Below are 72,089 nucleotides of genomic sequence, written 5' to 3' on the forward strand. Positions count from 1 at the left end.
GATAGTCTTTATGGAGACCGAAAAACAAAAATGAGGCCATTTGAGGATATTTTAGCCTGTGACATCTACAGCTGAGCAAACAGTAAGCATAGCTTAAATTCTACTCATATAATAATAAAAACTCACACCAAGAAACTATTTCAGTGCCTTTACCTGCTGCATTATGGGAGCATGGGCAGGAGGGAGGGTGGGGTGGAAGGTATCATTATGCTGTTAAACCTGTATATATGAAATAAATGAAATTTTGTTCACCTTATATAAATAAAAATTTTAAAATAAGAAAACAAAAAAAATGGCATTCTGAAAGTTACAACATAGTCCGAAAGGAAAAATCACAGTATCACAGGCAGTCCCAAATGTGGTAGAGTTTTACAAAGTGCGAGTTGAGATTTAAAATAAATATGGCTTATATATTGAGAGGCCTAACAGAAAACAGAAGGAGACATGACAGATCAGATTGGTGGTTTAACTAGAGAGAGAATTCACAAGAAGGTATTAAAAGGCAATATTATAAATCAAAAACACTGTAAAAATGAAACTTTCATCGATGGGTTAATCAGCGGATGGACACGATCAAGGAAAGAATAAGGGAACTAGAAAATATGTGAATAAAATACTTTCCAAACTGAAAATCAAAGAATAAAACAAAAACCAACAAACAAATAGACAAAATCTAAAAACCAGAGGAGAATTACAAAAATGTATAATGTGTGTAATAAGAATAATAGAAGGAGAAGAAAGAAATGAACAGGATACATTTTTGAAATAATAATGGCTGAGAATTTTTAAAAATTGATGACACATACAAATGCACAGTTCTAGGAGCTCAAGCATTAAATAAGATAAAAACCAAAAAATCTTCAATTCTGTATAGAGTATATTGAAATGTAAGTAAAGCAAAGTATTGATAGAAGCCACAAGAAAAAGATACTTTACTTAGAAGAACAAGAATCAGAATTGTATCAGATATATTAGATTTTAAAAGAAGAAATATAATAGACAAGAAAAGAGTAGAGAGAAATATTTGAAGTGCTGAATGAGAAAGACTACCAACCTTTAGAAAATTACGCTTCAAAATGAAAAATAAAAATAAAAATACTGTGTCAGACAAACAACAACTGAGGGAATTTTCTTACCAGTAGGCTTTCATTGCAAGAAATACTAAAAGAATTTATTTAGAAGACAGAAAAGAATATAAATGAAACTTGTATCTAAATAAAATACGAAAGACTAAAGGAAGGAAAACACATTTTCCTTATTTTATTGTTTTTTTTTAACTTTTATTTATTAAATATAAATTTACAAAGTACAGTTTATGGATTACAATGGCTTCCCCCCCATAACTTCCCTTCCACCCGCACCCCTCCCATCTCCCGCTCCCTCTCCCATTCCATTCACATCAAGATTCATTTTCAATTATCTTTATATACAGAAGAATAGAAATAATGGTATGTCTTCTCTCAGGATTCAGTGGAATTAAACTATAAATCAATAGCAGAAAGAAAACTAAAATATTCACAAATGCTTGGAAATTAAATAACACAGAGAGCACATGAATCAAAGAAGAGATTTTCAGGGAAATTAAGGAAACATTGAAGTAAATTAAAATGAAAGTAGAATTTATCAAAATTCATGGGAAAGAACGAAAGTAGTGCTTAGAAGGAAATTTATGTTATTCAATAGTTATATCAGAAATGAACAACAATCTAAAATTATATAATCTTAAACTTTAGGGAACTGGAAAACAAAAACAAATTAAATTCAATGTAACAAATATAGACAATAAAATTACAGTGGAAATCAATGAAATTGAAAACAGGAAAATCAAAAAGATTAATACAATTAAGCATAGATTAGAAAGAAGAAAAATATGAAATCAATGATCTGAGTTTTCATCTGAAGAAACTAGAAAAAGAACAAATTAAATCCAAAACAAGTGCAAAAAAAATCAGTCAAAAGTGTTGCAGGAGGCTGGCGCCGCGGCTCACTAGGCTAATCCTCCACCTTGTGGCGCCGGCACACCGGGTTCTAGTCCCCGTCAGGGCGCCGGATTCTGTCCCGGTTGCCCCTCTTCCAGGCCAGCTCTCTGCTGTGGCCAGGGAGTGCAGTGGAGGATGGCCCAAGTACTTGGGCCCTGCACCCCATGGGAGACCAGGATAAGTACCTGGCTCCTGCCATCGGATCAGTGCGGTGTGCCGGCCATAGCGGCCATTGGAGGGTGAACCAACGGCAAAAAAGGAAGACCTTTCTGTCTCTCTCTCTCACTGTCCACTCTGCCTGTAAAAAAAAAAAAAAAAAAAAAAAAAAAAAAAAAAAAAAAAAAAAAAAAAAAAAGTGTTGCAGGAAATTAAAATAAAGGAGAAAATAAATTAAACCAGAAGAATGTTCCTTGAGAAAATCAATAGAATTGACAAATGCCTAGCCAGAATTACTAGGAAAATAAGAGAAATAAGAGAGAAGACACAAATTAGAAATATTAGAAATGACAAAGGCCATCACTACAAGTTCCATGGACAATAAAAAGATAAAAGCACATATGGAATAAGTCTATTTCTTCAGATTTCATTATATATATGAAATAAATAAATAGTCAGGCAGGTGTTTAGAATAGTTAGACACACTGGTTAAGAGGCCTGAATTCCACACTGGAGTACCTAGGTTTAACACCTGGCTCATTTTCTCATTTCCAGCTTCTTGCTAATGCAGACCCTGGGACAGCAGTGACAGCTCAGTTGGGCTCCTGTAACTTATTTGAGAGACAGACCTGTATTGAGCTCCCAGCTCCTGGCTTCAGCTTGGCCCAAGCTCTGACTGTTGTGGGCATTTGGGATTTCAACCAGTGTATATATGTGATTCTCTCTCTCTCTCTCTCTCTCTCTCTCTTTCTCTTACTTTCTACATGTCTATGCCTTTTAAATATATAACGTTTTAAAGGAAAAGGTGGATCAAAGAGAATATCTATCAAATGAATCAAATCAATAATATTTTTTGAAACGGAAAACAGTATGCCAGAAGAGTGACATGCATGTTTTTTTTTACTAAATGTTAAAGGAACAATGATACCAATCATCTATAATATCTTCCAAGAATAGAACAGATGTATAGGAAATGGTTCCTAACTCAAGAGTTCCTATCCTAGGCCAGCACTACCACAAAATCAGACATTAAGTAGTAGGGAAAAAAAAGTACAGGCCATTATTTCTTATGATGGAAAATCCCTCAAAAGTATTAGCAAATATAACCCAAAAATGCACATAAAGAATTACACATGATGGCAAAGGGATTCATTTCATTTATGCCAGTCTGGCTCAACCTTCAAAAATCTAATAGTGCAACTGATCACATCAATGGGCCTAAAGAAGAAAACACATGATCATATCAGTAGATATAGAAAAGGTAATTTTAAAAATCCAACATCCAGTCATGAAAAGAACTCTAATTGAACCACAAAAGGAGCATACTTAGGAGCTACTTAAAAGCTTTGTGAGATAAATTAATTAGTGAAAGAAGTCAAAGCAGAAATAAATAGAGATATACATTATGCATGTGGATCTTAACATATATTTTAATGTTTTACCAGCATGATCTATGAATTCAATGTAATCCCAGATAAAATCCTAGAGAATTATATTGTGATATTTATAAGCTACTTAGAAAGTATACACAGAGTTTATGAAAGACTCATAATAGGTACTATCACATTGAAGACAAATTACAAATAACAAAATAACAAATAGTATAGAATAGAGAGCCTAAAAATAAAATCATATAAATATAAACAACTAATCTTGACAAAGAATCAAAGGTAATAAATGTAGAAAGATGGACTTTTCAATAAATTACACCAGAATAACTAGACTTCCTCATAGAAATGTTTATCTAGGCCGGCACCTTGGCTCAATAGGCTAATCCTCCACCTGTGGCGCCGGCACCCTGGGTTGTAGTACTGGTCAGGATGCCGATTCTGTCCCGGTTGCTCCTCTTCCAGGCCAGCTCTCTGCTGTGGCCTGGGAGGGCAGTGGAGGATGGCCCAAGTCCTTGGGCCCTGCACCCACATGGGAGACCAGGAGAAGCACCTGGCTCCTGGCTTTGGATCAGAGTGGTGTGTCGGCCGCAGTGTGCCAGCCGCAGCGGCCACTGAGGGTTGAACCAATGGAAAAGGGAAACCTTTCTCTCTGTCTCTCTCTCACTGTCCACTCTGCCTGTCAAAATATATATATATATATATATATATATTTATTTATCTAGATAGACCTTACACCTTTAAAAAATAACTCAAGATGTGCCATAGGCATAAATGTAAAACACAAAGGCATAAAACTCCCATGATATATAGGAAAATGAAGGTGGCCTTGATTTGATGGTGGCATCTTACATGCAACCTCAAAGGCATGATCATACTATTAAAAAAAACAAGCTGGACATCATTAACATTAAAAACCTTACTCTGTGAAGAACTCATTTTGGGAGAATGAAAGACAACCTACAGATTGCAATGAAATGTTGCAGAATTCAATTTTCTAAGGTACTAAAATTCAAAGTACACAGTAAACACTTAAAATTTAACAATAAGAAAATAAACAACAAATATTTTTCAAAAAAATGAGCAAAATATCTAAACAGACACCTTACCACAGGGGATTGAAAGCAATTACATATTTATTACACGGGTTAAAGCACATCAACCCCAAATATTTGTGTGGATGTGGAGCAACAGGAATTCTCATTAAATTCTGGTAGAGATGGAAAATTGTAGAGATACTTTGGAAAATACTTCAGAAGTTTCCATAAAGCTCAACATAGTCTTACCACATGTTCCAGAATTCTGGCTCCTTCCTATTATACTAAGATGTATTTATTTGAAAGGCAGTACAACTGAGAGTGAAAGACACACACAGAGAGAAAGAGATCTTCCCAAATGGTCACAGGAGCCAGATCTGGGCTGGTCTGAAGCCAGTGTCAGAAACTCCATCAGGGTCTCCCAAATGGGGGGCAAGGACTCAAGTACCTGGGCCATCTTTATTTGCCTTTCCAGATGCATTATCAGAAATCTGGATCTGAAGGAGTATAATCAAAACAGCACTCCAGTATGGGATGCCAATGTTGCAAGCAGTAGTTTAACCTGCTGTGGCACAATGCTAGCCTCCAGGTTCCTTCACCTTAACCAAGATTAGTTACAAACCTAAGCCCATTCAAAACCTTGCAAACAAATATGTATAACATTTTGTTCATAAATGCCAAATCTTGGAACCAACCAAGATGTCCTTCATTAGACCAATGAATAAACTGTGATATACTCATGCTGTGGAATCTTATTCATTGATCAAAGAAAATGAACTATTTTATCAATAAAATGCAAGAATTGCTAATATTCCTCGGCTGTTTTGTACAATTCTTCTATGAACATGAGCATACAAAAGCATCTTCCACATTCTGCTTTCAATTGCCTTAGGTATATACTCAGAAGTGAGACTGTTGGATCATATAGTATCTCTATTTAATTTTTTAGAATGAGCATACTGTTGAACTGTTTCACATTTATTCCAACAATGTGCAAAGTTAATTTCTGCACCAAGTTGCCAATATATTTTCCTTTTTAAATAATAGAAATCACTGGGGCTGGCACTGTGATGCAGTAGTCTAAGCCTCCGCTTGTAGTTCCAGCATCCCATATGGGTGCCAAGTTGTTTCCTGGCTATTTCTTTTCCAATCTGCTCTCTGCTGATGGCATGGGAAAGCAGCAGAAAATAACCCAAGTGTTGGAGCCCTGCACCCATGTGGGAGACCTATAAGAAGCCCCTGGCTCCTTCAGATATGCGCTTCCATGATTGTTGCAGCCATTTGGGAAGTGAACCAGCAGATGGAAGACTTTTCTCTGTCTTTCCCTCTCAAATAAATAAATAAATACTTAAAATAATATTAATAATAGAAATGTGTGTGGGGTGATATTTCATGGTGGTTTTTGATTTGCATTTCCCAAATGTTCATTAGTGGATTAATAGATAAAATGTACCATATGCATAAAATGGAATAATATTTACTCCAGAAGAGGAAGAAAATGCTGTCACATTCTAAGACATGGATGTACATCAAACACATTATTCTATGTAAAATAAAGTGGTCACAAAAAAGGCAAATACTGAGTGATTCCACTTATATAAGGTATCTACAGTAGCGAAATTCCTAAAAATAGAAAGTATAATAGGAATGTCAGGGGTTAAATGGAGAGGAAAGTGGAGAGTATTTGTTTGGTGGATGCAGAATATCAGCTTTGCAAGATGAAAAAGTTCAGGAGATACATTGCACAATAATATGAATTTATTGATCACTTCCAAATTGTATATTTAAAATAGTTAACATGGTAAAAAATATTTTCAAATTGTGTATTTTAGATATCTACATATAATTACTTCCCAGTTATTCTTTTTTTTTTTTGACAGGCAGAGTGGACAGTGAAAGAGAGAGACAGAGAGAAAGGTCTTCCTTTTCCGTTGGTTCACCCTCCAATGGCCACCACGGCCGGCGCGCTGCGGCTGGTGCACGGCACTGATTCGATGGCAGGAGCCAGGTACTTATCCTGGTCTCCCATGGTGTGCAGGGCCTAAGCACTTGGGCCATCCTCCACTGCACTCCCTGGCCACAGCAGAGAGCTGGACTGGAAGAGGGGCAAGCAGGACAGAATCCGGTGCCCCGATCGGAACTAGAACCCGGTGTGCCGGCGCCGCAAGGCGGAGGATTAGCCTAGTGAGCTGCGGCGCCGGCCACCAGTTATTCTTAAGCAAAGCTATTTTTAAAGACATTTTATTTTGTGTATTTGGAAGGGTAGAATGGAAGTGAGAGAGGGAGAGAGAAAGAGAGACAGAGAGAGACGAGAGAGAGAGAGAGAGAGAGAGAGACTGAGACCCTTTATCCACTGTTTTGGTCCTCAAATGCCTGAGGTAGCTAAAACTAGATGGTTCCAAAGTCAGGAGCCAAAAATTCAACCCATGTCTCCCATGTGGGTGACAGAACCGCATCACTGGGCCTTAATCTGTCTCCTTCCAGGTACATTAGCAGAAAATTAGATCAGAACAAAGTAGCCAGGACATGAAAAAGGCACTCCAATATGAGATGTGGGCATTCTGAGCAGTAACTTAACCCATTGCACTACAATGCCCACCTCCCGTTTTTCTCAAAAAAAAAAAAAAAAAAAAAAAAAAAAGAAGGAAGGAAGGAGGGAGGGAAAGAAAGAAGGAAGGAAAAGAAGGAAGAAGAAAAAAATCACAAAGAAGTGAGTCTTAGATACATATTTCTAAGAAGGAAGACAGTCGATATGCATTCTGTGATTGCAACTATATGACAACCTGGAAAAGGCAAAAATTATAGGGACAATGAAATGATCAGGAATCATGGAAAGGGAAGTACAGAGAAATAGGTGGATTACTTTGAATATTTTAGGGCATTCAAAGTAGTACATGACATTTTAGTAATGGACACATTGTATTACATACTATGCAAAACCAATAGGATTTTTGAGTCAACACAATTATAGATGATGATAGCTTATCAGTGGTTTTTAATAATGTATCTTTCTTACCAATATAGCATATTAATTCATGATGTTAATATTGGGAACACTTTGTTGTCATGTGGAGAGAAAAGGTATATGGGAGCTGTCTGTGTTTTCTGTTTAATTTCTTTAAAATATAAAAGGTCTATAAAAATGATGTCTAGTAATTTAAAAAGAAATATTTAAAAAAGGGAAGTCTAATCAAATTGATTAACTGCAACCACTTTACTTTAGAATATCTTCATTCTTTACAAATATCTGTCCTGCTCCTGAACAGAATGATTTGATTGTAAAACCAGTGTTCTTGGTTTAAGACATATCTCCATTTCTGTGGTTTTTATATCAGGAGTCTAAACTCATCAACACAACCTATAATGAGTCTACATGATTTCATACTACATGATTCCATACCTGAATTTTTGCCATTGCCTGCTCATAACCTTTGCCCAACTCACTCAACTTTAGCTTCATTTATTGCCTTTCTTTTTTGTGAACACATCTACTGTCCTCTAACTTCATGGGTCATTGTACTGATCTCTCTCTGGAATGATTTTCTGCCAAAAGACCTAAGGAATTTCATTCCTTGACTGCCTCAGATCTTCTGGATTTTCACTTTTATTATCAATAAGTATAAAATAGTAAGCATTCTTTAGAATATTTTGGAAATAAATTTTAGAAAAAAAGTGGAAGTTATGTCTTGGATCAGGATCTTCATTCAATTGTGTGTGTGTCTGTGTGTTTACTAGTATTGGACACTTGGATTCCAGTGTAGTAATTTGGGAGCTTATGTGGAATCTGTAAGAGATGGTGCCTAGCGAGAGGTCATTGGGTCTTGCTGAGAACATCGCTCATTCATGAAGGGGTTAAGTTAGATCTCTTGGAACTATGGTTGGTTCCATTAGACCAAACTGTTAAGAAAGACCAAGTGTGACACCTTCCTGCACTCTGGCCTCCTGTTTCACCACTTGATCTCTCTCTCTCTGGTACATCTCCCTGGCTTTTATCATTTGTCATCAGAACCTTGCTAAAGCATATAGCATAGTGTTTGGACTTTCAGTTCCCAAATAAGCCTCTTTTCTTTATAACTTATCCAGCCTTAAATATTTTGTTATAGTAACAGAAAACAGACTAATCACCAGACCCGCCAGAAGTTATTATGCCCAGTAGGTGCAGAACCAAGACTCCAACTTACTCTTCTAACTCCAACTCCAGTGAAATGCAACTAACCCAAGATTCATGATGGGCATTTATGCATTTTGATATAATATATTGATACCAATATTTATAGTCCCTATCTATCCATATTCTAAAATGTCTCATAAAATATTTATTTCATTACCTTTTTGTTGCTCTATTGGGGAACTATGTGAATTTCAGAGAAATGTACTCATTGAGAGCAGTAAGGTAATGTCACCTTTAAGTAGAGAATTTAAAAAAAAATAGTAGAGGAAGTTTGGGACTTTGTTAATGCTGATTTTCAGCTAGAGTTAGCTCAAATAGCCTTTTGCTTTATCATGATTGGCCCAATGGCAATCCTTGCATTTATTTGTCAGATGTATTCTAAAATGGGTCTATCTGAAAAGCACATTTCAACAAGACATTAATCCCCATGACATTTTAAATCTCTGGGTGAGCTGCTTCAGGTTAGAAATTAAAGCATCCCATTATATATCTACCAAATGGAGTTCAGAGCTTCAGGCATTTGAGCTTGTCTGAAAGTATTGCAAAGAGTATCTGTTTTGTAAATGTCTTTTATAGTAAAGTATGAAGGGGTGAGTTTACATGGTCACACAAAAGAAAGGCATATGGAGAGTAATAAAGCTATAAATTTAAGGTTATGACAAATGGCGTCATTCGTAACAAAGCAACTAGCCTGTATTTCAAAGGATCAAGAAAAGTTAGCATTTAATTTGATTGTATTTCTTTGTGTATTTCTTATTTACAAGTAGAACATTCTGTATAATATAAGAAGGTTAATCTCTTCATACATTTCAATGCAATGTTATGATTTTTGTTTTTGCAACATTTAATAATTTCTTTCTGTGGGTGGACAAATCATCTTTGTTTCCCCTGCAGCCAACTGTAATGATTTCCACTGAGTGTGGTAATGAGGCCAGAACTGACTAATTTTAGGCCTTTTCTTCTTCTAAAATCAGCAAGCAAGAAGAGACAGAGAGAGGGAGAGAGAGCTATCAAGCATGTGTGTGTGTGTATGTATGTGTGTGTAGGGGGGTGGGTGTGTTCAGTCTCCTTTCCAAGAAAAGAGGCAAAGAAAAAAAAATCAGTGAACCTGCCAACAAGGTAGTGGCCAGTTGTTCTGAGGATAGGTCACTTGCATGTCCTTTCTCAACAGGAGAGAGATTGAATACTTTGCTGCACTTTTGTTTTGAAGGACAGTTTCACTGGTGGTTCTGGTCTCAGTGGGAGACAGAGGTGCTGTCTGCATCTCTACTTTTATCCATATAAACAAAGACTTAAAAACTAGAATATAACCCTTTCAAGTAATAATATAATTCAGAAGTGTAAAAACTTAAATCAACTTCATTTTACACAAAATCCTAAAAGAGTTACCATTTTAGACTTTCAAATTTCATGAGTATTTTTGGACTATCATCATTTGCCTTGCAGTTTTGTTAATACTATAGGGGCTAGCAATAAAGAAGTAAAGGAAACATGACTTACTCTAAAGAAATTTCCACTTTAGAGATTAAGAAAAAGATACTTAGATATACAGAATTTTCATGTTAGCTATTTCCATGTTCTTATATATGCTTCTTTAAAACATGTATTGCATTTCAATAAAGTATTTAAATAACTCTCTCATGTCAATGAGTACCTCCTAAGCAGGGGCTACATCTTATGCATATGTAATCCTTAATCAGTGACACAAAATAAAACTTATACTAGGCTATTAATACTAGCTTTTTGTATAATTAATGATTGAATTTTATAAGCAGTTACTTGATTTGCTTCAAGCTAGGAACATATATTTTATGTAATACTTATATATTTTAATTGCATCTAAAATTTGTCTACTTAACTAAAAAAGTCAACCAAAGAACCAGAGTGTCCCTTTATTCTTTTCTTTCTTACATGTCTATATTTATTCTATTATTAAGTTTGGTAGATCTAATATTAATCAAATCCATTCACACTCTTTTTCTCATTGGTTATCAAATCTCACCAGCATTATCTATTACCTAGTCATCTGCAAGATTCTGTTAATGGATTGTTGCTTGCACGTTTTCTTCTCCACTCTCCATATATGGGGAGCAATGTGATTTCTTTAAAATGCTAACAGAAAGTGCCATTCCCTATATTAGAACACTGTGCGGCTCCATTACTCTTCGAATAAGGTCAAACACCTCATGCTGACCAACAAAGTCCCACGTGACTTGATCCTGCTATATCTAGCCACATCTTTGTTTACTGTCATCCTTCCCTTGAAGCTTCAGACACATTATATCCCTTATCAGAAAGCTCATTCCATCATGCTTTTGAACAACTGTTTTCTAAGTGTGGAATATACCTTGCAATTTTGTTATAGCTAGCTTGTCAAAGCTAATGCCTCAGAGTAAATGCTACTTTTGTCACTGTAAGTATGTTGCTACTGCAAAAAATGAGGATTGTACTTAAGAGTCATTTCATAATGGGTTTAATTATTTCACTTACAAGAATTTTGGAAGGATGGCACAGTGTTAGTTAACGAAATAGCACAGAGATATCAAAGTACCCATTCAGTTTCTATGTTCATTCTCTTTATCTTGTTTTCAAGGTTATGATGGCTTCAGATAATTCAAGCATAACACCAGAGGGTGAGTAGTTGAATGCAACTGACACTCCTTCAGGAAATAAGTTTTGGGGGAGTTAAAGGTTAGGAACTGTGGATCTTTGTCAAAAGTCTTCAGGGAGAGAATCTCTGACAACCCAATTGAGCTATTTTAGCACATCACCCATTTTTATTTTCTACTCAGCATTTAAGTTCATGGAAACTGTCTGTGGTTGTGTGCCACCTGCTTTATGTTAATTATCCTCTCCCCTATTTTAAATGGAATCATAATTACTCTCAGACAGTTCTGGCACATGGGGTTGGTGGCAAGTATTTAATGTTTTTATTTGGATTCTGATAGAAAAATTGCAGGGTATTTTCCCACTAGAAACTTGTTATAACTTACATGCATATTTCCAGTTATTCAAAATAATTTTATAATGTATTGATATTCATTTCTGTATCCTGGTTACCAAGTCATTGCTTATAGACATATAGTGACCATATTCTCACACTTTATTTAGCATGTATAACTTAGAGAAAAGAATAAAAACTAAAAAGTCAGTATTAAATTACCCGTGATATTAAAATATTAAAAGTAGATTTAACAGCTGATTTGAAAGCAATTATTATGCCCTACTGAGCCATGGCATAGCAGGTGGATTTTATTTCAATCAGCTAATGCCTGTTACACTGACAGCACTCACACTACTCTTGCCTCAGTAAGAAACTGAAAAGTTGTTACAACTGAACTTTCAGAATCTTTTCTGGGTTTTAGACCCTTGTTTAATAAGGTTTAGAAGATTTACATTAGATTTATCACCTGTAGCTTATATCCTTCATGGGAGAATGTAACAGCTCCCATAAAATCAAATTAGCAGCATGGAACAAAAGTTCTAAAAACAGGGACCAGCATTGTGCTGCAGCGTATTAAGCCACTGCCTGCAATGCCAGCATCCCATATGGTTTGAGTCCCAGCTGCTCCATATCCAATTCAGTTCCCTGCTAATGTGCCTGGGAAGACAGAGGAAGATATCTTGAGTGGTTGGGTATCTGTCACCCACATGGTAGACCAGGATGGTGTTCCAGGCTCCTGGTTCATGCCTAGTCCAAACCTGACCATTGCTGCCATTTGGGGAGTGAACCCATAGATGGAAGATCTCTCTCTCTCTCCCTTTCATTCACTCCCCTCCTCTGCAACTCTGCCTTCCAAATAAATATATCTTTAAACAAACAAACCAAAACACACAAAAAAAGTGCTATTCCTCAAATGTGCATTGAATTTTGCTCCAAAATAAGGAATGACAATAAAGATTATTCCTCATTGAAAATGCAAGGAATACACAGTGGAAAATAATGTAAGGAAAATAAAATAATAAAGTATTATTTAATTAATAGGAATAAGAAAAAAATTGTTACTGTTGAAATAAAACAATGATGATTTTCTTAAAGTAATGCCTTGCAAAGGATACAGGCTAAATCAGTGCTAAAATGATCACTCACTGGTTATGTGACTTAATGCACATAAAGTCTCTCAAACAGTGACATTAATGATCCAGTCACACAGACAAGCTGAGGATTTATTATAAGATGATATGTAAAGTGTCTGAAATACATTGGGTATGTAGCAAATTCTCATTTAATAGTAGCTATTATTATTTTTACAAAGTTATGAATGCTTAGGTTTGGAAGACTGGTCAAGAAGAACACTGACCCTTGCTTATGTATTCCATGAGAATATAAGCAGCCGTCACTTGAGTGCCTGCACAGGAAATGCTGCCTAAAAGAAAACCTCTGGTCTTAAGAGCTGTGAGAAATAATGTTGACAATAAAATATCATAAGGGGGCAGGTGTCCTTTTACTCATGTACGTGTCAGAGAAGTCAGCTCTTAGATCTTTGTAAGCAGCAGAAGTGCTGAGCTCCGGGTTAAGGGCACGGAAAACCAGAGTCCTGTGATGATGGCCGCATATTGCAGGGACTTGTTCTTCAGACATTGATCGAGAAAAACAGGAATATTGATCAAAATGGTCGATTGCCTCCCCCGCATTCGTTTGGCGTATAGTGGCCATTTGAACTTTACAGAATGTGTCTGCAGCCTGGAAGAAATGTGCTTTGGTTAGGAGTGCAGCCAAACTCATGCCGCGATCTATAGGCCTTTGTCACAAGGATGGTCCTGCAGCAGCAGAGGTAGAGAGCCAATGAGTCTGAGGGTGCGTGCTCTCAGTGGGAGAGCAAGGTCCCAATCAAGGAAAGTCTTTACTCAATGTCTGGTCAGCGCTCTGCCTATTGCCCTTGAAGCTTTCTAAGTCTCTGCGTCTCGCATTTCGAGAGGGATTTAACAATAGCACCTTCTTTATAGCATGTTGGTATGAGTTAATGTATGAAAAGCACTTAAAACGGTACTGGAGCAGTTTCATTTGAAAATAGGGAAAAAAAGGTTCTAATTTTATTTCCATTCTTTTGTTAAAAGTAAAATATAAATATAATTTTACAATGTAAAATATATCTCTTGTCAGATACCCTGAGAACTACAACCCCATTAAATAGAAACTTTTCTGAAGAATTAAGAGGAATGCTATGTAAAAAAGAGCACATATTTACCATTCAATCAACCCTATGTTAATCCTGCCTCCACATCTAAATTTCAGCATGATCATGACCTAATAACTTCAACTCCTCTGCCTTCAATTTCCTTGTCCATGAAGTGGCAATTATCATGTGTTTCTTACTTCCCAGAGGGCTCTTAAGGTAAAACAGCCTTATGAACTGTACTTGTATCTATTGAACATATTTACAAATGAGTAAATATAGTGTCACTATTATCAATTATTGTGAAGTGTGAATGTGGTTTGTCTTCTTACTTTCATTTGAATAGTGGTATTAAAAGAAAATTGCTAGATTAATAGGGATTAACTGCTTAAGATGTTTACTTGAGTAAATATTACTAGAGCATGCAATAGGAAAATTCTTTTTCTTATATGTGGTCTTTTTACCTATTACATGTCTGTATATTTCATTTACACAGTGTGTTATGCTTCTATTTCAACTGAAACATCATTTATTTTCTGGTCATGCCTTCAAATGTTTAATTTCTCTATTGTTTCAGGGGAAGGTGCCCAGAGAATGAACCATGGATATTTAAAGCAAAAACATACATGATAAACAATATTCTTCTTATGGTATTTACACTTGCATTTATAGCTTCTTTTAAATTTTTTGCATAGAATGTCTTATGTTATCTGTGAAATGTTAGTGTCAGGGCTTATAATGATGTAATTTTTAGTTGACTTGGTTATTTATCCAGTTCTCCTTCTGAAATTATATAGGAGAGAGGAATAGAAGAGGAAGAAAATGTGGGTATCCTGAAAGCATCTAACAACTAAGTCAAACGCTCACCCTTGAATTCTTTAAAGCTAACTTCAGTAATTATTTATCAATTCTGATGAAAGGAAGAAAGAGTGAGAATTTTAAAAGGGTAGGCTCAGTGAACCATGCAAGTCATTTATGAACAGGTACAGTCAATGTTTCTCACAGATCAGCATCATGCTCTTGTGAAAATGTAAAGCTAGTAAAATGTCCTCACAGAGGTGAATTACAAAAACGGATGATGGGAAAATTACAGGAAATAAGGGAAAATTAACTAAGGTTTCTTAAATGTAACTTAGAGACAGAACTCCCTCCATGGCTCATCTGGTTTTCCTCACAGGGCCTCCTTCCTTCTGAGGAGTACAGAAACTTCCCTTTTTTATCTCTCTTCTCTCTTTGGAAGAGTTTCCTTTCTCTTGCCATCTTCAGTCTCCCTTAAGGCTGAGCCACCAGTCATGGTGCTGGTGATAAGCCTTGCAATGGTAATGTCTATTGTCTCTCTGATCATTATTTGTCCAGCTGGCAACGACTATTGGTGCCTACCTAGAGTCCTTTCTCTCCTGTCTACCTTGAACTCCTTGAACACTGTTAGTACATTTATTTTTAAAATCTGCTTCTGGGAAGTTTATTATTTGGATCCCCTCTGGGAATTGTTCCAGGTAAAATACAAAATGCTCAATTTAATTTGGATTTCAGATAAACATTGAAAAGCATTTTAGATCAACAATGAATAACAATTTAAAAGAAGTTATGCTCTGGTATTTATCTGAAATGCAACTTCAGTAGACTATCTTCTAATTTGGCATTTATAACAAGGTTATATGTAAGTTTATAATTATGTCATGATTTCACAGACTTTCTGAATTTCTATTTTGTTGTCTTCTTCCTCAGAAATGTTGTTTTTTTTTTTAAATTTACTTTTTACTCCAGGTGCTACATATGATGTTAGCAAAATAGTTTATAGATATAGTAACAGCTTAGATGAATTTATTCTCTCCCAAAATAATAGATAACATGTTTGCTTCTGCTAGACACTTTGTATCTCAAAGTGAGGTACTAACAATCTGGAGGCACTTAATTAAATCTTAGGGATTGTGTAGATTAAAAGTGTGCCCTGGATCTTGTGAGTTCTGTACACATATTCCTCAAACCTCTCACATCAAGTTGTTTTTACCAGATTACTGTTTCTAAACTCTGATTTGTGTACACTAACACAGCAGGTGTATTTAACGTAAGCTTTTTTTTTTATGTCAGATTTTCTGCTGCTTCCCCAAGACAGGAAATACTCAGAAAAGCCCTGAACTGGGCTCTCTAGGACCCCACCCCACTATAGATCGTGGTAGAGTTGCTCTCTCTGTCATGCCTGTAGGTAGATATTTTTGTCTAGATTTTCTAATTTTTCTCAGCAGGGGTTTTGGTCTAACTCACAGTCTGCCTATTCTGAAATAGCTGATGAGCATCAATAAATGATTCTTAAAAGATAAGAGGTGAATTTGTTGGAAATGGAATATAAACAAAAGTGGGGTCCCCTTCTTGACCATCTTAGAAGTTATCACATAAGAGAGTTTCTGCTTCAATGCCGCATGCACTCCTCTTACCCAGACAAATCCTGGTCAAATACAAATTTCATATTTCAGAGGCACTCTTCATGCATGAGTTCAAAAGATTCTGCTTTAAAAATCCCTTCATAATTATTAAATCATCACCCTGAAATATTTTGAATATCTTCAAATGGGAAGTGGGCTTGTCAATCTTTTTTATCAGTTTGTTAATGGAGAAGAAATGTTTGTAAGGACTTTGTTTAAATTTCTCAAATGTGGCTGTGTGGACAAAAATACCTACCTACAGGCATAACAGAAAGAGCAACCCTACCAGGATCTATATATATAAACTGATGATTTGCCAATTTTTCTGTCATATATACATGTAGTTAAACCTATATTTTTGGTTTATATATGATTTTTTTTAGGTTTTTGTAAGTGACTTCTCTAAAATTACTCCTATTCTATGACAGGAGTGTTGATTGGAAAAGCACAATTTCACAACCAAATTTTCACTTCAAGCTAGAAAATATTAAACATGGTTTATATAAATAAAAGCAGTACACAAGTAGAACAATCTAAACAGATCTATAAAAACATAACCCTAACATTTAGAAATTCTTCTATTCTCAAAAATAATTTATCTGTAAATCAAAACAAAGCTATATGTCCATGTATCAGAATAAGGTTTGAAAATCATATAAACCTATGCCTCACTAATCATGCAAAAAACACTGTCAAGGATCTTAGTTTAAACTATTTCCCCTTGAACCAATAATACAATTAACATTTTTGCTATATACAACTTAGATCACCGTCTTCAAAGTATTAAATTTTAACGTTTGAATTCTTCCAATAAAAATGTGAATGGATTATATTATTGCATGAAAGCAGTATAATACTTGCATGCAAAGGAAAAAGCACATAGATTTGAATGCAAAATTCATATTGTAGCTTCTAGCTAATGACAAGGATGGTAACCTCAAAGAAGCAGAAAAATTCCAAAAATAAACACAATAAAAATAATAACAATCAAAATCTCTATCATACCCTAAGGCATTGGGATAAGAAATAATACTATTTGTCTGTCTGGCAGAAGGTATGATTCTGGTAATATGTTTTAGATGCTGAAAGCAAAATGATTTTTATCAAAAAAAAAATGTTTTTCAGGCTCCATTGGTAGAAATGACTAAACTTTTAGTAGGGAAGACCCAAGAAGTTATGGCACAAAACTTAAATAACTTCAAACCAGTTCAAGTAAAGAAGATGGGTTCAGCTGAAACTGAAATATCCCAAAACTTCTTGGCTTTATTTCCACAGTAAATTTCCATTTCTTGGTTTTGAAAGTAGAGTTCTGAATCAGAACTTTTCAGTTACAGTAGTGATTCTACTTCTTACTAATTATGTGTAGTAGGGTGAATTACTTACTATCTCAGTACCTCAATATTCCACTTGTTTACTAGGGTACTTCTGAAGATTGATGGGCACAATGAATATAATGTATTCCAGAGAAATACCTGGCACAGAGTGAGTACCACATAATTATATTCAAAATGCTAGGAACAAAAACTATTATTAAATAAATATCTATAAAATGCTGCCTAATAAATTAAAATAGAACTTAGTCTTTTCTCAGGGTTTAATTTCAAATATGGTCCTACAGGTCTCCAGGGTTACCTACTCTTGTTATAGAATTAATCCTTCTTATATGTGCCTGGGATAAGCAGGAGATTTGATGTCTCGACTGTGCTCAATTCCCAAAGAGTAACTGGCATATCTCATTTCCCTTCAACTTCTGGCCTCATCTCAGGACAGACCAAGACAAGCCAATATCTCTGCAAGCCCAAGGGTCCCCTCATGAAGGCCACTTCTGACATTTGATTATTTACACGAAATAAGATGATTTTTTGAGAGACACAGAATGATATTCTTTTAAATCTAATGCTCACTGAGAGTTACAGAGATATCCTTTATGGTATCACCTTTATTACTAAACTTTCTCAAGTCTTCATTGTTGATGACATCAAGGTGGAAAACCATGTGAAAGGTAGAAAGTGCATAATCAGTAAGGAAGCCAGAGATGGGAGGGCGCAGGTTTGGTCTTTTAGAACAACCCATTTTCCTGTCAAGTAACTCACTCCAGGAGGCCAGCATTAACCCCCATTAAGGGCAATGCCCCATGACCAAAATATCTTGTGCTAGGCTTCATCTCTTAGTTTCCACCACCTCAACATCTCCTCGTTGAGAACCAAGCCTCCAGCAAAGGAATCCTCGGGCAGCAATTTATATCCAGACCATAACATTCTGCCCTTGACTCCTGTCTATCTCACAATGCAATTGCATACTAATAGTTCAAATATCTTATTTCATTTCATCACAGCATTGGTCAAAAATCCATGTTAAAGTCTCATCAGAGAATAAGACAAACACTCTCAGCTGGAAGCATGAGAAATAAAAAAAAAAAAAAAACAAGTTACCTATTTCCAAGATAAAATGGTAATACAGGTCCAAGTAACCATTTCTAGACCTATGCCAACATAAATGGTCATAGATTCTCTGCAAGATGGAAACCCAGAAGGAAAGATATTTAAATCTTAAATCTCTAAGAATTGATTTTTTAAAATTACTTATATATTTGAAAGGAAGGGAGAGAAAGAGAGAGAAAGAGAGAGAAAGAGAGGGAGAGAGAGAATCTTTCATCTGCTTGGTTCAATCCCCAAATGGCCCCAGTGACCAGGCTGGACTGAGCATAAGCCAGGAGCCAGGAGCTTCATCTAGTTCTCCCAGTCGGGTGCAAAAGCTGCCCGAGTACTTAAGGCATCTTCTGTTGCTTTCCCAGAAGCATTAGCAGGGAGTTGGAATAGAAGTGGAGCTGAACCGTGTCAATATGGAAGGCTGACATTGCAGGTGGCTGTTTAATGCACTATGCAACACCAGCCACCAAACCTGCATCTCATGAACATTGCACTGGAGGGTTATCCCCTAAGGTCTTAGATAGCCCCAACACCCAACTTTGCTGGGTGCAACCCACATAGCTACTCTGTTGCTGGAGCTCATTAAACTGATGATCATATATTCCTGGGGTCCCAGCTGTAGCTCCACTCTCACGGCTCTGATAGGCAATCTAGTGGAATTCTCACAACACATTTCTGCCTGATATCCCAGGCTTTCTTTAGAATTCTCAAGAGAAGTTGTCATGAGCCTGTAGCTCTGGTATTCTGCACACCTTCAGAATCAGTGTCATGAGGATGGCACAGTGCACTGCAGGCTCAAGCTACACTTATAGCCACATGAACCAAGGCTGCAGCAGCCTCAGAAGATCTTGCTGGAAAGAAAGAATCCTGAGGTGGCTCTGGGCAACGAATCTATGAAAGGAGCTCATTTCCCTGAAACAAATTTGCCCCTTTAGACATCTAGTCCTGTGATGGTGATGGGGGTGGAGGGAGAGTCAAGATTTCTGAGACAAGGTTTTTTCCCCATTATCTTGAATATGAGCATCTTTGCTAATCTCTTTAGCAATCAATTACTTGGCCATGCACTTCACAAGTTTTCTTTGCTCCTTTACTGGTCAAGCTGGAATTTTCCAAATCCTCTCTCTATGCTTTCTTTTGATCCTGAGTCTCACTGTGAATCTCACTGCAGCCTGAATGTTTTGCTGTTTAGAAATTTCCTACAACAAATAACCTATGTCATCACTCTAAAGTCAGCTTTCCAAAAATCTCTAGCACATAAACCCAGTTCAGCCAACTTCTTTACTGCTTTATAACAAGGATGAAATATTTCCATCTGAGGTCTCTTGAGTATTCTGGTCACAGCCACTTGCCCAACTACTAAGACAAATATTGTAGCCCCTTCCTCGTCTCCTTGTCTTCTGAGACCTCACTAAAATTGCTCACATGCTCTATTTACACCATTTCAGGATTATTTTTGTGGCCAGTTACTCCAAATTCATCCAACCTTTGCCCATCACACAGTTCTAAAGCTGCTTGCACGTATTCAGATATATTTATAATAAAGACCTCACTCTGAGGTAGAAAATTTCTGTTAGACCATTTTCAGCTGTTATAACAAAATACCTGAGACTGAGTAATTTAAAAAGAAAAAAGAAGGTTTATTTTGCTGACAGTTTGAGAGGCTGATAGTACAAGGTGAGGTAGTCCCTTCTTTTCAGCCTCTAGTGAGGTTTCCCTGGGCTGTGTCATAACCTATCTTAGGGCTTCCTGGTAGGAGTACTGTAAGTGAAATAGATTGCATGATGAAACAGGAAGATAGAGGGCAAGGAGGGACCACGTTTGTTCTTTCACAACAATCCATTAACAAAATCACTCTGCAAGACTACCACTAATCATTTTTCAGACAATGCCACTGTTAGGTAAACACCTTGAACTAGACCATATTGCGTAAATGTTCCACACAAGGACCAAAAATTCAGCAGATGAGCCTTTGGAGGAGAAACCAAATCCAACCACAACATATAGTGTATACTACTCAGAGGCCAGAGTTCACACACACAGAGATACATGTACAAAAACTCATGAGTTTCCTTCAAACAATGCATGGAACATGTAATTAAAAGTATGAGTTTATTTTGGTACAAAAATTTCAAAATCCATGCATAGTTTGTTTATAATATACTTTTTCTATGAACTTTTTGAACATTCTTTGTGTTAAAATAATTTTGCAAAATAAACTTACACTTTTAATTAAGCATTTCAGAAAGTTTTTAAACTCCCAGTACAAATATATTATATGTACATATGTATTATCTCCAGATATATGGATATCATAAGTGCATCCAAATACATATCTGTATATTAAATACACATATACAGATATATACATACAGAATATATGCAAAAGCCTACCTGGAGCTATAGATTTGGGGAATATTTTAAAACATTTGCTCGTTGGACTGAAATTTGATTCATGGAAAGATTTCATTTTCAAGCATAATATTTTTAGTAAGAAAAATTATACACAGACTAATTTGTTTGCAAATAAGAATAAATCCAAGATCCAAGAAATTATTGGAAAAAAACTCTGTATTTATGCATTTCTTCTTGTGTTTTGCACAGAAATGCTGGAGTAAATGATATCACTCAGCCAAATCTGCAAGCTAGGGTTGTAAATAAGGTAAAATGACTCATCATTTTTAGCACTCACTGAAGGTAATTTACACAGTGGTCAATAGTGCTATTTCCTCAAAGAATGATGCAATGGAAAACTTTAAAATTTTCATTGTTGTAACTTCTTTTTCATTATTTCACATAAATGTCTAGCACAGTACCCAGGACAAGACCACCTAGGCATCAAGAAAAGACTTCATAAAAGTAATATAACATAGATACCTGCTCATGATGAGGCATAATCCATTATCTCTAAACAAGGCTGATTACTTCTGGCATGGTGGGGAGTTCAAACATTTTATCATTTGTGTTTTATTCCACGAAGCAGTCATTATCTCATCAGAAATAAAACTCAAAATATCAAGAATAATTACAACTATCAGTCCTACTTTTACCTGTAATTGCTAAATATTATATCAAAATGAATAAAGATTTTAGAAGATGAAACTAGTAAAATGAAGAAAGAATATAATATCAAGTGGTGCAGAAGAATCCTGAAGGAATCCTCCCATCTACTCTTTTGAATCTACACATTATTACTATTATTAAGGGTATTGGAATTATTTCCAGAATAAAGGGAGAAATCAGAAGAAACTGAAACATAAATTGAAACCATTTTAAAAGAAGTGACAGGGGCTGGCATTGCAGTGTAGCAGAGAAAGCCACTGCCCACAGTGCAGGCATCCCATATGGGTGCCAGTTCAAGTCCCAGCTGCTCCACTTCCGATCCAGCTCTCTACTATGGTCTGGGAAAGCAGTGGAAAGTGGCCTGGATCCTTGGGCCCCTGCACCCATGTAGGAGACCTGGAATAAGCTCCTGGCTCCTGACTTTGGATCTGCACAGCTCCGGCTGTTGCAGCCATTTGGGGAGTGAACGAGTGGATGGAAGATCTCTCTCTGTAACTCTGTCTTTCAAATAAATAAAAATAAATTAAAAGAAAAGTGACATTCTGATTTCCTTGCATTTGTTTATAAGCTACTATTTTTTTTTTTTTTTTTACAGGCAGAGTGGACAGTGAGAGAGAGAGAAACAGAAAACAGAGAGAAAGGTCTTCCTTTTCGGTTGGTTTACCCCCCAGTGGCCGCTGTGGCGTGCACTGCGCTGATCTGAAGCCAGGAGCCGGGCGCTTCTCCTGGTCTCCCATGCGGGTGCAGGGCCCCAGGACTTGGGCCATCCTCCACTGCACTCCCGGACCACAGCAGAGAGCTGGACTGGAAGAGGAGCAACCCGGATAGAATCTGATCTGGTGCCCCGACCGGGACTAGAACCTGGTGTGCTGGCGCCGCAGGCAGAGCATTAGCCTATTGAGCCACGGCGCTGGCCGCTACTATTTCAAGAAGAGATCTGGGCTCAAATAATGGGATATGGCCTCAGTAGAGACCATCCCACCAATCAGTTATGCTCCTATGATCTGAATTTTCTCACAATGAATTATTTATTGTTCAGTATTATCATATTGCTTATTATTTGTTGGAAATTCAGAATTAGAGAGGGAGAGACAGAGACAGTTCTTCCATCTGTTGGTTCATTCCCCAGACGTCCACAATAGCCAGGACTGAGCCAGGCCGAAGCCAGGAGCCAGAAACTTCTTCCAAATCTCCCATGTGGGTGCAGGAGCCCAAGTACTTGGGCCTTCCTCTGCTGCTTTTTCCAAGTCATTAGCAGGGAGCTTGATTTGACTGAAGTACAGCAGCTAGAATATGAACTGGCACACATATGGGATGCTAGCATCACAGGCAGCTTTCACCCACTATGCCACAACACTGGCCCCAACAATCACTAATTTTATTTGATTGTCTGCTATAGGAAAATCTCTAGCATCAACATATTTAGATGATGTGAATATAATTTTTTTGACAGGCAGAGTTAAACAGTGAGAGAGAGAGAGAGAGAGAGAGAGAGAGAAAGGTCTTCCTTCCATTGGTTCACCCCCCAAATGGCTGTTACAGCCAGCACACTGTGCTGATCCAAAGCCAGGAGCCAGGTGCTTCCTCCTGGTCTCCCATGCGAGTGCAGGGCCCAGGGCCATCCTCCACTGCCCTCCTGCGCCACAGCAGAGAGCTGGAATGGAAGAGGAGCAACTGGGATGGAATCCAGTGCCCCAACCGGGACTAGGACCCAGGAAGCCGGCGCTGTAGGCAGAGGATTAGCCAAGTGAGCTGTGGCACTGGCCAATGTGAATATAATTTTAAAATATGAACTTTATGACAAAAGTGTCAAACAGTTCAATTCATGCTTATTTATTCATCAGTGTAGATTACAATGTAATGATTTTCAGACTTTTTCTGTCCAAGTGTTGATCCTGTGACTATCTTCTTTTATGCTTTTTACTTTCAAAGTCATCTACTGGGTGTGTCAATGTTACACTGGACCATTAGTATGATGGCTAGGATTACAGTTGCTGAAGCTACTACTTCAGTAACTGTCCTGAAATTCACTGACAAAAGATTGACAAACCCAGCTGTCTGCTGTGGCCCAGGAGTGCAGTGGAGGATGGTCCAAGTGTTTGGGTGCCTGCACCTGAGTGGGAGACCAGGAAAGAAGCTCCTGGCTCCTGGCTTTGGATCGTCATAGCTCCGGTCGTGGCGGCCATTTGAGGAGGGAACCAACGGAAGGAAGACCTTTCTCTTTGTCTCTCTCTCACTGTCTGTAACTCCACCTGTCAAATAAATTAAAAAAAAAATTGACAAACTGTCTATGGATGTTCTTTTTAATATTTATTGTATTTATTTGAAAGACAGAGTTGCAGAGAGAGGTAGAGACAGAGAGAGAATTCTTCCATCCGTTGGTTCACCCCCCCCCCCCCCCGATGGCTGCAATGGCTGCACCGATCCAAAGCCAGGAGCCAGGAGCTTCTTCTGGGTCTCCCATGTGGGCGCAGGGGCCCAAGAACTTGAGCCATCTTCTACTGCTTTCCCGGGCCATAGTAGAGAGCCAGGTCAGAAGAGGAGCAGCCAGGACTAGAACCGGCACCCATCTGGGATGCCAACACTTCAGGCCAGAGCTTTAACCCGCTGTGCCACAGTGCCAGTCCCCAATAGCTGTGTTCTTAAGACCAGAGCATATCAGAGAAAAATCCTCCACTTATTCTTTGTGTACATTAGTACTTTGTATTCTAATTTCACCAGCAAAGAATATCATATGCAATGTTTCTTTTAGAAAGAAGCAGCTTGTTTTTCAAGCATCTTTATTTGGAAACAGAACTATTTTCCCAGATATTGTTTAGAGAAGAATAGAATGAAAATATGGTTCTTGTGAAGAAGATAAACTCCTTCAAGCAACAGGAGACAAAGTCAAACCAGTCTTTGATTCTTTAAGTGACTTTACGTGAATGGGAATAAGCAGCTTTGTTGAATTTTTGTAATGTAGTCTCTTCCCAGTATCATTGCATTTTCTTGGTCTTTTTTCTTGAACATCTTCTAATTTTCAGATCATCAGGTCAGAACTCAAGTGCTGTTATCAATGCTCGTGATTTCAGAAGAATGTGCAGTTGTCTTTCTATGTCTCAGACTTTACAAAGGGTTAAAGTAACAAAAACTTTAAACAGAGAGAGTCTATAAAGATCTTTGGCAATTTTATCAGGACTTGAAGTTACCTTGAAAACAAGTAGTGATAATTGGTTAATTAGAAGTAGAAGATTGGCTGGGTATTAAGAGATTTCTGAGAAGAAAGCATGAACATAAAGCAATAAAAGCTGTGCTATAAAGATAATTTTCCCTTTTAATGTTCCCAGTTCAAAAAAATTGGTGATCTTTTAGCTGTTAGGAAATCATGACATGTAGAAAATAGTAGAAGTAATTAAAAGAGGATCATTATAGAGCAGCGTGAGCAGTTTGCTGTATTCAGTGATGATCCACCAATTTTAAAAATGCTGAATAGAAAGAGATTTAACTGTTGACATTCTCTAAGCTAATATTATTAATAGCTCAAACTCCCATTTATTTAAATAGGTGCAATAATCAGCACTATTGGAATCAGCTACTGCACAATTTGTAGGGTTTATCTCTTTCTGAAGGATCTGTATGTCCTACCATTTTATTATCTGTTCTTTCAAAATCTATAATACCTAACTTTCAAATAGTGAATTTATAAGAACATAGTTAAATCCACTGGCATGTAAACATTATATGTTTCTACATATATGTAACCTCCACCATCATCAAGATACAGGAGACTGCCATCATCACAGAGGCACCCCTCATGCTGTTTCTTTGAAACTCCTCCACCTTAGAAACTGATGAAATGTTCTTTGCCTTTTCCATGCTAGATAAATTGAATCATATAGCACATAAGGCTTTTGAATCTGGTTCTTTCACTTATGATAATGCATTTGAGATTCACCCATGTTACTGTGTATATTGAGAGCCCAGTCTTTTTGTTAATGGTAGTATTCCTATCCAGATGTATCACAGCTTACTTGTCCATTACCCATCTGAGGAACAATTGGGCTGTTTCTAGTTTTTGGCAATTTTCAATAAAACTGTTGAAACATTAAATACAGGTTTCTGTGATTAAAAGCTACATCTATGCATTGTGGGCCTTACAGGCTATGGTAAGAATTTCTGTTACAGGAGAAATGTCAGGAGGAAGACAGGAAAAGACACCATCATGCAGCTGTGAAAGAAATCCTAACTTTCGAAGACATATGGAGTCTGTAATCTAAAGCTAGAGGCATAATAGATAAGAATACAACAGGTGTACTGTTTAACCTACACAATCAAAAGTAGTTAGAAAGAAATAATTGGGATCCTAAGAATAACTGCCCCTAATTTATGATTATCCTTTTGCAGTCACTTTTGAGGACAGAAGTTACAGACTGAAGAAGCCAAGAAAGTAACTTTGCGATATCCTGGTGGTTTATAATATAGTAATGACCTTCCCCAAAGAGACCCACAGATGTTTCTTCAGGTAATTATGCACTATAAATAGGAGTCAATGAATGCATTTTAAGGGCTGCCAGACAGAGTTTGATTTGCCACTGTTACTTAGAATCTGAAGTTCCATTTTAGAGTCAGGTTGCAGGGGATCCAGGTTCCTGGCTTATGCTCACTTCAGAGTGGTTTCAATGGGTTCACAAATCAGGTAATTTCCATGGTCTTTAAAAGTATAATTGAAATGGATGTATTTTGTGTTAACAAAATTCCTATAATTCTTTTTTTCTGGCCTAGGGAGTAATAGCTACTATAAAAGAGAAATGGGATCCTTTTAAAATGGACATCCTTTGCCTGTCCAAGAGAATAATGAATCTAATATTGCCTGTGGTTGGGGGGAATTGGGAGCTTATTACCAGCCTTAGAGATGTAAAGAATACAAAGGGTAGATTGCATTGCATGTCTGTATAATTCACTACTCTGCTGTTTCCAAGAGCCAGATGGATTTTGAAGAATGGCAGAGGGCCACAGAAAACTCAACCAATAGCTGTTTCTAGTGCAACTACTATGCCTGATGTGACATTACTGATAAAACAGATTAACTTGGCCAGACATGCACTGTATATGACCATTCAGGTGACAAAAGCATTTTCCCATGCATATCAGAAAGCAGCTTGAGAATTAGTTCAATTTTTAGCAATCATGCAGAAATATGCATTTAAATTATTGAACCAGACTTATGTTGATGCTGTTGCTCTTTTCATCATATAATCCAAAGGGAACATTTCCTTTTGAACAGGCCAAAGAAAATCCCATTACACAACTCTATCATGTATATCATGTTAATTGGATTATAGAAGTAAGAAGTGACAAGATTGTTGGAAGTCTTGTTATAACCCATGTGTTTTAGAAAGTGGAATCTAAAAATGGAATCAGGTACTTACCGCATCAGTGTAGTTCTCTGTGGCATGTTGGACATCACTTCCAAATGGAAATGTAAATTATTGTAATTTGTAGCACTCTATCATGAAAAGAAGAGCACTGATTAGACCACATGTAGCATATTTCACATTTGAGAATTCTCCTACTTATATGCCAATTGAAAAATAGCCTTGGCAATTCTGAAATACACTAAGGAGAGGTTCAAGGAGCAGGGATTTGATGGAAAAGCTCATGGCTAACAGCTCTTGTGAAATTGAAGCCTTATTATAAGAGATAGTACTGAACTACATCCTGCTGAAAACAATGTGAGCAAACTACAAAGTGTGTCCATTCCAGGTGCATCACAGATTTTCAGAGACTCAGAGCCAGAGCACTCAGTTAATCACACCCAGATTTCTAACTCTCAGAACCTACTAAACGTTTGGGATATTTTGTACTAAACTAACACATTAACTTTGGGCCTCAGCAGTAAAGAGCTCTGCAGCAGTTCCAGGCTTGGAAGCAAGCATGCCTACCTTTTGTGCTATGTAGTTTGGCAGGTCCTACGCTATCAGATAAATGAGTGTCTACAGTAGAAAAAAAGACGAGAGGAAATCTATGACAAGTCTAAGCAGGAGCAGCAGCAAGTCCCAGCATAGATTGCCACATGTTTTAGCAAGGCATGTTCTCCATTTCATTTGGAGGAATATAAAACTTTCGAAAAGTACTTTGGCAGGCTACTATGTCCACATAAAGGATTGTAAGAAACTTTGTGCTTAATACCAATGACCTATTAAAATCTGTGTTCTATCTAGCTCATTACAGCACGTGGTCAAGCAGGTTCAGCAATAATGTATTCTAGGATGAAAGCAATAAATGAAATATTGAGCACAATATGATGAGGAAAGCACACATAACCGCATCAGTAGGTAATCTGAAACCCCTGCCTATGGCTGCTTTGCAGGGTACCTTCTTCCTATGTCCTCTGCTGTGTTTACCCACTTATCGATAGCTGTGGCTCATAAGTGCCCGTCACAATAAACAGTTTTTGAATTGACAGGTAAAATTGCACATATTTATGGTGTACCATATGATGTCTTGCTGCATATATACATTGTGCAATGTTGAAATCAACCTTAGCCTATCTAGCTTCTCAAATGTTTATCAAATCTTTGTGGTAACAACATTCAAAATCCTCTCCTCTCACTTTTATGAAATTTACAGAAAATTATCCTTATCTACAATCACCCTTCTCTGCAACGGGACACCAGGACTTGTTTCTGCCAGCTAGTTGTAGTCTAGTGTCTGCTGACCAACATTTCCCAATCCTCTGAGCCCTCTGCTCTCCCCAGCTTGTTACCACCACTCCACTCTCAGCTTCTATGAGGCCAACTTTTTAAAATTCCACACGAGGGGGATTATGTGGTATCTGTCTTTTTGTGTCTGGCTTATTTTATTAACATAATGACCTCTATGTCTGTCTACATTGCAATTGATGGGATTTCCTTCCTTTTTATGGCTGAATATTATTGTGTTTATGTACCACTTTTGTTTATCTGTTCATCAGTTGATGGACTCTTGGGTTGTTTTTATTTCTTGGCTATAGTGAATAGTGCTGCAACAAATATGGTAGTGCAGCTGTTTCTTTGACAGAGTGACTTCATTTCTTTTGGATATATACTAAATAGTAGGGTGACTGAATCAGATCATAGTTCTATGATATGAACTATCCTCTTTTTATTTTTTATTTGTTGAACTATTTATTTAATAGGGCCATTAAGCCTTTGACTATAATGTGAATTAAAATATATTATCTATTATCTCAAAAATAAATATAATATTAAGTTTAAAAATATTTATTTCTTTGAAACATAGAGTATCACTAGGGACAGAGAGAGAGGTCTTCCATCTGCTGGTTCACTCTCCGATCTCTGCAACAACAAGGACAGAGCCAAATGCAAGTCAAGAGGCAAGAACTCATTCAGGTCTCCCACGTGGGAGGTAGCAATACAAGTACTTGAAGCATTATCTGCTGCCTCTCATGGTGGCCTAAGCAGGAAACTTGATCAGATGTGGAGGAAGGACTTGAACCCAGGCCTTCGGATATGGGATGCAGACATTCCAGGTGGAAACTTAACCTGTTGTACCACAACACTCCTATTCTCCCATTTGTAATTTTTGAGGAACTGCCACACTGTTGTCCATAAAAGCTTTCCAGAAGTAAACCCAGGCAGTTACAGTCACTGATTTCTGACAAAGTGGTTAAGAACACAAACTGAGGAAATGATAATCTTTTTAACAAATGGTGCTGGAAAAATTGGTTATCTACATACAGAAAAATGAAACTAGGTGCATCTCTCTCACTACATACAAAAATCAATTCAAAATGGATTAGAGATATGAAGCTATGCAATTATAAGTTGAAAACATATATTGGAATGGGCAGGGATTTGGGGAATAGGACCTCCAAAGCCTAGAAAACAAAAGCAAAAATAGGAAAAAGGGATTTTATCAAAATAAAACTCTTCTGCACGAAAAGGAAAGAATACAGCAAAGAGATAATGTGCAAAATGAGACAAAGTATTTGAAAACTTTACATCTTACAAAAGTTTAATATCAGGATATATAAAGAACTGAAACAACTCAATCACAAATGATCTCAAATAATCCAATTTTAAAATGAATAATAACCTAATCAGACATCTCTCAGAAAGCATATAAATGGCCAACAGATACATCAAAAAATTACTCACTATTACCAATCATCAGGTAAATTCAATTTAAAACCACATGAGAAATTACCTCCTTGAATTTAGAACTGGGTGACTATGATCAAAATTATGACACATTGTACACATATACACATTATATACCACATTGTATGCCATAATATGTGTAATCAATTTTAACATTTTTTTCAGAAAAGCTTACACATGATGCTTCCTTCTGGCCTATTGGATATTCTTGGGATAACAAAGATCTATATTGCATTTGAAAAGCTTTCGAAATGTCCATGGAAAACACATATTATAAAATACTGGAACAAAATAATTCTCTTAAAAAATATAAAACCAAAAATGCTGGTGAGGATGTTGAAAAAAAGGGAGTGGCAACAAACTGCTAGTGGGAATATGTTAGTACAATAAATTTTCAATATGCAAATCACATAGTTTTGAATATGTGAATCACATAGTCTTATCGATGAAAGTTATTGAATTGTCAAATATCCTATAACTTATATGCATACAAAAATTGATTTGACACTTATTGAAGTTGCTAAATTCCAGATATGTACTTTCTAATTAATTGTAAACTAATTTTGTTTCCTTTTTAAATGAAAATAAAGAAATATTTTATAGGTAAATAGTCACATGAAACTGGGTTTATTTCTTATAGAAAAGAATCTACAAGTATAAAATAATCTTGCTAATTTAGAAGTCTATCACTTCTCAAAACACTTCAACTCCTTCCACTGGTCAACATGGGTAATTGAATGTGAAATGAGATAACATGTTCATGAATGCAATCTTTTGAGTCCTCTACAGTTGTAGGGATTAGGGATGGATTTGGATTTGTTATTTCAGTATAAAGGATTTTCTCCAAAGGTGTACAGCAGTATATCTATACAATGGGTTTATTCTTCATGTCTTTAATCAAAATAGAGACTATAGCACTTTCTGAACATAGAAATTCTAATTATATTCTTACTAACTGGAAGAAAATTCACAAAATATTTTTGAGATTCAAATAATTCTACAATATAGATTATCAGGTCAAACTTCTTTATCACATAATTTTCATGAAAGCCCAGTGGATGAATATAGTGGGCTGTTTTTTGCAAAAATGTTAGAGAAGATCTAGAACCAATTTTTTATTGGAAGTTTGCATATTTTTAAAGTTAATAATTCTATGAGTAAATTATTTTGAATCTCTTCAAGGAAGGTTAGAAAAAAAGAGGAGAAAATACATGTGTGCTGCTATAGCAAAAATCTTATTTAATTGTATTTAGCCTTCTATCTTCTTTTGAGGTGTTCAAATTGGTAAGACTCTTAAATTATACAGCAGAAGTAGGGAAGCTTGTCTCTGCCAAGGGCCAATTGGATATTTTTAACCTAATTCATGAGTCACACAAAATTATCAACTCAAAAATATCCTATTATAGACTTTTTGAATTTCAAGTCCTACCTGGTATTGCCTTGGTAGGGTCAGAATAAATTATTTCACAGGCTTTAAACAGTCCATGGGCTGAATGTTCTCCACCACTGTTAGAGAGTAGTGTTAATTCAGTTCTCTATAATTTAGTGTCATTACAAATATCATGTAGTAGGTTAGTTGCAGCTTTCATTCCTAGAGCTACAAGGATTAATTCACAACTGCTTCTCTGATCATTTCTGAAAATGATAATGGCACACTATCTGATTTCTATAATGATGAGCAATCTCACATTCCTTTTGATAGTTATCTGTCTATCTGGACTCCATCACACTTTACCTGTGTCTCATATGCTACAGAGTTAATGGAGGGCCATTTAAATTCTGGTCCTTCCCTCAACCAGTTCTAATCTACATAGAAATTCTGACAAAGTGCTATTTATCAGTATTATGTAAAACTATAAAGCTTCTGCCCAGAAAAGGAAACAATCAACCAAGTAAGAGATTTCCTACAGAGGGAGAGAATATCTCACAATGTAGATAGATAGATAGATAGATAGATCGATCTACAATATATTAACCTCTAAAGCAGTTAATATCCAAAATCTGTAAGAAAATTAACTCAATGGTAAGAAAAGAGGGGACTGATATTTGGTATAGCACTTAATACACTGCTTTGGATACCCACATCTCATGTCAGAGTATCTGGTTTTGAGTCCCTGTATGACGCCTGAGCTAGCTACCTGTGAATACTCATCCTGGGAAGCAACAGGAGATAAAGCACTGGGACCCTCTCACCCACTTGGAAGACCCAGATCGAAGCCTGGGCTCCTGGTTTCGGACTGGCCTAGCCCTTTTTTGTGGGCATTTGGGAGAATGAACCAGCAGATGGAAGGTCTCTCTCTCTCTCCCTCTCTGTGATTCTGTCTTGCAAATAAACAAGTACATAAATAAAACTGAAAGACACATTTTGGTGAGAATGTGGAAGAAAGGAAACTTTTTACAATGTTGGTAGAAAGATAAATATTCTACTTCAAGCAATTATAGTTCTCCTTGTTTTATATCTATGATGGGGATTATTTAAGAATCAAAGTTTAGGACACCAAAGTCTGGGTATTGATAGTTTCAGTTCAATCACTGTTTATGGATCCTTCTCAAATTATTAAAAAGGGAACCATCATATGGCCTAGCAAGCCCATTGCTGGGTATATAGATCAAGACTAAATTAAATCAGTATGTTGAAGAGATATCTACAATTCCATGTTCATTTTAGGATGTTTGAAAACAGCCAAATATGAAATCAACCTAAGTGCCCATAATAGAGATTGGATAATGAAAATATGGTATATACCCAAGTCTCCCACATGGGTGGCAGACACCCATGTAAGTGAGCCATCACCTGTTGCCTCACAAGGTTTACAATGGCAGGAATCTGGAATCAGGAGTGAAACCAGGATGTAATCCAGATATTCCAATATGGGAAGAAGAATTAACTTCTAAAGAAGTCTTAGCTTATATCAAATATACATCCTTGTTTTTTAGTTTCTATTACACTGGATTTTGCATTTAAGTTTTTAATATTTTTAGATTTACTTTTTATTTATTTGAAAGGCAGAGTTACAGAGAAAGAGGGGGATACAGAGAAATAGAGAGAGACAGAGAGATAGAGACAGAGAAAGAAAGAGAGAAATCGTCCATACACTGGTTCACTCCCAAAGTGGCCACAACAGCCAGGGCTAGGCCAGGCTGAAGCCAGGAGGCTGGAACTCCATCCAGGTTTCCCCTGGTGTAGATGCTCATGTTTCAGACTGTGAATTAACCTGCTGCCCCACAATGTTGGCTCTATCCTTATTTCTTTGTTTTCAGACCAGTGCCCACCTTTTTATATACTACCTAGTATGCCCATGTCCATTCACTATGCCATATAAACGTTATATGAAAGAAATTTCAGTATGTTTACCTAGTTTGTTCAAAGACAGCATGCTGCAAGCAAATTGTACTGAAATGGGTAACTGTTCACCTAGCTAGGAACTACATTTCCCAGCCTCACTTGCAGATAGCTTTGGTGAGGTAACTAAGAGCTCAGAAGTGGAATATGACAATAGATAATATGATGTGAAATTTCTGCTCAGTTCAAGGAGCAAGACTGCTTTGGATTTCCTTTGTCTTCTCTGGAACACTGAATGTCAAAGCTCCCAGGTTACAAAAAAAAAAAAAAAATGCCCTAAAGGACACAGGTGGAATAAGAGATGTCTTGCTAAACTGCACCACTCACCTAGGGATTGACACACAAGAGTGATTCAGACTTGCCTCTTAATTAAACCTTTGTACTTTGGGGTCTTTTTTGTTACAACAGTATCCTTTGTGTCTACTACTGTATATAATCGAATCCCTCTATTTAATTTAATTCCCTCACAAGTTATTCTTACAAATTTCTGCCATATATTTTGATGATCGATAGAAAACTACAGAATTTGTGTCATGTTACTTGAACCAGAAATTTACAGAATCTACAAATATCTATGTACAGCAAAGACTTTTATCATATAAGCAAATATTATTCTTGTGTTTCCTATTTATTAAAATTCCTGAGGGGAATGGTAGTGCTGTGCTGACACCTGTGCTAGTTAGAGTAAGGGATTTTTAAGTTTCTAAACGAAAACCCTCATGCATTTGTGTAGGTCATGGATCCACTGGAGAGGAAAGATGTGATGATATAAATGACAGAGAAGTTGATTGAAAGGATAGTTTCAGCTCCCGTGTAGTACATCCTTAAAACAGAATTATATTTTTGGTAGGATTTGTAATTACAGTTTAGTATCTCCACTTCACTGACTGTTACAGAATGCCTTCCTCTTTCTCAGCTTTTTTGTTTTATTCGCATTGTTTAGTCAACAGTAAAATATACTGCCTCTCAGGGTCTGCGTAAGTAGAAAGATGGAATCAGGAGCAGCACAGGGACTTGAACCCAGATACTCATTGGTTCGAGATTAAGGTCCCCCAAGTAGCATTTACCCACTACCCCAAATGCCTGCTCCCAAAAGGTAATTTTTCCTCTCTCTGTATGCATATCTATATAATTTATATCTGTATCATCTATATCATCCGTATCTGTATCTATACTTACCTATAGCTGGTCATGTTGATGCTGTACATAGACAGTTTTAGGCTGTTTTTCTTGGAATCTCAGTTTAATGATATTTACTTTTATTTTCTATTTTGATATATTTCTGAGGACAAACATTGATTCTGGAACTTCTCATCAATGTTATTCTTCAGGAAATTGCCTCACTTCTAAACTTACCTAATAACTTGCCTGTAGAATGTATGGAAAACACAATTGTCCCACAAATTTTTGAAGAATAAATAAACAGCTCATTTTCAATAACACAATACACTTATTAACAGTTTATAGGAGTACATTATTTAAATTCTTTGAGCCATATATTGCTCATTTGTATACTGAAAGTATTGACAGTGGTGAAAATGAAATACAATGTTCATGTAAGAGGCTAATGAGTACTTCATGCATATCTGTTACAATAATTATTTGTTGTGTGAAAAAACTCAGATTTCAACTTTTGGTATTAAAATATGTAAATAAAAATAGAATTTATCATTGTATGTCAAATTTTTAAAGCAAGTATCGTCTTTGGATGTTTCCTTTAAACATTCTAGTTAATCTAATTTGAATTCCAAAAATTAATAACAAGTTTAATATTCTGCTGTGGGCATTCATTTATAAATCATTAACATTGAATTCAATTGAGACATGATCTCTATGCACTTATCTGATTATTCAAATCCTGTCCTCTAAGGAATATAAAGAGCCTATGTTCTCCCATAGGAAAAGAGTAAAGATCACATTAAAAATAGTGCTATAATGAAAATAAATGTCATTTTCTAGCATGTCTTATCTTAGTTTTTATGAAACACTGCATAAAGAACAGAGTTAGATAATACTTTAAATCCTATAAAACTATAACTAGACATAAAGATAAAATCAAGAGTTCTCGGTGTCAACTGTCCTATGTGTTTTCTAAAGCTTAATATCCGCTTCAAATGAGATAACAGCTATGATGTGAAACATCCTCTGAGCCAGAGATGTACAATAAATGTAGATTTGTCTGCATCTAATGTTGGATATTTTTTCTTATCCAATATAAATTTCCCTTTTATCTGTAGGCTCTTCATGTTTCATTCAGAATTAGAACAATTAAAATATACATAAGCGTTTGTATATATTCTCACTGACCTTTATAAGATAAACCATAATCCTCAAGACTAAAAGAAAAGACAAACTCAGAGATAATAGGGTCATAGATCTACTTAAGACACTGCATGGGGAAATCATAATATTAGATAAAAATATTTGCTGCAAAACTATACTTGGAAAATATGAAAGAAAAGGTCAAAATCAAATGTGAAAGATAAAGCAAGTTGCAATTTGGTTGGTATTTGTATATGGATGACAAGGATGATTTATCAGCAGATTTATCATTGTTCTGGCAAACATACCAAAACATGGTCATAAAAGTAGCTAGCATTTTATCTCATCCCTCTTGGCTCCTTCTGAATCTAGTGGCCTTGTATGGGTTGGCACAAGGTATTTGGCTTTGCTGAATGCTGGCTTCAAAGATTTAAAATGTTCTTAAGGGCATTTCTCATCCTATAATCTCAAGCCAGAAACAAACAAACAAACAAAAAACACAGAAAGCAAAACCAAAAATACCCATAATTCATGTGAAACACAGTGTTTTATAAATTATTACCAAATAACCCTTTCAATGCTTTGATTAAAAAACCAGAAACAATCCATCATTATACAGAGGAGTATTTATCATATTTTTGTTAAGAATATTTGAAATTTACTCTCTTTCCACTCTTAAATATACATTGTAACTGGCTGCAGTTACCATGGCTGCAGCAGATCTCAAAAACACATTTCACATATGTAACTGAACCATTGTACCTTTTAACAAACATCTCTCCATCCCCTCCTGCCATCCTCTGCCCTGTCTCTGTGTATTCATCATTCTATTCTCTACTTCTTTGAGTTTGACTGTTTCAGGATCAGTATGATAATTGAGATCATGCAGTATTTGTTGTTTCTTAAAACTGGAGTTCCACCATATTTCTTCAGTTCTCAAACATTTTATGAGACATCATATTACAAAAATGGAAATGTCCAGATTTAGATGGCAAATCACTATAAACAAGTAAGTGTATAGCAATTAGCTACCAAATTTAATTCGATGCTAGTATAAATACTAATTATTTTAAATCATTTTGGAATGTAAAGATGATCTTACAGAAAGTGTCATCAGGAAAGCTGTCCCATATACAATAGCTACAAAAAATAAAGAAGTAAATGATCTCTACAATACAAATTATAAAACACTGATGAAAGAATTCATCAAGGACACAAAAGTATGGAAAGTTATTCTTTGTTCATGGATTGGAAAAATTCATATCTAAAATATTCATACTACCTAAAGCAATCTGCAGATTCAATGACATTCTTATGAAAATACAAAAGCCATTCTTTAAAGATTTCCAAAAACACAACCATAACCTTTATATGACAGTGCAGAAGACTCAGAATAGGCACAGTCCTGAGAAATAATATAATATAATATAATATATATAATTATATATTATTATATTAATAATAATAATAAAGGTGGAGGCATCACAACATCCCATTTGTGTTTTTTTTTTTTTTAATTTTTTTTTTGACAGGCAGAGTAGATAGTGAGAGAGACAGAGAGAAAGGTCTTCCTTTGCCGTTGGTTCATTCTCCAATGGCCGCCGCAGCTGGTGCGCTGCGGCCAGCACTCCACGCTGATCTGAAGGCAGGAGCCAGGTGCCTCTCCTGGTCTCCCATGCGGGTGCAGGACCCAAGGACTTGGGCCATCCTCCACTGCACTCCCTGGCCAGAGCAGAGGGGCAACCGGGACAGAATCTGGCGCCCCGACCAGGACTAGAACCCGGTGTGCTGGCACTGCAGGTGGAGGATTAGCCTATTGAGCCGCAGCGCCGGCCACAACATCTCATTTGAAAGCATGCTACAAAGCTTTAATAATTAAAATATCCTGATACTTGCATAGGACCTTTACTTAGCCATTTTTCATAATCTATAGAAATCTCTAATGATATTTAATGAATACCATCTTAGAGGTAAACTTGATTGTGGTCCTCACCATTTAAAGATTTTCTAAATAGTATAACACAGGGTTAATTATTGAGTTGAACTGTTTAGTTGTATAAGATTCTATAATTATTGGCTATGATATGATCATATCACTTATATCTGACATACTTATACGTTTATGTTTTATCTAAAAACATGTATTGCGAACCTCTTACCTAGAAACAGAAAAGTTAATGTTCCATTGGATAGCATAGATGTATATTATTATATGACATGTCATGATTTTATTCATTTTATTTCTGGTTTGTTAAAATATTTTCATTTTGTAAAATAAGCATCATACTGCTTTATGATTTTCTATGTCATTTCATTCTGTTTCCCTATGAGATATTTGAAAATCAGAATTTAGATATAATTTATGAATGTTCAAAGTCATGAACTTTTCTTTATATTTAAATGTAGGCCAAATGTATTTGTCAGCAAATTAAGAGCAAGACCCTTGCTGTAAGCATGGCTCTTAGCTAACTATTCAGAAACATATATTATCTGGAAAATAGCATATGGTTATATAGTGAAACATGCAGCCTTCTTGTCAGCCATCATTTATGTTGTCATTATTATTTTTGTTAAATTTACATGAAAACATTTTATTTTCTCCAGTTTTCTCTGTAACTAGAGCATGCTGAATTAATTTTATATCTTTCAAACATTTGTTCATTTCTTCAGAAATCTCATAATAGATTTTGAACTCTATTTGGATTAATAACTTTTATGTAATATGATAGAAAGCAGAGGAAAGCTTAAATTAGCTGTAAAACTTGGGAAAATATTAAATTACAACTTTTAAAGAACGGTATTAGCTTTGCAGATTTTTCCTCTTTCAGATAATTCTGAGTGCATATTTGAATAGGAACAGCAAATAACATTATCCCTTTATTTGCAGAATTTTTAAAAATGCATTTACAATATTAAAATACTAGCCATTATTGCTGTATTAGCCAAAGATGGAAATATGCCCATGGTCAAAAAAATTAGTGTAGGTTTAATGGGAAGTAGAAAATAAAGTCAACACTATTTTACATGCAGATTTCCTCTTTTTTCTACTCTCTGTTCTCCATTTTTTGAACTCTTGTCTATACGGAAAAATCTGAGTGTATTTGGTTCAGGCAGATGTTTATGTTCTCAGCTTAGTTACTCTTGGAATAACAGAAGGGAGCATTCAACAAAAATGAGTATAAATAATTGAACCATGAAGATTTTTTAAAGCAAAAGAGATCCATGTGTATACTTATTGGCATGTGAAAATACTTTGCAAGATTCTAGTCAATATATGCTTCAACAACTGATATATTAATACCAAATTCTTATAAGACAATGCTTCAAATATACTCTTTAAAGACTAAATGTTGTTATTAGAAAATTGTAGCTGATGATTATTGCAGGATTACAGAATACTAGAAGAGAATGAGCTACCAAAACATACATCTTGAGTTTTACTCCCTTTAAAGTTTATGATTTTTATAGTAAATAATCTACAAGGTCATTGCATTTTCCTGAAAATTCTGGTGTACATGAAGCAAAGCTCTGTCACAATGTTCCAATATATAACTCTTCAGCATTTCTTCTAGATCACTTTGCTGTATATAAAACTAACTATATAAAACTAACATGCGTTTGCATGTTAGTACAGATATATTGTACTAGTACAATATAATATATTGCATGTGTATATTTAATGTAGCATGTAAATATATTTGAATATACTTATTTCTATAAACATAGACAAAATGTCAATTTATACATAAATGCATATATGTATAGGCATATAATACACATAAATGCATACATATAATTACTACATCTTTCAAGTATAACATGCCTTTTATTTGAAAGACAGAGGGAGACAGACAAACAAATTGAGAGAGAGAGAGAGAGAGAGAGAGCGAGAGATTCCATTTGTGGGATCAGTCCCCAAATACCCACAATGGCCGAGGTTGGACTAGGGTAAAACCTAGAGCTGGGAACACAATGTAGGTATTATTTGTGGGTGGCAGAAACTCAAAGAGTTGAGCCATCACTGCTACCTCTCAGAGCTACATGAACAGGAAGCTAGAGTCAGGAGCTGGAGCTAGGAAATGAATGCAAATGGTCCAAGTAGGACATGGGAATCTTAATCACTACGTTAAATGCTCTCTCCTTCTCTGAAGCTTTTTAAGCTTTTCTCTCAATGTTATGAACTATTATTGTTTTTGGAATTTTTAAGGTTGTTTTTCCAATGAGTTTCCAACTTCAGTGATAATTTACCAAAATCAACTACTGCTTTCAAATGTGTCTTACTAGCAATTACAAATAACATTAAAATGTGATTTATTTTGTCGTTAACTTACTTCTGCTTTGGTAGCAATGAAAAACCAATCCTTGGGCTAAGAAACCATTTACAATCATTATGATAGGTTCATAGTACAATAGAAGTTAGTTTGGTTAATAAATAAGTAGAATATGCTCATTCTGCTCATAAAACTTGTAAAAATTAAGAGTTACGGCCGGTGCCGCGGCTCAATAGGCTAATCCTCCACCTTGCGGCGCCAGCACACCGGGTTCTAGTCCCGGTTGGGGCGCTGGATTCTTTCCCAGTGGCCCCTCTTCCAGGCCAGCTCTCTGCTGTGGCCCGGAAGGCAGTGGAGGATGGCTCAAGTGCTTGGGCCCTGCACCCATGGGAGACCAGGAGAAGCACCTGGCTCCTGCCTTCGGATCATCGCCGGGTGCCGGCCGCAGCACGCCAGCCATGGCAGCCATTGGAGGGTGAACCAACGGCAAAAGGAAGACCTTTCTCTCTGTCTCTCTCTCTCACTATCCACTCTGCCTGTCCAAAAAAAAAAAAAAAAAAAAAAAAAAAAAATTAAGAGTTAAAAGTAATTGTAGGGACTGGTGCTGCGGCATATTGGGTAAAGGCACTGCCTGCAGTATCAGCATCCCATATGGGTGCCGGTTCAAGTTCCAGCTGCTCCACTTCCAATCCAGCTCTATGCTATGGCCTGGGAAAGCAGCAGAAGATGCTCAAGTCCTTGGGCCCCTGTACCCATGTGGGAGATCCAGAAAAAGCTCCTGGCTTCTGGCTTTGGATAGACTCAGCTCCAGCTGTTGAGGCCATCTGGGGAGTCTTCCATCCATCAGACGGAAGACCTCTCTTTCTCTGCCTCTGGCTCTTTGTAGCTCTGCCTTTCTTTAAAAAAAAAAAAAAAAAAAAAAAACAAAAAACAAAAAACAAAAAACTTTTATTTAATGAATATAAATTTCCAAAGTACAGAATATGGATTACAATGGCTTCCCCCCCATAACGTCCCTCCCACCCGCAACCCTCCCCTTTCCTACTCCCTCTCCCCTTCCATTCACATCAAGATTCATTTTCATTTCTCTTTATATACAGAAGATCAGTTTAGCATACATGAAGTAAAGATTTCAACAGTTTGCTCCCACACAGAAACATAAAGTGACTGCCTTTCAAATAAATAAATAAATCTTTAAAAAAATTTGTGAGGGAATTACAAGTGTCTAGATACACTCTTTAATGTATATTTATAAATTTAATTCAAGACTAATTGTAGCCTTTGATGATATTAACCAAAGTACAAGGAAAACTCATTTGAGTATTGAAGCAATTAGCTGCTCTATAATCTATGATATTTGTTTTATTTCAAAAAGTCATTTAAATATAGTGAATTTTTGAAATTATATGGATATTTGTCTGAATAAATTCTTGGTAAAAATACAACAAATTCATTACAGTGTAAAGTAGTGCGAACTTGCCTTAAAAGCATTACTCTTAAGACCTTTTATTTTAAAATTAAAGAAAACTAATATTTGAATGCATTGACATATATCTACATAAAATTAGTCACTTAAGATTGATGTTTCCTTTAAAATATTAATTAATTATTATTATATACAGGAGTACAGCTTAATAGATTTTGTGAGAGATTTTGAACTAATAGGAAATAATTTAGAGAACATAAAAGATAGCAACTTGAAATATATAATAGTTATTAATTGTTATTTATTCTTCTCACTGTAGAATGAGTTCAAATAAAGTAAATACTTGGTAAATTAAAATCACTATTAATGTGATAACAGTTATGCCTCTGAAAAACATACAAGCTATTGTCCCTGTATAATTCTGTATCCTGCATGTTTTGGGTTTTCATCTGCTTGAATGAACCAATATGTACCTAATAAAATTTCAAGCCATATTTATTTTGTAAGTATTGATTTAATGTATTTTTATGCTTACAAGTACCTAATAAAAATAAGCCATTGCTATTAAATTAAAGATCAATTATAATTTTAAAAGAAAATCTGAACTCTAACAAAAGACTTTGAGAACATAAAGAATATTATTTATACTTTAAACAATGGTGAATCATCTAAAATATTATTATAATAAAGTAGGGTATACTTTATAACGTTTGTTACAATTACCTTTTGTTTTTACTTGCAGTGATACAAACTCACAAGCCGGTATAAATGCTCCTAAATAAAGAATATAGGTAAAAATGATGTGTTAAATAGAAAATTTTGTGTTTTTCACTTGCATCATTCATTAACTACACATGTAGCAATATAATAGGATTTGAATTTTGCCATGGAACGTACATTTCTTATATTCATGTGTGACTATACAAGCTACTTAAGCAGCACACCAGTACTTTCTTAAAAAGAAATTTAAAATGTACAGAATGTTCATGGTTGGATGAACCTTGAAATTTATCCAAAAGTTTAAGGAATTTATTCACTGGAAGACAATTATAAAAAGAAAACTCGTTGACATTTGCCAAAACTCCACAAATTCTTATTGCTTTGAAGTTCAATTTAGTCTGTGAAGTTGACCATACCATATATCAAGTGTTTAATTCATTTTCAGTTTTGTGAATTTTAGGGTGATTTCATGAAAATATTTTACATTTTCAAATAAGGTTAGCAACTTTTCCAAGAGAAAAAATAAGAGAACTTGTCAATGAACACAACTTATCAATCCATTATTGTGCGTTCTACATCAAATTAACTGAGTAGGAATTGACTATATGCTATTAACAAGGGGAAAAGTAAAAGAAACCACAACACTGCTCTTCAAGAAGCTACCATTTACTGAGATTAGATGCACTGTTGCACACAATTCTGCCACGAGCAGCCCTATAAATATTTTCAAAAGCTATAATATTCATTAGTAATTTCAAGTAAGAATTAGGAAAAGGAATAAAATGCTTCATGATTCCACTAGAAGTTAGTCTCTATTTACATTTAAAAAGAATGTATTCACTTGATAAGACAAATTCCAAGGCAAGAAAAATCACAAAATTATTTCCCATGTCCTTCCTCCATTTTTCCTCCTTCTGTTCAAATGTAATTATTTTTAAAATTTGTGTTTTTAATTCTAGCATTTACGTATATATGCTAATATACGTATTTCTATGTGGTGACATATGTCATTTCAACTTGTGCAAAATCAAATATTCTACATGAATAGTTTTATAGCTTTTCACTTAATGGTGAATTAAAAATTATTCTACTTCAAACATAATTTCAGTTTTATTAAGTCATCATATTTGTACCTTTTTCAGTTTTGCTCTTGTAAACTTCTTTTAATGTGTATACTGGCTAAATCTCCCTAAATATTCTGCTGGTGCGAATGTCATTATCAGTTATGTCTTGTTATACAAGACAGAAACTCAATTAAATTGATTTAAGCAGAAGGAGAATTTACTGACTAATATGTTTATCTTGTAAATATTTCTGATTGTTGGCATAGCTTCATTACATAATTAAATGTGTCATCAATTAAGAAACAAGATGTTTCATGTAATAATGTGATATTAGCTGAAATTTTGTGACACACTTCCTTAGGTATTTCCTATTGGGGGATTTCCAGATAAGCCAGGCAGGAAAACTGCAGAAAAGATTCTTGCTGTCCTTATTTAAATTTCCAGCGTATTGTTAAGCATATGTCTAAGGTCATAAGACTAGATTTAGCTTGCATGACTGCTCCTATGTGAAGCTGTCAGGTAGGTTAAGACACAGGTAAATCCAAATGGGAATATCCGGCTTCTTCAACAAGGAAAAAGATAAAAGGAATGTCTACATATATCTATTAAAACAGTTACATGTTCATTTCCAGTGTTATTGTTTATCATGAAAAAGTGCTTTGCTTTAAAAAACTATGTCTTTAATTCATGTCTAATACTTAAACCATGAATCCATCTGTCTTTTAGTTGCATTTTTTGGTATACTCATTGTAATTGGTAAATAAATATTTCCATCTTCAAATTTCTACAGAATGAGGGAAAGCTCCATTTCACTCACCAAGATGGAAAATGATGAGAGGAACAACTCTGTAAATTAGGATTAATTTCTCTACTTTTTAATATTGGTAGAAAAATAGTGAGTATGTTCTGCATAGTTCTACCCTCAGTACTTCTGTGGTGCTAAGCTTTGTATGCTTGGGTCCTATATTTTCCATATGACAAACTTACTGAATTTAGCTGAGTAGAGTTTTCTTAACTGCAATTTAGGGGAAAGGTAATGGAAACCCATTGAACTTCAAATCAAGCTGCATCGTCATAGCCAACCTTTACTGTAATAAAATTCATATTCGATCTCCATTTTTCCTCATGCCTGGGTTCTATTTAAGAACTTGGGATAAATTCCTGTCATGCAACATATTATTTCATTTATAAACATTGAGAAATAATCACAAATGTTAGTTTTCACGGTGAAAGGTTATTTGGAAACTTTGGGGTTTTTAGTAAGCCAAGTCCGTATCTTTAGTTTACAAGGATTTTTATTGAAACAGTTCATTTCAATGGTTAAGTAGAGAAATTCACTGGATCACTATTAGACTGAACTTTAGTGAAAAAAACCCCAATAATATGCAGACATCAGAATAGAATTTATCTGGCCAATATTGAGAATAATTAAAAAAATTACCAACATGAGTTTTTGTATTTTAACTTCTGTATACTTAATTTTATCCTTTTATTTCTTTATAATGTTATTTAAAGGAAAAAGTTATATGATTGTTGGGCTTTCACTTCAACTGGAATGTCACAATGTAAAAGAATAAATCTTATGCAAATGTAGCATATTTTAATAATACTGACATTTAACCATTTGGAGCAATTTTCTACTGGTATTTGAATTCATCATATAACACCCATGAGCCACCTCAAAACACATGGCTGGCTATATTTGATATTAAAATTAGACTAAGATGTGAGTATATTGCCTGGGAGGTATTTTAGAACCTTGAAGCTTAGTGACAAAAAATGAGCTGCCATCATTAGTCGTCCTCTCGGAAAGATTCACAATGGAGCTTTATGACTAGAGATAATGAAAGCAGCTTCATATTTTTTACGTAGATATTCCTGCCCAACCTCATCTCTGGTTGACCATTGGTTCAATAATTAAGCCCAATGGGTCAAGAGAATAAGAAGATGGAGCAAGTTGGGGGAAAGAGTCCTGAAAATCACCTTCAAAGAAGGAAATATGGGAGAAACATATTTACCCTTGCTTCCTCCACCACAGCCTTCAGGCCTGAGTCTTCCCTAAAGAGGAGTAACTCCTGAAGTAGGATTGAGGTCATAGGGAAGACTGAAGCAGGGAGCTGAGTAGGGAAGCCAATGATACATGCCACTACTTTTCTGAAATTCCCCAGCTCTCTTCTCATCCATGTGTTATAGTCACTGAGGCATCTTCTCGTTTTACCATTCAAGCAACTGGTCCAGCTGCTTTCAGTTCATATAAAAGGTGATGAGAAACAAAAGTAACTACAAATAATGCTTTTCTTAAAATATCCCCAGGGATGTATAGTTGCTTCTCCTTGGAATACACTGAATAATACCAGTCAATTGAGCAAACAAAGGAATTCTGGCTTGAGATCCATGAAAAATGGTTACCAAAGGGCAGGAGACAGTGGTCTCAGACAAGCCACTTTTCAGTAAACAGTCTGATGTATTGTTTGGGAGCATATTCCTATCTCTTGGTTCCAAAGAGCTTAGATACAATTTTTATTTGTTTTTTAAATATTTACATTAAGATGGATTTTTTTCTTCCTGTGTTCAATCTAGTATATTGGTAAACATCGACTTTCACCTCTTCCACATGTTCTTAGCAAATCAAAGCCTTTTCTATTTCAACCAAACCTAGACTTTTTTCTAAATCACTGTCTTCACACATATTGTGCTTCCAAGTCAGCTCCCTATAGCACCTCCTGAGGTCATGATTTATGCAATTATCACATATGTGACTTAAATTTTGAGTTAAACTCCCAAGCTCAGCATTACAACTTTAAAAACCAAAAAAGACTTAGCAAATAATAAAGTTCTCATTTACCAGTGGGACTTTTTGAAATACCTCTTCATTTCTCTGTTACTGTCTATATCGCAAGCAATATATATTTCCTCTAAAATAACAGATCATACAAATGTAGCAAAGGATAAATAAATGAATATTCCAGTGCCTCCAAGGTAATGCACAGACTTGAATGAGAAAAAATATAACTGGAAAGGAATGAAATGTCACAAATAGAGTATGCCCATTTTAAATAACTACATGAGCAGGCTGAAACTATTCCTTTGTCTGCAATATTAGCCGTTCAAAATTTAACTCTTTTTTTGCAAAAAGACATTAATATCATAATGAAGAAGTCCAATCATGCCAGGAGAAATCACAAGAGCATGACCAATTTTCAGCACTGATATAAATTTTCCTTTGTTGTTTTGCCCAGGCTTTCCAAAATCCTGTTAAAGTCAGGATGGGCTCAAAGCTGATCACTTGTCTAGTTCTTACAAATCATTTTCTTAAAAGAGTGAAAATTATCAGACAGCTGCAGCAGTTCAGCATACAGGGAAACGTAAAATGTCATTTTCAAGGTAAGTACGCAGCTGTCTTCCTGTCACTTAAGGTTTTCTAAGGCAAATCTAATTAAATGTCTACCTAAAACAGCTGACAGAATAATTCCTAGCATACTGAAGAAATTTGTCATAAGGCAGCAAGACCACAATTCTGTTCTTGTATTTTGTTTCTGGTTAGTAAATCTGGTAGCACTTCTTTTTTTTAATATAAAATATATGACTACGTTTTTAAATAAACTGCATATGATCTAAATTAATTTAAATAGTATCTCATTTTATATTGTGCTTCTTATCTCAATTGGGAAATAAAACAGTGATCAGGGTATGAAATATTGCATACTTCCCTAGTGAAAAGGAATTCCTATCTGGTCTTTTGATTTTATTCATTATTTCCCTCAATTCTCAGGTATAATTTTTCAGTTGTCAGTCACATACCTTGGAAAACCTGCTAAAATTCCAGGCTTTTTATAGGAAAGGACATAAATCCAACAGGGTTCCCTTCTTATCATCATGCATCATGATGACTCAGTTCTTGCCAAGTTTCACTCATTAATAAGTTATTAATGTTATCTATTGTGTGGATGTCTCAGTTGGATGCCTTCTTTTTATAGTTTCTTTTTGTTTAATAAAGGTTAGAACTTAGTTTATAAACTACATAATATGCATTAGAGAAGACACTGGGTACTCCCTCTAGTGGTTTTGTTGATGGGTGTTTACAGTCAGTACCATCATGTGCAAAGATTATACACGTAGTAACACATTAATGCTAGGTTATGTGTAAGTTCTCATAAATATTTCTCTATCAATTTAGTCAACAATTTAAATATTTTAAATATGGAGGAAGGTCTATAACATAAAGGAAATCAGTGTAGATGAGCCCAAGTATACTTTCTTTTATCTGTTTTGTATAATAGAGAGGAGGGAAAATTAGCTCTAGGGTAACATTTAAGGGTGAATAGTTAATAATACCTTCACACCTCCTGTTCTGTTTTCTTTTTCGTTAGCACTCGAAAGAAATTCCACATATACCCATGCACCTATGAGAAAAGAAAAAAAATTTAAGCTTTTAGATGTTGTTTTGAGACTGTGCAGTGTTAGTAATAGTAGAAACTATGCTCTCACTGCCAATGAAAGTGAGCCCTAACACAGGGGGGTCATCTATGAGTGGTCAGTAAAAGGTTCAGGAAAACTGTATTCGTGAAAACTGTCTTTTCGCTCCCTTGTTCCATGAGTCTGTTGAAGTTCTTTCATATAAAGAATTTTTATTTTTTCAGTTTCACATCCATAGTTATGGCATAGCCTAGGAAAAAATGTCATGTAATATGAAAATATTCACAAATCAACTGCCCACTATGAAACCCTGCTTAAAACAAGTTTTTATTCCTGCTACTCATGTCAACTTCATTGTCTATCTTTTAATTCACTTACAATACAATGTACATAGATATAAAGTATTACTTTCAATGTCGCAGAACAATGAAAGAGTTGGTCAAGTCGGAGAGCATGACAGCTATCATATTCAATGGTCAAGATCTGTCCTGTAAGTATCAATGAGTTCTGATGGATGCATATACCTTTTTCATCAATGTTACAGTCAGAACAGACAGAATAAAAAACATTTTATCATCTGTAACTGAGATTTCTCACTCAATTTGCAACTGATTTCCACTCTTAATACCAGGATCTAGGCAATCAATCTGGACTTATTTTCAAGTTGCTTTTTTTCCCTATTTTGAAATAGTTATGGACTTCCAAGATGTGGCCTCTCACACCACCTCATATCAACCTGTTGTTCATGGCAATTTCTACCCAAGCGCTACCCTGTGGCTAAAGATATTGTGCATAACAGGCTCTAATGTATGCTTATTCTGGGACTTTCCCTCCACATATGAAAAAGTTCAAGTTGGAGGCATAAAGGTATACAGGAAAGCAGTATTTATTTATTTAAGATTTATATATTTATTTATTTAAAAGGCAGAGTGACAGACAGAGAGGGAGGGTGAGAGGGAGATAAATATCTTCCATCCACTAGCTTACTAACCAAATGGCTGCAACAGTCAGATCTGGCCTACACTGAAGCCAGCAGCCAGAAAATCCATACTAGTCTCCTACACAGGTGGCAAAAGCCCAAGCACTTGGGTATCTTTAACTGCTTTCTCATATGTGTTGGCAGGAAGCTGGATTAGAGTTGGAGTAGCTTGAACTTCACCAGCACTCCAATATAAATGTCATACCAATCTTTGCCATAGCATTGCCCTCAGGATTTATTTAAAGCAAAGGAAAAGTATATATTCATGAAGTAAGCATGGGCAAGCTAGAGAGTTGAGAGAGACAGAGAAGAAATAACAATAAAAACACAAGTTTCAAGCTTCCCTTTTATACTATTGGTAAGCAGACATAGGGGGTTTTGTCTGGGGTGGAATTGAATTGAATATACAAAGGTAGAGATGGGGGATGTTGCAGAGAGACTAGAGATCCATTCATTTCCATGCCCTTTTTGGGAACTCTCAGAAGTGTTTTGGCATGATGTGCACCATGGGAGTAGGAGTGCTAGACATGAAGATTTATAATGGTATTATAATGACCTACGGGTCATGACAAGGACACAGCGTGCAGTTATAATGGATATTTCCTACTGGTGCTGGGTCTATCTTTGCTCAACATTGCAGAAATTTGGTTTCTGCTATATAGAAGAGGGGTGGAAAGGGGGGGCTTGATGATGAACTCAAAAGGCAGGTTTGGGCCGGCGCTGCAGCTCACTAGGCTAATCCTCCACCTTGCGGCGCCAGCACACCGGGTTCTACTTGCGATCGGGGCGCCGCATTCTGTCCCGGTTGCCCCTCTTCCAGGCCAGCTCTCTGCTGTGGCCAGGGAGTGCAGTGGAGGATGGCCCAAGTGCTTGTGCCCTGAACCCATGGGAGACCAGGAGAAGCACCTGGCTCCTGCCATCAGATCAGCGCGGTATGCCAGCCGCAGCGCGCAGACAGCAGCGCCCTTTGGAGGGTGAACCAATGGCAAAGACCTTTCTCTCTGTCTCTCTCACTGTCCACTCTGCCTGTCAAAAAATAAATAAATTAATTAAAAATAAAAATGAAATAAGAATAAAAGGCAGGTTTGGACTCCGCACAAAAAGGACTTTGGCTCCTCAAGACCAGGCTGTCACATGTCAACGAGCACGTGGTTGTAGCCACTGCCCTGGCCAGCAGGGGCTTCTGCCCCAGTACACTGCAGCTGTCATGCCACAGGTGTAAGTCCTGCAAAGGTCACCAGGCAGGTCAGACACAGCTGCTACCCCAGTCCACCTTCACGGTTGGGCGGAACTATCCTCTCCCACCCAGCCCACGGTAGGTAGCCCACGGTAGCCCACCAGTCGTTTGGGGCTGTCAGATCTCTGCTGCTCTCTGCCAGCTACCTACCTGCCCGCATTGGAGAAACAGCATTTTTCCTTGGATTGTTGACTGGAGTGGGTCAGGTGCCAGAAAACTTTCCTCTGGGCTTTCCTTTCCTTGATCCTTCGGCTACCACAAGCAAGTTTTATTTGGGACTAATTTTCTCCGTGCCCGACCAAGACGGCCTTAACATTTCCCTTGGGTTGACTAAACATTAAACAGGTTTCCCTCTGCCTATTGTCCCTGACCTTCCTTTTCTTGTAGCATTTACTTCAGCAAACTCTGAATTATGTGGTTTCTGCCTCTGGGCAGGTAGCTAATTCCACCCCCCCGCCCCCTTGCCAGCTTCATCACCCAGGGACGTGTCTCTGAAGGACATGGAAGACTTCTCTTCGAAATACAATCATCTAAGGACACAAGGCCATGTCTCCTAGTTTCTGTGAGAGGATAGAATCGTTCTTATATAAGCGATAGCTATTTTTTTTTTTAAAGATTTTATTTATTCACTTGATAGGCGGACAAGTAAGCAAGAGCTAAGCAACTGCAGGAGATCTGCAGGGACTTGCTAAGCACCACCTGTGGCCCGCACGCACCCTCCTCGGGACCCTACCGACCCTATGCTGGCCGCCAAACGTGTATCTAGACTCTGGCCAGACTCGCCTGAGGGCGAGAGCGGAAGTTCCGGGTTGACTGGCCCCCCTCCTCCACTCAGGCCATCCCGGGAGAGTTCTCGCAGCCAGCCCTGAGCTCACCTGACACTGGGGCTGTGAGCCCCACCGGAGATGAGCCCGCTCGCGGGTCCTGAAGCTCTGAACTCGCCTGACGCTGAGGTCCTGCTCACCGGAACCCAACAGGCTCTTGGAGACCTGCGTATTTGGCTCAGAGGCGCCCCCGTTCGGATGTTGTGAGAATCGGCCCTCTGTGGCGAGGAACCGTGGTGAGGAGCTCCTGAGGTACTTCCGGAAGCTTGGGTGGTGGGTTTGCCCAGTGTGCTGTGCTGATTAGAATGTGTGGCTTCCCCACCACATAATAAAATCCTTATTGGAACCAACACCACCTCGGTGCCATTACTACACTCGCAGAGAGCGAGGTTTTCCATCCAATGGTTCATTCCCCAAATGGCCGTGAGGGCTGGAGCTGGGCCTATCCGAAGCCAGAAGCCAGGAGCTTCTTCAGGGTCTCCCATGTGGTCCCAGGGGCCTAAACACTTGGGCCATCTTCTACTGCTTTCCCAGGCTACAGCAGAGAGCCGGATCAGAAGAGGAGCCGCCAGGGCACAAACTGGCTCCCAAATGAGGTGCTGGTGCCCCAGGCAGAGGCTTAGCCTACCCTGCCACAGCCCAGGCACTGGGAGACAGTTGTGAAACAGAGATGAGAGCCTGGTGCTTAGCATAGCGGGTAAAGCTGCCACCTGTGGTGCCCGCTTTATGGGCACCAGTTTGAGACCCGGCTGCTCCATTTCCAATCCAGCTCTCTGCTATGACCTGAAAAAGCAGTAGAGGATGGCCCAAGTCCTTGGTCACCTATACCCATGTGGAAGACATGGAAGAAGCTCCCAGCTCCTGGCTTCAGATCGGCACAGTTCACTCCATCTGGGGAGTGAACCAGCAGATGGAAGACATGCCCCACCCCCACCCCCTCGTTCTTTGCCTCTCTGTAACTCTGCCTAGTCAATCTGCCGTCTCTCCAACTTTCAGAACCTTCATGTACTTCCTTGTTGTATTATGTTCAATGACTTTTTAAGGGAGGGAGGGAGGAAAAGGACTACTTTCCCTTGGTTAAACTGGATTTTCTTTTAAATATGTCTTTCGTGGGTAATGAGTATTTTCTACATGTGGATCATGTGTTGTAACTGTCTTTTCCTGTGCCTTGTTTGTCTTTGTTAGCTACACAAGAAAAATGGTTGAGTAAGGGAATGATGTTCCTAAAAGAATCACATCCACCAATTAGGACAGTGACCCCATCATTCATAGTCTGTCACATAGATCAAGATGAGGCTTGCAAATCTCAGGCAAGGACAAAAGATTTGACTTATAATTTAATTTTCAATATTGAATCAAATGTCATTGCGAATTGATTCTCAGAAAATTCAAATTTCTATGTTGCCATCCTAAACATTGAAAGATTTTTTTGAAAGTAAGATATTTTATCACCTTTCACACTAATAGACCACATAGCATATTATATAAACATGAGACAGTACCTTGATAATTTAGGAATTCTGAGAGTTAATAGGAAAATTAATTTTTTAAATCATAGAGATGTTTTCTTTTTATAAAAATTTATTGATTTATTTTAAAGTCAGAGTTACACAGGGATAGAAGGAGAGGCAAAGAGAGAAAGAGGTCCTCCATCAGCTGGTTCACTTCCCAATTGGCTGCGATGGCCAAAACTGTGCCGACCTGAAGCCAGGAGCCAGGAGTCTCCTTTGGGCCTCCCACACCGGTGCAGAGGCCCAGGATCCCATGCTATCTTCCACTGCCTTCCTAGGTCAGAGCAGAGAGCTGGATCGGAAGTGGAGCAGCCTGGGTCTGAACAAGTGCCCACATCGGATACCAGCACTGCAGGTGGCAGCTCCACCCACCATGCCACAGCACCAGTCCCTAAAATTAAAATTTAAGCTTTATCTTGTGGTTTGAAAGAATAATACTGAGAATAAAGTTTTAGAAAGGGGGTGAGCGAACAATGTATTTGCCATCTGATATGTTTATATGCCAAAACTGTGGAGCAAATATAAAGGAATGGTTAAACTATCAAAGGGCTGAGAAATCAAGTATGACTGATTTGTATTTAACTGAGAAATTAAATATAATTTTAGCTACAATATATATTACAAAGGGTTAATTTATGTCAACATGGACCTGATTGGTAAACAACTACTGTTTTTCAGTCTTCAGGAAGTACCTTCTGTCTCTCCAATGTTAACAGAAAAAGAAAGTAGTGAGTATATCATGTCTGACAAAAAGAACAGCTAAATGGAAATGATTTAAACTATTTATCTCTATTAATCTTAACATAGAGCACAAGGCTTGGTTGAAATGAAAATCTATATGCTTAAAATTTCTTATTTTATTCTGAGTGGCAGAAGTGGTTGCATAAAGTTACTATGTGAACAAAATGTGAGGCACTAAACATTTTTAAAATAAAGTTTCAACTCCATATTCAAATTTTGACTAAAATTTTCAAATAAAGTATTAAAAACAAACAGGATATATCAACATCTTCAACAATAATTACATGACATATATTTCATGTAGTCTTAATATTTCTCTTTACTTAAATGTTAAGTCTAAATAAAACAAAGGTTAAGGATGCATTACAGATACAGATGAGAACATAAAGAATCAACAAACCAGAGCAGTGAAAACTGATGAAGTTATGCTACATAATGGCTTTATTGTGGCGTAAATGACATACACTGCACATGGCTAAATTGCAGTTTGATGAGATTTGGCAATATGTACATCTGTGAAAGGTTTCTCACAATGAAGATAAGGGGCATATCCTTCCCTGTAAAAACTTCCCTCAAACCTCTTTGTAATTCCAGGAGTTTTTCTATCCCCACCCCACTTCCTGGAACCAGGCAAAAGCTGATCTGCTTCCTGTCACTAAAGTTTAGCTTGCATTTCTCCAAAGATTAATGCTGTTGAGCATCTTTTCATGTCTGATTTGTCATCAGTTTAATTCTGTGATGAAGTATGTGTTCAAAGATTTTTCTATTTATTATTTCATTTTTAACTTGAGTTTTCATTTTCTTAGAATTATTGTTGTTATCTTCTTAGAATCATATCTATGAAATACATGAAATCTGTTCTCTTTAGATTAACAATAATTTTAAAAGAGTTCTCTGAATATTCTGGATACTGAAGAGCCAAAGTGACTATTTTGAAACAATGAAAAGCAGCCTCCATTTCCCATAGCAGACCAGAGGAGTCCTTGTAAAAGCAGGCATTCAGGCATTCCAGAGATATCAAAGCAGACCAAGGACAGCTAGCTCAGCAGACCAAGGGCAGCTCAGTAGAGATTACCAAATGAGGTAACTCCCTGAACCCAAGCCAAACAGAGACCCCCACCCCCACCCTGCGCCCAATCACAAAAGGCCCAGCACCCTAAGCCCTTCCTGATGTATCTTCCCTTTGAAAGTGTCCCGGAACAAAGATCTGGGCCTTTCCTCCTTCCTCCACTGCGCTGGTTAGTTGAATGAGGTCCCTGTTGCGGCTTGTAGCTTTTTAATAAAAACCTTGCTTTTGCATTTCAGTGTGATCCGGTCGCTGATAGCTTCTTGGGGATCCGCTTATCTGTGCATAACAGATACAAGTCCTTCATTATATATTTAATTTGCAAATGTTTTCTCCCAATTTGTAACTTGTTGTTTTATTCTTGTAACAGTATTTTTTGAAGAGCCAAATTTGAATTATGATGAAATATAATTTATTTCTTTTTAAGGAATGCACTTTGGGTATGCAGCCTCTGAGTCTTTGCTTATCCCAGTGTCACAATAATGTCGCCTACTTTTCTTCTAGAAGTCTCATGGCTTTATTGCTTATCCTTGGGTCTGTGATCTATTTTAAACTAATTTGGAATGCAAATCCATTTCCTCTCTCCCACCTTTCCTTCCCCCTCCTTTTAAAGCACTTGGGTACCTAATTGTTCCAAATGTAGAAAAAGTTATCCTTTCTTCTGAGAATTGCCTTTGAATTTGTGTAAAATATTATCTGTATAAGGGGACTGTGGTGTAGTAGGCTAAGCCTCTCAGGTGGGTGCCGGTCTGTGTCCTGACTGCCCATATCTGACACAGCTCTCTGCTGATCACCTGGGAAAACAGAGGAAGATGGTCCAAGTGCCTGGGTACCTGCACCGGCGTGGGGGGCTCAGAAGAAGCTCCTCACTCCTGGCTTCAGATTGGCCTAGTTCTGGCTGTTGCAGCCATTTAGGGAGGGAACCAATGGATGGAAAACCTTTGTCTCTGTCTCTCCATTTCTCTTTTGTAACTCTACCTCTCAATTAAAAAAAAAAAATCTGTGTAAAGTACAGGTTCATTTTTGGACCATTATTACACAGTAGTATTACACATTATTACACCATTATTACACACAATCTCCTTAAAGCATTGGTCTTTTTTCCAATATCATATTGCTCTGATTAGGTCATCTTTGGCTGCCTTCCCAGGCACATTAACAGGAAGCTGGATCAGAAGTGGAGCAACTGGGACTCAAACTGTTGCTCCAATATGGGATGCCTGTGTTGTATATACATATAAATTATATGTAAATATACATAATTAATTTCATCTGTGAGTCTTGTATTCTGCAACCCAAATAAACTCATAGTTCTAGTAGCTCTTTTCTGATTGCATCATATTTTTTAACATAGGTGATCACATTTCCCAGGAATAAAGGCAGTTTCACGTCTTCCTTTTGAGTCTCAGTATTCTGCATCTTTTTTCTTGTCCTTTCAACTTACTGTCATTCTTGTAAAATGTAAAATATAAGCAGAGCAAATTTCTTTGTCTTATTCCTGATCTTAGGAGAAAGCATTGAATTAGCTGCAGTTTTTTTTAAATGTTTTTTATCATTTTCAAGAATTACCCTAGCATTACTTGTTTGCTGAGAAATTTATTATTGTTATTTCTGTCAGCCTTTTCCCATTTTAAATTAATTTTTGACTAATAGAAAAAAAATGGATTCCATGTAGTTCTTAGATACAACTCCAAGAATACAAGATACTACCCTCCTTTCTTCCTTCTTCCATCCTCCTTCCCTTCTTTTTTTCCATTTTTTAAATTTTGTAATAATGTGTTTTTATTTACTATATAATCACAGGCTTAATGTTCCACCAAATAAAGGGTTCACAAGAAAAAAAAAATAGAAAGCCCACTGTTCAGCAGGAATGTAGACATCAGCTTTTTTGTTGTCTCATAATGATGAATGGATGTTTTTCTGTCTCTTAGAAGTACTGTATGTTTTTCCTCTAAATTTTAAAACAGTGAATTACACTGAATGCCTCTTAGGTGTTAAAACAAACTTGCTTTCCTAGGATAAACCCCAATGGATAATGAGATATCATTAGTATATTTACATTTGGATTTGATTTGCTAATATTTTCTTTTGAGTAGTTGCATCTATATGTTCACCAAGTAGTTCCTTATAATGTTTAGTGTAATTATAGTATCTTGGAATGAATTAGGAAATGTTCCTTCTTCAATTACTCATTAAGAGCTTGCAGAAAATTGGTATCATTAATTCTATTCAAGTAAAAGTCGCTTTTGAAATCATGGACCTTAAATTTCCTTATGGAAGGGATTTTATCTGTAAGTTCATATTGTTTAATAGCTACCCATTTCTTCATGCTATCTGTTTCTTTTTGAGTGAAGTGTTTTTGTCAGTGCATCAGTGAGAAGATAAATGGTGTTCATTCTTGTTGGTTCACCTTGCCTGGGATGTAGGTGCAGTGAATTTGTCTTTTCTTGCTTAAAAAGCTGTAGTGGATATTCTTTAAGATCATACTTCAGTTTCACAGGGAATTAATATACGCAGCAGAATTCAGGAAGAAATTTTTTCTCCCAAGAGAAAAAGAAAACAATTAGACAACATTAGATTGAAATAATGGGTCATGTATTTTAAACTTAAAAGATTACAGTTACAGCATGAACAAAGTTCTGCTTTCTACCAAGGGTATCAACACGGAAATAAATCCTGTTTTTCCTGTTTGGAAAAATATTATCTTCACTGCAAAAATATATTTATGAATGCAGTCATTTGGTGTTATAAGTAGGGCACCACTTGGAATGCCTGCATCCTATATAGAGTGCCTTGGTTCAAGTCTCTATTCTGGTTTGCTTTCCAGCTTCCTGCTAATAAGCACCCTGGGAGGCAGCTGGTGATGGCTTAAGTACTTGGATTCCTGCCACACACATGGGAGATCCAGATAGAGTTCCTGGATCCTGGCTTCAGTCTGGACCAGCTTTACCTGTTACAGCCATCTGGGGAGAGAACCTACAGATGGTAGTGCACTTTCTCTCTGTCTGTCTGTCTGTCTCTCTCTCTCTCTGTCTGTCTCTGTCTCTCTCTTTCTCTTGTTCTATTTTTGTACTTTCAAGTACTTACATAAATTCATACATAATAACATGACATTATATATAGTTCAGTTATAGTACAGTTCATATTCAAATGTGTGTAATAACACTTAAGAATCATAACTAGGTGACAGTGGTCACCCAGTAATTGAGACTGATATGAGTTACATATTTTTCTTTTTGTTCTTTTTTTTTTTTGGACAGGCAGAGTTAGACAGTGAGAGAGAGAGACAGAGAGAAAGGTCTTCCTTCCATTGGTTCACCCCCCAAATGGCCGCCACGGCGGGCGTGCTGCACTGATCCGAAGCCAGGAGACAGGTGCTTCCTCCTGTTTCTCCCATGCGGGTGTAGGGCCCAAGCACTTGGGCCATCCTCCACTCCTCCCGGGCCACAGCAGAGAGCTGGCCTGGAAGAGGAGCAACCGGGACAGAATCTGGCGCCCTGACCAGGACTAGAACCCAGGGTGCCGGTGCCGCAGGCGGAGGATTAGCCTAGTGAGCTGTGCCGCCGGCCCTTTTATTCTTCATTGTCTGGTGACACTCCTAGAAAACTCATTATTGCTCAATCAACATTTGTTCACTTACTGATTAATTTGTAAAAATAAAGTGACAAGTGATTCCATGACTGTGTTAAGTTTAATCTCAGTGATTAATCCTTTCTGTTTATCAAGGCAAAATTACTTCCCATTTTAACATTGGTCACACTAATTAGTTTATCATATGCAAATAATAATGAGGATTTTTATTAAAATTTAATTTGCTTTTCTTGGTGTCAAACAAATAAAATATAATTTTGTACTTTTTTAGGAAACTCCAAATTTAAATTTAAAACATTTAATCTATGATATGGTATTTTCAGCTAAATTGTCATTTTTAATGGTGCTAATAAATAATCAATATGGCACTAATTAGTTTCCATTCCCTGTGCATAAATTAACTTGCTGTTTATTTCTATTCAGTAAATTCTCATATAAACTTTTATTTCAAACATACAAAAAGTATAATTCCTGCTCAATGTGCCTTATTTTAGATATGAAATATATAAAATGTTTATCAGAAACTCCCTCCCCATTGAGTCAGCCATTATCTTTAACTCTACAAGGCTCCTCGATTTTTTTTTAGGAAAAATAATCTGTCATATAAATTTACATCTCATAATTTGATTTTTACATTTAACAGGTACAGTGATTAATCAATATGTCTGCAAGAGTTTAAATTTTATTGTGCCACTCTGAAGAACATAAGATTTGTCGGAGAGACACTATTTGATCTTGTTCGCATGAGAGAATTCTAAATTGATAAAGAAATCCCTGAGGAAGACTGCAGAGGGCTGTCAGTGTCTTTTCTAGAACATGTAGTTTTATATAACAACAAACCACAATAATGGATCTTCTTCTATAATTCATAGCAAGCTATTAAATGATTTAATACACTTTTGGTTTTATCTGTAGTGCTATGAGCTACTTCAGTAATCAGCGTGCTACCTGCTCAGGCATTATCATTCATTCCATGCACTTTCCCTCATCTCTCCCCTCACCTCCTCGCCTATTCATCTGCAGAACAAGCAGCCCTTTCCGCATCTTCAGCCCATTGGTCTTCATTAGTTGTTGCTTTTTCAGACATGAGCAATTGCCACCTTAACTTTCTGAATCTTCAAAGTGTGCCATATTTTGATTTTTTGTATTACAGACAATTTTTGCTGCCCCCTTTTTTTATAGCTCAAATACATCTTTTCATTCTTTGCTGTCAACTCAAGATCCTTGATCACTGTTTCTGAAACCACATGGAACACTGTTAGCTGAGGATCCAAACATGAACTTCTTTCACAAAAAAAGCCATATAGTCTCATAATTTTAAATTAGCACATACATTAGTGTATTTTTATTATTTAATCACAGAATATGTTTTAATTCTTTTTACTTAAAATATTCTGTTTCTTCATAGTTTACCAGTATATTTGTTTTCTTTTAGACATTGTGTATATTTTTGAAAATTTATTTATTTGAAAGGTAGAGTTACAGAATGAAAGGAAGAGAGAGAGAGAGAGAGAGGGACAGAAAGTGCAATCAATCTACCATCTGCTGTTTCGATCTCCAAATGGCTGCAACTGTCAGGACTTGGCAGGTCAAATCCAAGATCCTGGAACCGCAAACAGGTCTCCTACATGAGTGTCAGGGGCCCAAGCACTTGAGCTATCTTCTGTTGCCTTGCCAGACACTTTAGCAGGGAGTTGTATTGGAAATGGAGGATCCAGGACTCTAATCAGCATTCGCATTGGATACTGGCATCCCAGGAAACACTCAATTGGCTATGCCACAGTGCCGGCCCCCACTGTATGTTTCTTGATAGAAAATTTCTTTATCATATAGATTTTGTAACCAGTTTTGTATTTCTATTCTGATAAGTGTCAAATAGTAGCTGTTCACAAATGAACTTCGTATATTTTCTACACAGAGAGGAGTTTGCATTGTCTTTTAAATATGAAGAAAAACATCTCACAGTGAAGATGGTAAATCTTTTATTCCAATTTTGACAGAAGGATTGTGTATGAAATAGTGTTATTTTACTATCAAAATTTAAGCAAGAGTGTAATTATGTTTGGAATTTGAGAACAGTAATCAATATAGCAAATAAAATGTCCCCATGGTAGAATGGACAATCTAAAATGCAGTTGTAAATAATTGTATCTATTGTGTGAAAATGCAGATTCATTTATTTGGATCACAGGTTGACATTAGGGAAACAATGGGCATGGAATATTAACAGATTTTACACCAATAATGTAGGTTTTATTTTGTAGTAATAATTGACACTAAATAATTTACTTTTATATCATTGAGCACATTTCTCGTTGTCTTTTGTTAAACCTATTTTCCTAGGGTGGCATTTAGCCTATCAACTAAGCTGATGGTTAAGACATTTGAGTACTGTATCAAAGTTTAGGTTTGATCTTGACTCCTAATTCCATCGTCCTTCCATTGCAGACCTGGGGAGGCAGCGGATGATGACCCAAGCAAGAGAATTCCTGCCACCCCCATAGGAGACCTTCAAAGAACTCCTGATCCTGGCTTTGGCCCAGTCCAATGCTGCTGCTGTGGGCATTTGTAGGGTAGGTCAGCAGATGGGAGTTCTCTCTTTGCTTCCCAGTCTTTCCTTCTCTCTATCTGTCTTTTTGTCACTATCTCTCAAATAAATACTTTTTTTAAAAAAAATCAAAGATTTATTTATTTATTTGAAAGGCAGAGTTACAGAAAGAGAAGGAGAAATCCTCCATCCTCTTGCTTCATTCTCATGATGGCAACAACAACTGGGGCTGGGTGATTTTTTGACTGAAGTGAGATGCCATGAATTTCATCCCAGGTCAACACATGGGTGCAGGGGCCCAAGCACTTGGGCCATCGTCCACTGCTTTCTCAGGTGCAGTAGTAGGGAATTGGATTGGAAGTGGAGCAACAGGAACTCAAACCAGTGCTCATAAATCATGCTGGCATCATAGGCAGTGGCTTAACCCACTGTGCCACATTTCTGGCCTCAATATAAAATTTATAACATTTTTTTTCCTGTTAATTCCGAATGCTAAATCAACTTATTGTCCATTTTACCTGATTGATTTTGGTTGTTATTTTATCACATTTTCTTGTGAATGATTATTTTGTATTTTTTCTTACATACAAAATTTTAGTGATGTCATATATAAAATCTGTTGTCTATAATCTTTGGAGATTGGTGACTTTTGCTAATAGGTATTTTGTTACCTTGAAAGCATGACCTGAAACTAGAGTGCTATTTTAAAATTTTCTTACTACAGCTACATCTCATTTCCCCATAGTCTTCAGAGGCATCCATTTTTGGTCTACATAGTTATTAAAAAAGCGTGATCCTGCTACATGTTCAAATTGAATCTCAAGTTGTTTACCAATTCCCTCTAAGTTAGTAGAATTTGTGCCCTAACCGCCATGTCCCATGCTGTGCACAGCAACTAAAAGCCATACTTAGCTGTTAGTGTTCTGTTGTTGTTTCCTACTGAATTCCTTAAAGTTTGTGTGTTGGGTGCGTAGCTTATGATTCAGTCAAAAATTTGGGAAGATTCTGTATACATATTTGAAAATGTACACCTTTCTGGCTGCCTCCCAACTGCCTTTCCCTCCCTTGATTTTAGACTGTTTCACAGCCTAAATTTCCATCTACTGTGATTGAATGATAAGAGGATTAACCTTTTTGATTCTGTTCTATCCATGCAATGCCATGTGAGCTGTAGAGGATCTTCACAAAAAGAACCATCTATACATATTTTTCGCCCTTATTTTAACAGTTTGTTTCATTCAAGGATCAAAACCTGTCAGCCCCTGCTTACTTTGGTTGCTCACTCCTAAGTGTAAAAGTTTTCTTTAAACCTGTATTTTGACCAGAGTTTATAATTAATATCTCTTGGACAGTTAGTAAAGAATTGCTTGCAGTTTTCAGCATCTGAAGCCTCTTTAGAGGAATCTCTGTTTAGTAAAATCATACTTCTTGTTACAGGTGTGTTTTGAGTTATCTATTCAGTGCATAACAAATTTCTTTACAATTTCATGTCTTAAAAAATACAAAGATTTGTCATTTCAAATCTGAGGGCCAGAAATCCAGGTGCAATTTAGGTGAGGGCTCTGGCTCAGGGTCTCTCACAAAGCAGGGATAAGCAACAGGCAAGAGTGCATTCATCCCAGCTGGGGGTGAAGGATGGGATCTGCCCCAATTTTTACTCATGTGGGTGTTGGCAGACCTCAAAAGATCTACTTCCAAGCTCATTCGCAAGATGTTTGCAATAGGAAATCTCACTGTGTTTGCTTGGCTATCTCATTGCCTTGCCACATACCACTCCATGAGACTGCTCATACAACACGCCACAACTTCTTCCTGTAGACATCTGGCTTTAAGGGATAGTGGAAGGAAATCAATCGTGGTGATATAATTTCAGATACGACACCTTGGTATGTGTGGGGAGCAACTCGGACTAGACTAAGTTACTGGAATTAAGACTTATTCTATGCATCTGCTCTCCCACAATATGGCGCTGGGAGAGAAGAAAGAGGCTTCTACACAGCTGCCTCCAGTTCAACCAAGGAACTGTAGGACCTGCTCCTGATTGGAGGAGAGCGGCGTGCTCGGCGTATGGGCAGCCGAGTTGGGATTGGCGGAGGAGGACTATAAAGGAGGAGAGAGACGGCATGCACCAGGAACATCTATGAGGAACATCTAAGGGGAACATCTAGCTGAAGGAACACCCGTGCAGCCCCCCAGAGAGCCGGCCGGCGGTGTGCCGCTCCCCTGCCGAAGTGGGGAATGTGGCAGGGGGCCCGCCCTTCCACGGAGCCAACCCGGGAAGAACCAGCAGCAAACCCGGGGAGGGCCGAGCAGACGAAAGAACAGCGCAGGGTCCTGTGTCGTTCCTCCGTGAAGAGGGGGAGCGACAGGTATGTTTATAATATTTGCTTGTTGAAAATGATTGTCTCGGGTCCTTCCTGATGGCTTAGCAGGTGAAGCTGCCACCTGCCAATTTGAGACCCCACAGCTCTACTTCTGATCCAGGTCCCTGTCAATGTGCTTGGGAAAGTCCTTAGGCCTCTGCATCCATGTGGAATACCTAGAGGAAACTCCTGACTGCTGGCTTTGGCCTGACTCAGCCACAGCCTTTGCTGCCATTTTGGGAGTAAACCAACAGATAGACCATCTATTTCTTTCTCTATATATCTCTCTCTGTAATTTTGCCTTTCAAATAAATAAAATAAATCTTAAAAAAAAACAACAAAATTATGAAAATGATTGTCACTTGGTCCAGTCCACCTTCAAAGGGAGGGGACTACACGGTGACATACCTATCAAAAGGCAAGGATCATGGGAAATCATCTTAGGAAAGACCCTCAGGCCTTAGGGAAAGAAAACTACAAACCCATCGCTTGGTCTTGCAAAGGTTCCCACAGGAAGGGGGTATCTTTGTAAAATTTGGTTGGAGTTCATAATTAGTATCTGCAAGAGGTTATTACATTATAAGAATTTCCTGCAATTGCCAGAATTTGATTCTATTTTAAGGCATTTTCTTTGTTGAATAAAATTATATTCCCCTTACTTATAATTTTGTTTCTATCCTTCAATGGTATTCAATGCAGGATTCCTATTTCCTTCCAAACTTCCGTGTTAGTGGACTTTGTTAGCATTATTTCTTTGGTTTACTCTGTTGAGACCAGTTTGCAAAGGCATAGAAAGAATTATATAGTGGTAATAACTTTTTTGACTTCATGCATGCCTTAATAGTAAAAGTCAATAAACTCATTAGAATATGTTAACATATTTTTAAAAATCGGCTTATTTTATTGTTCCTCTGTTTTTCTCATTAGGGAGTCATTATGCTCTAATTGTGATATATAATTTGTCTCATGAGGAAAATGAATAAAGGGTTACAAAATTAATGACTTTATTAAAATAAAAGTATCCTTTTAGGACAGAGACTGCAACAAAGTTAACACACATAGAATTTGTGTAAATTTTGTATTTTCCTCCTTAATAGATTTTAGCCATCAGCTGCATATGTATTACACATATAAATATCATTTCATTTCTTTATTCACTTTATTTTTGTACTTTAATTATTTGTTTTTTTTTATTTATTTATTTTTTTTTATTTTTTTAACTTTTATTTAATGCATATAAATTTCCAAAGTACGACTTATGGATTACAATGGCTTTCCCCCCATACCGTCCCTCCCACCCACAACCCTCCCCTTTCCCACTCCCTCTCCCCTTCCATTCACATCAAGATTCATTTTCGATTATCTTAATATACAGAAGATCAGCTTAGTATACATTAAGTATGGATTTCAACAGTTTGCTCCCACACAGAAACATAAAGTGAAAAATAATAGATGATTTTTTAAAATGATGATGAAATCAGAGCAGACCTATTGTCATGTTTAATCCCAGTGAGAGTCAAGTTGGGAATTGATAATTTCTTTTTTTTTTTTTTTACAGAGGATCAGTTTAGTATGCATTAAGTAAGGATTTCAATAGTTTGCACCCCCATAGAAACACAAAGTGAAATATATTGTTTGAGTACTCGTTATAGCATTAAATCCCAATGTACAGCACATTAAGGACAGAGATCCTACATGAGGAGTAAGTGCACAGTGACTCCTGTTGCTGACTTTACCAATTGACACTCCTGTCTATGGCATCAGCAATCCCCCTATGCTCCAGTCACGAGTTTCCAAGGCTATGGAAGCCCTCTGAGTTCTCCGACTCTTATCTTGTTTAGACAAGGTCATAGTCAAAGTGGAGGTTCTCTCCTCCCTTCAGGGAAAGGTACCTCCTTCTTTGATGGCCTGTTCTTTCCACTGGGATCTCACTCGCAGAGATCTTTTGCCAGAGTGTCTTGGCTTTCCATGCCTGAAATACTCTCATGAGCTTTTCAGCCAGCTCCGAATGACTTTAGGGCTGATTCTGAGGCCAGAGTGCTATTTAGGACATCTGCCATTCTATGAGTCTGCTGAGTATCTCACTTCCCATGTTGGATCACTCTCCCCTTTATTTACTCCATCAGTTAGCGTTAGCAGGTACTAGACTTGTCTATGTGCTCCCTTTGACTCCCAGTCCCTTCACCATGACCAACTGTGAACTGAAACTGATCACCTGGAACAGTGAGATGGCATTGGTACATGCCACCTCGATGGGATTGAATTGGAATCCCCTGGTATGCTTCCAACTCCACCACTTGGGGCAAGTCAGCCTGAGCATGTCCCAAATTATACATCTCTTCCCTCTCCCATTCCCACCACCATGTTCAACAGGGATCACATTTCAGTTAATTTTCAACACTTAAGAATAACTGTGCATCAATTACAGATCTAAACCAGTCATATTAAGTAGAACAGATAAAAAAAACTACTAAGAGGTATAATGTATTTAGTTGTTCATTAACAGTCAGGGCTATGCTGATCAAGCCACCATTTCCCATAGTGTCCACCTCACTCCAACAGGTTTCCCTCTTGGTGTTCAGTCAGTCGTCACCAATCAGGGAGAACATATGGTATTTGTCCCTTTGGGACTGGCTTATTTCACTCAGCATGATGTGTTCCAGATTCCTCCATTTTGTTGCAAATGACTGGATTTCATTGTTTCTTACTGCGGTATAGTATTCTAAAGAGTACATATCCCATAATTTCTTTATCCAGTCTATCGTTGATGGGCATTTAGGTTGGTTCCAGGTCTTAGCTATTGTGAATTGAGCTGCAATAAACATTAGGGTGCAGACTGCTTTTTTATTTGCCAATTTAAATTCCTTTGGGTAAATTCCAAGGAGTGGGATGGCTGGGTCGAACGGTAGGGTTATCTTCAGGTTTCTGAGGAATCTCCAGACTGATTAATTTCTTTAAACATATGTGTGCTATGGTTTGAAGGGAAGTATAATAATCTCCATTTTTACCAAAATTGGTTAAAGAACACATATAAATTGTAAGTAGTTTTTATTTATATATATATATATATATATATATATATATACACATATATATATATATTTAAAGCTTTTTACTTTTGGCATGTGGCAAAAGTTTTTCTTTTCTTTTTCTTTTTTCTTTGCTGCATGTAATTACATTAAAAAACCAGGCTGAGACTGGGTTTGCAGTGAGATTATCATTTGCACCCTGAATCTTCATGGTTTGAAGCACCCATGTGGCTGTTGTCCTTATAAAAGCTGACTGAGCGAACTGTGCTTCTGCAAATTAAGGTTTGTTCTTGTTTTTCTAAGTCCTTGAGATGCAATATTATATCATTTATTTGATGTCTTTCCAACTATTTGATGGAGGTACTTATTGGTATAAATGTTCCTCTTAATGTTTTTGCTATATTCTATAAATTTTGATATGTTATGCTGCCATTGTCATTCATTTTAAGGGATTTTTTTTATTTCCCTTTGGTTTTTGTCTATAACCCACTGTTCATTTAGAGTTTGTTGTTCAGTCTCCATGTGTTTGTGTATTTTCTAGAAATTCTCTGGTTTTTATTTCAAGCTTCAGTTCATTATAGTCAGAAAAGATACATGATATGATTTGAATTTTTAAAATTTCTTAAGACATATTTTATGGCATTGTGTATAGTCTATCTTAGAGAATGTTTCATGAACTGGTGAAAGCGGGGTCTATTCTGCAGCTGTGGGATAAATGCTCTGTAGGTATCTATTAGATCTGTATAGTGATTCTGTAATTTTCTTGTTGATTTTATGTCTACTTTGGTTCATTCATGAAAGTGGGGGCATTGAAATCTCCCATTGTTGTTGGATTTGGGTTTATGTCTCCCTTAGATCCATTAACATTTGTTTTATAAAACCGGGTTCCCTGGCATTGTGTGTGTATATACATAGTCACATCTTGGGGTTGAATTGATCCCTTAATAATTACATAATGATCTTACTTGTCTATTTAAATAGTTTTTGTCTTAAAATTCATTTTGTCTGATATAAGTATAGCTACTCCTGCTTGTTTTTAATTTCATTTGAATAGGACATCTTTTTTCATCCTTTTCACTTTCAGTCTATATGTATTTTTATTGATGAAGTGTTTCTTTTTATTGATGAAGTGTTTCTTGTAGATAGCATATAGATGCGTCTTGCTTTTTTAATGCCTTCAGCCAGCATGTATCTTTTTTCTTAAGATTTATTTATTTATTTATTTATTTGAAAGTCAGAGTTACACAGAGAGAGAAGGAGGCAGAGAGAGAAGGGTTCTTTATCTGCTGTTTCACTCTCCAGTTTGCCATGACAGCCTGAGCTGCACTGATCTGAAGCCAGGCGCCTCCTCTGGGTCTCCCACGCTGGTGCAGAGACCCAAGGACTTGGGCTATTTTCTTACTGCTTTCCCTGGTGATAGCAGAGAGCTGGATGGGAAGTAGAGCAGCCAGGACTTGAACCGGTGCCCATATGGCATGCTGGCACTGCAGGAGGTGGCTTTTCCAGCTATGCCAGAGCTGGCCCCAGTATGTATATTTTAGTTAGACAATTTAGTCCACTTACATTCAAGACTATTGAAAAGTAATGACTTGGGTTGTGCTATTTTCCATAAATATTCCTATTGTTTGCTTTGAATCTCCCTTCTTTTACCAGGAAGTTTTTTGCTTTCACATTCTTCCTTAATGCTGATTGTCTTTCTGTTTCTGTGTGGCATACCTCATAAAGTATCATTTGTAAGGCTGGGGTGGGGGTGAAAAGCAATTTTAATTTGTGTTTTTCTTGGAAAGTTTTATTTCACCTTCATTTATGAATAAGATCTTTGATGAGTAAAGTACTCTGGGTTGACACTTTTTCTCTCTCAGGACTGGATAGTATCTCTCCATTTTTCCTGGCCTGTAAGGTTTCTGTTGAGATATTTGCATCAATCAGAAGACATTTCCTTTAAGGGCAACTGGACATTTCTGTCTTACAAATTTTCAAATAATTTTATGCTTTTGAAAGTTTGACAATACTGTTTAATGCTGAGGATATTTCCTATCATGGCATTTGGGGTTCTATGTGCTTCCTCTATGTAGATGTCAATATCTTTTTCCAAATTTTCTGCTATTATTTCATTGATTAGGTTTAATAAGCCTTTCTGTTTTTCTGTTCCTTTAGAAACTCCTAAGTCTGGTACATTTGGTCATTTGTTGTTAATCCATAAGTTCATAGTTCTCAAACACTGCTTTTGCTCTTTCTATTTTTTGTCTGAGATATTACAAAAGATATGTTCTCTAGAGTTGATATTCTTTCTTCTGTTTCACCAATTATGTTTTTAAGGCTTTCTACTGTTTTTTTATTTGACTTATTGAATAATTCATTTCTAAAGTTTCTATTTTGTTTCTCTCTTTGTTGAAATTTTTCCATGTCATATGCTCACTTTCTAATTTCATTTAGCTATTTCTCTATGTTTTTGATTAACCTTACAAACATTCTTTTGAGTTTTCTGTCAAGCATTTTATCAGTCTTCCCTTCTTCACAGTCAATAATAAAGAATATTTGTGCTCCATTTGGGAAGACATGTTGCCTTCCTTGCTGTTGTGTTTTGTGTTTCTGTGTAACTGGGGAAATCCTTTGTTAAAATCCCCTCTGGAGGGTTTTTTTTCTCCTCCCTCCCTCCCTCCCTCCCCTCCTTCCTCCCTCCCTTCCTCCCTTCCTCCTCTCCTCCCTCCCTTCCTTCCTTCCTTTCTTCCTTTCTTTTCTTTCTTCTTACTGAAAACTTCATTCCCTGGAAATGTATCATTCATAGATATGAGAATTAATGAAATAACTATTGCTGAATTCTTTGAACTTCTCAGACCTATTATTAACATTTTATTCTTAGCCTCAACCTCCTTCACACATTCTATGAAATAATTTCAGTCATCCATGGAGGGAAAAATTGTAAAAATGTGAACATAATCTTTGAGGAGTATTTTCCTCATTACAATTTTACTTAAATAATACAGGTCATATTTGGAAAAAATAATAAACAATAAAACATGCAAGAATTATTTTAATATTTAACACAATTACTTTTCATGTTTCCAGAGCATTAATATATTCTGTTTAACCCCTAAAATTCCTTGCAACAGAGTGTAGTGAATTGTTATAGAATCTTATTGATATTAGGTCTTACAGAGATTTTTTTAAAGTAATGCTTACACATATATCTCCAGGCTTTTGCGTGGCTTGTTGTTGTGAGAGTTGTCTATTCAGTCCGTTTGGTCTCATGTATTGAAGATTTAGTGTAAATCGAGGGGACTCTGGTGTCCTCAGAGACAAGAGTGAATGGTGGAGAAACAAAGGAGGGTTGGTTGCGAAGCAGGATGTGAAAATAAATTCATATACCTTTGTTCCCCTACTTCCCTCAGGAGGGCTCTTAAGTCTGGTCATCTTCCTGAGTGTCTCTGGCATGATTCTATTTCTTAGGCCCCCTAATGATCATATTTCTCACCCCTACTCTCCCCTGTGGCTCTAGTTTCTCACATGAAAGCTTCAGAATCAGGAGGAGGCTGAAACTAGGCATTTCTTTGAAGTATGGCTACATTAATCTAAACCTATGTGGAGGGAGGAATAGGCTCCAGTAAGTATCTCTATGGAGGGTCAGAGAGAGGCTATTGGGCAGAAATCAGTCTTCTTTCATGTTATATCTGATTTAATTTAGTGCTTTATTAGAAAGCACCTTATTGAAGACTTGCTGTATTTGTTTAATATCCAATTTGAGGTAAAGGCAAAAGCTCTCTGAGGCCTGGCTCTGTGTCTCTTTTCATAGTGAGCCATTTGGAACTTGAGGAAGGGTCTCACACATAATAGCTATCCAAACACATTTCCATGAATGGAAGATCATTAGAAAATAACCAATTTCTTTCATTCAGATTTCTCCCATGTCCCACTTACCCATATCTATCTGCAAGCACATTAAATACCCTGCAACTACTACCTGTTAATGAATGTGCCCCTTTCTCCTCTTTCCCCTGCATCTGCCTCAAGTGTAAGGGGGGATAGTAATTAGTACTAAGCTATATGTATTAACTTAGAGGTGGATAAAAGAAAAAAGGAGAATAGAGACATGATGAAAAGCACTAACACTTTAGAGAGGGGAGCAATAACTGTGGTTTATTCTTTCTCCATTTTTTTATGAATGTTTTCTTTTGCAGTAGAAATCAGTTCACTAATTACTTCTTATTCCTATGTTAAGTTCTGGGAGATCATTTAAATCCCTCCTTTATTTTTGTCACTATGTTTTGGCAGTGAATTCTCATAATCATGCCCTGTTATAGGACAGAAGTACATTGCAGTTCTTATCCCCAGTGTAAATAAAATATACAGCATATCATAGGCACATACACATATTCATAGTTAAGAATCAAAATTAATAGGAACACAGAACATTAAAACTGACCAGTGGTCACTCCTTGCCTCATTAAGAAAAATGAATAGCCTCATGCTTCTCAGAGGGGACAGGAAGAGAGAGAGAGAGAGAAGATTTTTACAAAAGTAAGGTCATGTGTGGGAAAGAGGAGCAACCCCAACTTGAAAAGAATGAAAGACCAAGGACAACTGTCTTGTTTTCACAATGTTGTTCATCCTCATTTCTACATCATATCTGGCCAATAAGAGTGGATCCATTTATCCAGCTGATTTCTGGAATCCATGTTTGTTAAAAGTCCTAATTAATCACAAGATCTAAAATCATCCCTTTTATTATTTATACTACAGCAATATATATTACAAGGCTAGATCCCTAGAATTTATGGCTAAACGCATAACCTTCCTTTTCCATTTCATTATATCACAAAGTACAACTGCACATCTGATAAGACCTAACTTGAGGATATCAATTATTTTGTTGCAGTCAGTTTTCACTATAATTACAAGTGTAGTGATTCTAACAAAATGAGTACATAGATGTGCAGATGAAGGGTATTACAGATGACCTTCCATGGACTGAGTTAATATTATAGAAAGGCAGTTATATTTTGAGTTTACTTTGTGAGTTCACTTAGGAAGGGAATTGTTTTACATAGCACTTTGTTCTGAGAAAATATTTTGCCAAGCCATTTATATGTAAATATAAAATTTGAAATCATTTTATTTCATAAGTAGGGCCTATTAAATTGCAGACGAAATCTCATCTTGCTTAGTAAAAACAAAATTGGAATGGTATGACGTTTGGCTTAAATAATCTTACATCAAAACTAGCAAAGATTCAGCACCTGGTCATTGATCATATTTGAGTGAATGCTGCACACAGATAGTTTGTACAATGTAGCTTCTTTGTTCAACAACTTTTAAAATATTTAGATTGGCTTCTCACATAAATATTCACCTGGGAAATATTCAATAATTTCAATTTTTATGGATCAAGTACAAAAATATTGGCAGAAAAATTGGAGGAATGCATTCCACTTTCTGTTAAATGGAATATTATAAAGCAAATCTGCTCAAGCTCATCACTAACTATGAACGCAATTCCAATAAAATGTTTTAAATGTGCTCATTTTAATTTAAAAACAAATGCAATTCAAATACTTATTTATCCTCATGAAGATAACATCTAAAAGTATGACAATGCTAGTAGGAATTGAGTTCCTTAGGAGCAGAACACTCAGTCAGTTGTCTGAGAATAGTCCAAATGTTAATCTCTGGTAATCTCTTTACTCACTGGCCTACAGTGCCCAGTTATTTCTGGTACATAGCAAGCACTAAATCTGATGTATAAATATAGAATGAACATTGATTTGTCACTGTGCCAACTTATGTAAGTAGCCAAACAGATACTGCCCAGGTGACTAAGCCTCCTATGTCACATGCTTCTGTTTCCAACTCTAGCTTTCACTAACATTAGCATCATTTACTTCATGTCCAAATAACCCATAAGGCTCTGATGACTCATCCACTCAGTCTCTGAGTCATATCCTCTAGAGTCAAGCCATATCTCTGTAAATTAACTTATCTACTTCTCTATCATTAGCTCACTCAGATCTCTTTCTTCTCAGAGTATATATTTGTTTCTACATTAGAGAGATTTTGGTGTATACACATGTGAAAATAAAATATAATAGAGCAAGACCTATCATTTCCATGTTCTATTGTACCAAATCCTAATGTTGATATACCATATTCCCTGAAATGTCTCTCTCGTCCCTAAATCATGATAATAAACAATAGATATATATTTTAAATGTCTTAGATACAAGGAAAAAAACCAAAGTCCTTTAATTTCTCAATTGTCTATAAAATAATAAGCAATTTGAACCATAATATCTAGAAAAATAATACAGTGACATTATCTTTTACTTACTGTCTTTGCTTCCTGATTAGTAGCTGATAAAAGACATAAAAATATAGTCTGAAAAGTGAAGAGAGTTGGACATTGAGTAAAAATTAAGATTTAGCATTGTGTGTTTTCTTGTGGCTGCTACGTAGTTCTAACCCTTTTGGGTGGCTATAACAAATTGCTATACAGTGGATGATGAGCTTATAAACAACAGAAATTTATTTCTCATTGTTCCAGAGTCTGGGAAGTCCAAGGTAATGGTATTGACAGATTTGGTGTCTGGTGAGGGTCCTCTTCTTAATCCACAGATAGCTGTCTTCTCACTGTAATGTCACCCAGAAGAAAGTGTGAGAGAGCTCTCTGGGTCTTTTATGAGGGCACCAATTCCATTCATGCGGAATCATCTCCCAAAGGATTTATTTCTAACTACAATAATATCAGGTGTTAGAATTTTAACATTCGAATTTTAGGAGGACAGAAACATTCAGTCTATCAC

The 72,089-nt window shown here is 36.7% G+C and overlaps 2 long non-coding RNA genes across 2 annotated transcripts; one reads left to right on the forward strand and one right to left on the reverse strand.

Moving 5' to 3' along the window:
• Positions 1-13,846: 13,846 nt before the first annotated feature.
• On the forward strand, positions 13,847-27,585 carry LOC127491663 (uncharacterized). The gene is made up of 3 exons (XR_007920517.2): positions 13,847-14,498; positions 17,690-17,753; positions 26,144-27,585. It is a non-coding gene; the product is annotated as an uncharacterized lncRNA (long non-coding RNA).
• A 14,317-nt stretch (positions 27,586-41,902) lies between these two features.
• LOC138849059 (uncharacterized) lies at positions 41,903-50,607 on the reverse strand. The gene is made up of 3 exons (XR_011387438.1): positions 50,495-50,607; positions 47,323-47,390; positions 41,903-41,977 (listed from the first exon to the last, which is right to left on the reverse strand). It is a non-coding gene; the product is annotated as an uncharacterized lncRNA (long non-coding RNA).
• Between the last annotated feature and the right edge of the window lie 21,482 nt (positions 50,608-72,089).

Source organism: Oryctolagus cuniculus, chromosome 3 (assembly GCF_964237555.1).
Source record: "Oryctolagus cuniculus chromosome 3, mOryCun1.1, whole genome shotgun sequence".
Taxonomy (NCBI): Eukaryota; Metazoa; Chordata; class Mammalia; order Lagomorpha; family Leporidae; genus Oryctolagus; species Oryctolagus cuniculus.